This window comes from Lathyrus oleraceus, chromosome 2, assembly GCF_024323335.1.
Source record: "Lathyrus oleraceus cultivar Zhongwan6 chromosome 2, CAAS_Psat_ZW6_1.0, whole genome shotgun sequence".
Lineage (NCBI taxonomy): Eukaryota > Viridiplantae > Streptophyta > Magnoliopsida > Fabales > Fabaceae > Lathyrus > Lathyrus oleraceus.
The window spans coordinates 302477589-302549677 of record NC_066580.1 but is presented as its reverse complement, the minus strand read 5'-3'; the positions used below and the strand labels follow the sequence as shown (position 1 = coordinate 302549677).

The 72089-nt window shown below is 36.8% G+C and overlaps 1 protein-coding gene across 1 annotated transcript; it reads left to right on the top strand.

The window, feature by feature from the left end:
* Positions 1-36610: 36610 nt before the first annotated feature.
* Positions 36611-37483, top strand: LOC127122979 (uncharacterized). The gene is made up of 2 exons (XM_051053251.1): positions 36611-37096; positions 37214-37483. Exons 1-2 carry the CDS (start codon positions 36611-36613, stop codon positions 37481-37483), a joined length of 756 nt encoding a protein of 251 aa, XP_050909208.1.
* Positions 37484-72089: the final 34606 nt, after the last annotated feature.

The window sequence follows — 72089 nt, the reverse complement described above, 5'->3', positions numbered from 1 at the left end:
ATGGTTAGCATTGATTAGGGAGGTTTAATCTTCCATGATTCAAATCTAATTCATCTTGATCAAATGATCAAGTGAATGGCTTTGCATTAAGGATAGATTGCTTTCTAAATCATGCAGAGGACCTAAATCAATACAAGATCATTTCTCATCTTCTTTTTGGCATGGCATGTTGTTGGAACTTGGTTCACTAATCAAGACTTCTAACTTGTGTTGTTGCCTGCATTATAATTGATTGGCCTCAGATAGTTGTGACTTCTACGTAAGTCCAATTACGATTGCTTAACATAGCGCCAAATTTGCCTTATGGCACACTAACTACTAACACTAACCATTAACCATTAACATTTACTTTTTACTCTTTACATTTATGAAGTTTACTATTCTTGTACATATTATTCATTTGCTTTTCCCCCTTTGCTCATTTGAGCACATGTTTATCTTAATGCAATTTGCCTTTTGCTCACTTGAGCAGATAATTGTGTATATGTTATTATACTTGTGTTTTGTTTTGATTTTGGTGGACCAAATGTAATGAAATGGACAAATGGACTTAGTTTCTAGGACATTCCCTATGCAAATTGGAGTAAAAGGACCTTAATGTTGAAGATGGACTAGAAGGACCAAACCTCTAAATTCACTCTTGTCCATTCTTGATTTTACTTCATTGAAACTTTTGATGTGTGTGCTTTTGTGCTAGGGAATCCTTCAAGAGCTCAACTTGAAGAACCATTGTCATGTTCATCCAAAGTGAAAGATACAAGATACATTGAGGATCTCCTAAGGAGCTTGTTTGATTGTGTTGATTGTTTGAGCTTATTATCATTTTGCTTGCATATTCCAAAGGATCGGAGCTACTTGGATCATCAATATGATCTCAAGAGAGGAACTCTATTTGTGGTCTTGTTTCCTTTCCCTTATCTCTTGTATTATTAGGACCTTAGCCATTCTTCTTCTTCCCTCCACTCTAACCCAAGCCAAAACTTTTGTGCAAACATTTAACATTTCTTTTCAAACATTAGAAACATAAGCCTTATGCTTTTGATTTTCAAACTTTCTTTTCATAACACTTATTTTGAATTGAACTTTTAAATCAACTTTGACCATATTTTGTACATACTTTTCATTGGTAAAATACCACTCATTCAAATACCTTTTTTATGGTTTCAATGGCCACCCTCTTAACCAAATTTTCCATAACCTTTAGCTATTAGGTTTGAGTTATCCTTGAAGTAGATGTAATACTCTCCTATATCCTTAGTGATAGACAATGAGTCTTCCATGCTTATTATAGGGTTAACCCCTCACTAGCATGTTGAAGCTATCCTAACATGGTGGATTTGTGGTTTTAGGTTGAGTTTTCTCCCTTGGATAACAAAAGACCTTAAGGCTTTTGGACCAATCAATTCACCAACTCATTTTGAGATTTTTATCCCGAACTACGAGGTTTTGATCCTAATCTTTTTAAGATGGTACGTAGGCAATGGGTTTATCCATCCAAACACAAAATGTAAATAACTTATATATTCTCTTCTCATCTCTTCAATCATGTTTGCACAAACAAATTTTCACAAAATATCAACCTTACAACAAGTATGAAAAGGGCTCCCTAGGAGTACCTAGGATGTTTTGGGTGCTTAAAACCTTCCCATTGCATAACCAACCCCCTTACCCCGATCTCTGACATTTTTACTAGTTTTTGATTCGATAAAACTTTTAGGTTTTTGTTCGCTTTCTAACCATTCCTTTGGATAAATAGAAATGGGGTGGCGACTCGACTTGTATGGTTTACCTTGGATCTAGTCAATATCTCTAATGGTAACGAATACCCCGCTACAGTTAAGATGAACATATCAAGGATAGATTCCACAAAAAGGGGAAGCAGGATTTACAACTACCGGTTACTGGGAAGAATACCGCAAAGAAAAGGAAATCTGTCACGGGTTAGGATGAACATATCAAGGATTAACCTTTTGGGGAACAAAGGAGGGATTACAACCACCTTTCTACTGGGTAGAAAACCAAAACGAGAGTATCCATCATCGATTAAGATGAACATATCAAGGATAAACTTAGAAGGGAAAGAGTATATGTCATCGGTTAAGATGAACATATCAAGGATAACTTCCTAGGAGACGTGGAAACAAATCCGCTGGGGAGAAAAATGTTACTTTTGCCGGGTATTGGGGGAGAAGTGAAATACTTGCAAATTGAGAAGAATATCACCTTTTACTGGGTAATATACTCTTAGGGGACCAAAAACATCTATCTAGGTAAGATCTAGAAAGAAACGGTCAATCAAAGACTCAACCCAATGAGGATATAACTCAGGGGGAGTGATTCCATCCAGATAATCAACTGGGGAGGAAGCTAAAATAATGGTCATCCACGAGGAAATAACTCAGTGGGGAATGAGAAAGGTTAAATTCTTTTTGCTTAAGTGGTCGACACTCTATAAATGAAAGAGGACAGACACACCAAATTTGCATGGGGGAAAGGATACCACCGTAGTAGAGGATCAGAGATACAAAGAATCACAAAGTGCATTATTAGTGCCATGATGAAATCTATGAATGTATATGTATATATGATGATTATGCTGACAAAACGATCACGAAGGATACAAGTGTCACTGGTTTGTATCACCAATATAATACTCATCCAATCCTTACAGGAGGGAAGCATCTGCTGGAGAGAAAAAGTAACAAAGGAGTAAAGAGGAATCATCCACCTCGAAGGCCCAACCCTGGCTGGGGACAAGGAAAATGTTTGCCGAAAAATATACACTATCAGCTTTGCGGGGAATTTTAGTAGGAGACAACCTTGTAGAGGATTAAAAATTCCGCTCAAGAATCAGGGCTAACCGGAGTCAGGGACAACTCCGCTGGCGACTTGAGGGGAAACAAAATATGTGGAATCTATGCAACCTGTTGTGTTAATGCGCCTACAACTCAAGGGAGGCAATTACGAACTCAGTTGGGGGAACCAACAAAACTCGGCTGGAGATACCGCAATGCCGTTGGGGAAGAAATAGAAATCCCACTAACCGCTATGGATATTCCTTAAATGAATTTGATTGCTATTTTAAAAAGTAATTGCTTTTATTATTTAAGAAAACATGATTTTTTATTTAAAACTTTAATTTCAAAATGATCACAATAAAATTTAATTCCATTTAGCTGAAAAAATAAGAGTAGAAACAATTGGATGAAAAGCTCAACTTTATTTAATAGGATGGTAGTCTGTAAATGACAAGACTCTATAGATCTTTACAAAAGTTGAAAAATGGTAATTTACATGGAAAAGGGCTAAATTGAATACAATGATCACTAATACTTCTACCGCCTTCAATATCCATTGTGCTCTTGGCTTTGGCTGAAGATGAATCAAAACCAAACATTGTGCTCAAGAAAGTTTTCAAGACTGAAGATTAATAAGATGCAGTTACTTGCCATAATCCCTAATTTTTGCATAAATTGCCCAAAGGTGGGGTACTCAATTTATCGGGATAATTTTTCTATTTTATGTCTCTAACTTTTGCCTGGATCGCCCTTTCGGGTTTTCAATCCACCGAGACGCTCATTTTTGCCTAAGCCTCCCTTTCGGGTTTTCAACTTAGAGAGTTGTTCTTTTCTTTTTTAGGCGAAGTATTTCTTGACTGCATCGGCGTTCATAGGACGAGCAAACTCTTCACCATCCATAGTTGTAAGAATCAAAGCACCCCCCAAAAAGGCTTTTTTAACAACATATGGGCCTTCATAATTAGGAGTCCATTTGCCCCTAGAATATGGTTTGAAAGATAGAATTTTCTTAAGTACAAGGTCACCTTCTCTGAACACACGAGGTTTGACCTTCTTATCAAAAACTTTCTTCATTCTCTGTTGGTATAACTGACCATGACACATGACAGTTAACCTCTTCTCTTCAATCAAATTCAAATGATCAAGTCTGGTCTGACACCATTCAGCTTCAGTCAACTTGGCTTCCATCAGCACGCATAATGATGGGATCTCAACCTCTACCGGGAGCACAACCTCCATCCCATAAACAAGTGAGAAAGGGGTTGCCCTTGTTGAAGTGCGGATGGATGTACAATATCCATGTAAACGCAAATGGGAGCATCTTATGCCAATCTCTACACGTCACAACCATCTTCTGAATGATCTTCTTGATGTTCTTGTTTGCAGCTTCAACAACCCTATTCATCTTAGGTCTGTAGAGAGAAGAATTATGGTGTGTAATCTTGAAGTCTTTGCAGAGAGCTTCCAACATATTATTATTCAAGTTAGATCCATTATCAATAATGATCTTACTTGGCACACCATACCGACATATAATCTGATTCTTGATAAACCTCACAACAACTTGCTTGGTTACATTTGCATACGATGTCGCTTCAACCCACTTTGTGAATTAATCAATTGCCACCAAAATGAAACGATGTCCATTCGACGCTTTAGGCTCAATCATGCCAATCATATCAATTCCCCACATGGAGAAGGGCCATGGGGAGGAAATAACGTTCGATAATGCCGGAGGAACATGAATCGTATCTACATAAATTTGACACTTGTGGCATTTCTTCACAAACTTGCAATAGTCAGAGTCCATTGTTAGCCAATAGTAACCTTCTCTTAACAACTTCTTATCCATATTGTGTCCATTGGAATGGGTACCAAAGGAACCTTCATGGACTTCAGTCAACAATAGGTCTTCTTCGTGTCTATCCACGCATCTGAGCAGAACCATATCGAAGTTTCTCTTGTAAAGCACGTCACCATTCAGGTAGAAGTTGCTAGCTAATCTTCTCAAAATCTTCTTATCTTTCAAAGATGCCTCAGGCGGGTAAATCTGACTTTGGAGAAAACACTTGATATCAAAATACAACGACTTCTCATCCTTGATCTCTTTAACAGTAAACACATTAGCTAGCCTATCAAGACGCATCACAGTCAAATTAGGAACTTCATTCCAATACTTCAACATAATCATTGAAGCCAACGTTGCCAGAGCATCTGCCATCCAGTTTTCATCTCGAGGGATATGATGAAATTCAACCTTTGTAAATAAAGTTGAAATCCTCCTCGCATAATCTCTATATGGTATCAAACCGGGTTGATTCGTCTCCCATTCACCTTTGATCTGATTCACAACCAAAGCTGAATCTCCATAGACGTATAAATACTTGATTCTGAGATCAATGGCCTCTTCAAACCCCATAATGCAAGCTTCATACTCAACCATATTGTTTGTACACTTGAAAGTTAATCTAGCTTTAAACGGAAAATGAGTGCCTTGAGGAGTAATAATCACTGCCCCAATGCCATTACCATACTGATTAACAGCTCCATCAAATACCATGCCCCAACGGGAACCAGGTTCAGGCCCTTCTTCAAGCAATGGTTTATCACAATACTTCATTTTCAAGTACAAGATCTCTTTATCAGGAAAATCATATTGCACTGACTCGTAATCTTCAATTGGTTGGTGAGCCAAATGGTCAGCCAAGACACTACCTTTAATTGCTTTCTAAGATCGGTACTCAATATCATACTCTGATAACAACATCTGCCAACGGGAAATCCTCCCAGTTAAAGCAGGCTTCTCAAAAATATACATGATTGGATCCATTTTGGATATCAACCAAGTGGTATGATTCAACATATATTGACGCAGACGCTTAGCAGCCCAAGCCAATGCACAACAAGTCTTTTCAAGCATAGAATACCGAGTCTCACAGTCGGTGAACTTCTTACTGAGGTAGTAAATAGCATATTCTTTCTTTCTAGTTTGGTCTTGCTGACCTAGAACACAACCCATATTTTCCTCAAGCATATTTAGATACATGATCAATGGTCTTCCTTCAATAGGTGGAGACAAAATTGGAGGCTCAAGCATATACTCTTTGATACTGTCAAAAGCTTTTTGGCAATCTTCGGTCCAATCACAAGACTAATCTTTTCGAAGAAGCTTGAATATAGGCGGACACATGGCAGACATGTGCAAAATGAATCTTGAGATATAATTCAAGCGACTGAGAAAACCTCTGACTTGCTTCTCAGTTTGGGGCGCAAGGATCTCTTGTATTGCTTTGACCTTGGCAGGATCAACTTCAATACCCTTCTCGCTGACAATAAAGCCCAAAAACTTACCAGAACGAACACCAAAAGTACACTTATTGGGATTTAAGCAGAGTTTATACTTCCTCAAATGTTGGAATAGCTTAAACAAATGCTCAACATGTTCTTCTTCATCACTAGATTTATCAATCATATCATCAACATAGACTTCGATCTCTTTATGCATTATATCATGAAAAAGAGTGCTCATTTCTCTCTGGTAAGTTGCACCAGCATTCTTTAAATCGAAAGGCATCACTCTGTCACAGAATGTTCCCTAGGGTGTAATGAATGTGGTCTTCTCCGTATCCTCGGGTGCCATTTTAATCTGATTATAACCGAAAAATCCGTCCATAAATGAAAAGACTTTGAATTTGGTTGTATTATCTACCAACATATCAATTTGTGGTAGAGGGAAATCATATTTTGGACTAGCTTTGTTCAAATCTCTATAATCGACGCACATATGGACTTTTCCATCCTTCTTCGAAATAGGCATAATGTTGGCCACCCGTTGCGGATACTCAACAGTAACAAGGAAACCAACATCAATCTGCTTTTGCACTTCTTCTTTGATCTTTACTTCCATATCAGGATGAGTTCTCCTCAATTTCTCCTTGACTGGAGGGCATTCTAGCTTCAACGGTAATCTGTGCTCCACAATCTCAGAATCCAAACCAGGCATATCTTGATAAGACCAAGCAAACACATCTAAATACTCTCGAAGAATATTAATCAACCCTTTTTTAACCTCTGGACATAATCGAGATCCAATCTTGACCTCCTTCATCTCATCTTCGGAACCCAAGTTGACTAACTCAATCTGCTCTTCGAATGGCTGAATGGCTTTTTTCCTCGTGCGCAAGTAGACGAGACAATTCATCACACACTTCTTCATCAATTTCTTCCTCAGCCTCGAACATTAAGAATTCAAAGTTTGGAGAAGGAGTAAGATCATTGTATTCAATGGGTTTAGAAACCAACCTGCATAATTATTTAATATTTTGATTTTAGAGAAGTGAATTGTGACCAAATATTATGTAGATGGACAATTTATTATTTATTTATGTTTTTTGTGATTAACATTTTCAGAAAAGCAAAAAGTAAAAAATAAAAACACCATAGATGTGGATGAATAGAATTGTATTTTATTAATGATCAAATTGAAAGATGCCCTATAATGTTCACTTCTCCCATAGTCATAGGAGAAGTATTTTCAAAAATAATAAAACAATTACTTACAGCGATGAACAAGAACATGAACATCGACAACGATCTAATTGTTACAAGCTTTTCCATGCGTCACAAAATTGGTGCAGTCTTCATCTTCATCATCCTCGATTATAGCAGCTGAGTTTTGTTCATTTTTATGGATGAACCCTCCGCTACAGAAACTAGGTTGCACATCTTCAACTTTGATCAAAGACGACCCTGGCTGAAATCCCAAACCAGCACGATTCTTGTTCTCAGAGACCTCTACCATCTGGCCCCACTGATCAGAACTACCATCTTCAACAATCTTCTGAGCGTCTTTAAAAGAGGACATAGGTGCCCCGACTTTCTTCTCTTCAGCAATAGATAGAGCTTGGAACGGAGTTCCAATCTCATCCTCAGCTTCCACATATGAAAAATACGACAAATGACTCACCAACAACGTTTTTTCTCCATCCACAATGACGAGCTTACCATTCTTCACAAATTTCAATTTTTGATGCAGAGTGGATGTCAGAACTGCTGCCTCATGTATCCATGGCTTTCCTAACAAGCAACTATAGGTTGGGTGGATATCCATTACTTGAAAAGTAATTTGTAAATCACTCGGACCTATCTTCACTTGAAGGTCCACTTCACCAATAACCATCTTGCGAGAACCAACAAAAGCTTTGACGATCACGCAACTGTATCTCATCGGAGCTCCTTGGTAGGATACTCTTGACAGAGTTGAGTTGGGGAATACATTCAAAGAAGAGTCGATATCAACCAATACATTTGACAACACATCCTCCTTCCAGCTCATCGATATATGCAATACCAAATTGTGATTCCTACCCTCCTCGGGGAGTTCTTCATCACAGAAGCTCAGATTATTGCAGGAAGTGATGTTAGCCACAATATGGTCAAATTGATCCACTGTCACATCCTGTTCCACATAGGCTTGCTCCAATACCCTTTGCAATGCTTCTCTGTGTGCTTTAGAATTCATGAGCACAGACAATACTAAAATCTTGGAAGGAGTCTGGAGCAGCTGCTCCACCAGAATGAATTCACTCTTCTTAATCAAACGAAGCACCTCATCATCATCAATAGGCTTCAAATTTATGGATTCACCATACTGACACTTTGGAGCACTAACCGGATTTGCTTCAGGTACCTCAACCTTCTTACCAAGATCCTCTACATCCTTCAGGAAAACAAGACCAAACACATGACCGTTACGGGTCACCTTTGCTATGTCGGTAATATTCACAGTAAAATTAGTCGTAGGCAAAGGGACCTCTTGACTATTCTCCATCATTGTTGCATTATACTGGTATGGAACAGCTCTATCGGATGCATACGGGACGGTGCTCGTTAACCGTATCACTAATGGCGATACCGATTTATTGACGTTGTTACTACTACTGCTATCGAACTGAATTACCACCCGCTCAGGCGTCTTAAAGACTGGTACTATCACGTTAACATCATCTATATCCCTTGACTATTGAATCTGGATTACATTCTCATCCATCAACTTCTGGATATTTCTCTTGACAACTAAACACCCACGGGGATTCACACTGCAGATTGTACAACTTTTGTGGTCGTGTTCACAATCCTTAATTGTACACAGGGTCTTGTGCATTTCTACCAAATATCGACGAATACGTCGCACATCAAACACTCGAAAACTCCCTGGACAACCATCTACCATATTAACAGAGGAATTACCATGAGAATGCAGTGGGTTTTCTTTAACATTCGGCACACGGTCCTCAAAGGACACCATCCCACTCTTCACTAGCTTCTGGACCTCGTACTTCAACTGGTAGAAATTCTCGATATCATGTCCAGGAGCCCCTTGATGGAAGGCACAATGGAGTTCTGGCTTATACCACCATGGAAGTGGTTCTGGAATTTGTGGCGGATTTCTTGGTTGGAGTAGGTTCTTGAGAACCAAAGACGGATATAGCTCATCATAGGTCATATGAATAGGGTCAAAAGAGACCTTCTTCCTCTCAAAATTTTGTTGTTGTTGTTGTTGTTGTAGTTGTTTGTTCTTTGGTGCGGTTGTTGTTGACGTTGTTCTTGGACTGACATATATTGATTATTGGAAAATACTAGAATAACTAATGAAACCTAACGATGATGCTGATGTGGTTGCGGACTTCTTCTGACATGAGGCCTCCTCTTCCTCCCTACTGATACCACATTGGTTTCACCTTCCTTCTTCCTAGCAAAACTGTTACCATATTTCTTGCTCAAAGATACCTCTTCCTTAGACAAACTTCCCTCGCGGATACCCTCTTCTAATCTCATCCCCATATTTACCATTTCGGTAAAGTCATTGGGGGCACTAGCAATCATTCGTTCATAATAAAAAAAAACTCAGGGTATTAAGGAAAATCTGTGTCATCTCTTTTTCTTCCAACAGAGGGTTGATCTGAGCAGCAAGCTCTCTCCACCTCTAGGCGTTTTCTTTGAATGTCTCTTTGTCCTTCTGAGACATCGACCTCAGCTGGTCCCTATCTGGCACCATATCAACGTTGTACTTGTACTGTTTCACAAAGGCTTCACCCAAATCATTGAACGTGTGAACACTTGCACTATCCAATCCCATGTACCACGTTAGAGCGGCACCAGTCAGACTGTCCTGAAAGTAGTGAATCAATAACTGATCGTTATCAGTTTTCATCGACACTTTCCTAACATACATGACGAGATGGCTAAGTGGAGAGGTATTTCCCTTATACTTTTCAAAGTCAGGGACTTTGAACTTCATTGGGATCTTGACGTTTGGCACTAATCAGAGTTCAGCAGCAGTCTTACCGGACAGATCTTTTCCCCTCAAGGTCTTTAACTCCTTTCACAACTCAAGGAATTGGTCTTTCATCTCATCCATCTTCTCATAAACATCAGGGCCCTCAGACGGCTTGGAATGGTAGATGGTGTCCTCAACACGAGGCAGTGTGTGAACAACTGGAGGTGGAATAGACATGTCCAGGCTAGATGTCAGCATGGAAGCAAAGGTAAGCGCAAAACCTTCGGGCACAAAGTTCGGCGGCATTCCCCACGGGAATCCGGCAGGCATAGCAGGCGCAAACTGAGTGGCAGGCATGATTGAAGTAACAACCTCTAAAATGACAGTCCTCTGAGGAGGAGGAGTTGCATGCATTGGGGAAGAATGACTTTGAGAAGCAAGGACAAACTCCATCATTGTAAGACCCGAATTTTGACCCTAAGATCCCTCATGAAATTTCATCATAAGCATTAACATTGGGATCACACCTTGGCATCCTCCTTACCCCTCATTCATTGGGTTTGTTTTTGGAGAGATCACCAAGCACTTTGTGATTATTTCATACTTGTATATTATCATTTTACTAACCAAAATACCAAAAATATGCCTTTGTATCTATCTAACTCTTTTGTAGGTAAGGGACATGATTTCCCTGATTCATTGATCACATCTAGGGTTTGAGACACTCATGAACAAAGAACACAATCAAGAATTGATTCAATAATGGTTATATTTATGAGTCCAAATTACTTCTACATGTTATATTGATCAAGTTTGTTTCAAGAGTTTAAGGGTGATTTGCCTTGGAAACCCTAGTTTGACTGGGTATCTTGAGTAACTTCTCCAACAAGCTATCTCACCAATTGATCAAATTTCTCAAGGGACACTTATAAATTTAATCATATTAGGCATATATTATCTACCATGAGCCAAGAAAGTCAAGATAATTGGAAGTTAGCAAGTTGGTTGATGGTGGTTGGCCAGATGAATTCATCTAATCAAAACTGGGTCTCCCTAGACCATATCTCCTACAATGTTCACCATATTAAAATTATTCCAAGATAAAACTTACTATGAATTACATTATAAACAACTTTCATGTTGATACCTAGAGCTAGTTTTGCTTGGAAAATCATTTTCTATGTTGAAACATTATAGGTCATTTTGTATAAACCCTAATTTGAAAGTCAACTTCCCAAGGCCATAACTTGCTCAATTTTTATGAGATGAAAGATTTACAAGTTGCACAATCAAATTCAATGTGTCTACTTAAACTTTGATGTTTGGAGTAAGACAAAATTCAACTTCTTTGAACATGTGATATGAGGCTACATTATAGGTCATATTTGACCTATACCATTGATCAAGTGATTTTGCCAAACTTCAAAAATGAATAACTCTATTATTTAAAATCCAAATGACATGAAATTGGTAACCATTTTGAAGTTCTTTTAGATAGATACAAGTTTTATGAATACACTTTTCTCATTTGAAAATTTTTGATATGTCAAATTTTTGATACATCTAGCTTGACACTTAGAAAAATTTTGATATGTCAAATTTTTCCAAACTTCCACCTCAAATATCTCCAAGTTCCAAGATCCAAATGAAAAAGTGTTCAACATAAAACTTGTTCCTCTTGATCTTACCTTTCCAAAGAGCTAAAATGCATGCATTTTGGATGAAAAATGCATAGGATGCACATGGCTTAAACAGGCTAGTATCATGTGGCATGGATTAAACTTCAAACAACAATGATCAATTGCCTTGCAATACAATCCATCTTCAATGCATCTGAACTTCATTTTGGAATTTTGGACAATCATTTCATGGGCTTATGCGCGCCGATGCAGCTTGCGTACATCATTTTTCCAAAATTTGAAAGTTTAATGAGTGTGCAAATATCATTTGAATTCCTCTATAAATTGAAGCTCTTGTGATCAGAATTACCACACACACTGTGCAAGATTTGATTCCCCACAGAAAGCCCTTCATACCAAGAGGATAAACCTGAAAAATTCAGTTGAATTTGAGCTTGAATCTCCACTGTTTTGGAATTCAATTCTCCAGGAGTCCATTGATTCTAAGCCTTTCCGTTCCTCTTCTGAAAGCAATTGAAGTGAAGCAAAGCACGATTCAGATCAAGATCTAGCAAGCTCAGACCTCCATTGAAGGTAATTTGCAGAAAATTTGATCTGTTCGATTCTCCTTGTTTCTTGCTCAATTCCACTGATTATTGTGTTGGCTGAAGTCCTACCAATTTAGGCAAGGTGTTTGAGTTGCTTTAAGGCTGAATCGAAGCAACTCAGATCATGAACCTCATTTTTCAATTCTACATATCTCTCAATATAGTTGGAATTGGAAGAAATGGAGGTGATATTCGTGCTCAGTGATGTTTTCTCTTTAAAATAATGTCCCTGTTTGAAATTTTGGTAATGGTTGATGATGACTAGTCCGGCGAGGCTCACTGGAGAAGACAACCAGAGCTCTGGCTCCGGTGATGATGTGTTTGTGGTCTAGACCGTGTGATCCGTTTCTCATGTTCTAATCTTAGCCGTTCCTTTTGATTAACATGTTTGCAGCGCAATTGACTCACATGTAGGTGGAACGCGCGCTGTGGATCATCAGATCTGCCACCTCAATTAATGAGGGAGATCTGATGGTCCACATATTTTTGCATTTTCTTCAATAATTCATAATAAATTTAATATTGATCCAAAAAATATGGGACTTTCACCAAAAAAAATCAAATATTTTTCTCTTTTTCATATTCTGAATTAAAATCATTTTTTTGGATGATTATTAATATTTTTCATGAATTAATTGATTTTTCATTTGTTTTTATTTGTTTAAAAATATTTTTAAGAGTCCAAAAATTATGAATTTTTTTATCCAAGGTCCTTTGACCTTGTTTGACCTATGATAAATCACATGGCCATTTACTTGGTATTTTGATGTGATTTTAGGATTTGGACAAAACATATTTGAATTTAATTTATTATTTTAATATTTTTAATTGAATAAATGTCATTTTAATTGTGTTGACCATTTGGATTGACTTATTTGAGTTTCTCATTTGTTGTTGCACCTTTGTTAAGGTTGATTTGACTTTGTCAAGTTAATATTATTGGATTTAGGGGATTGATGGAATGTACATTCCATCTCCCAAAATGAATGAATAATATTAATTTGGTAAATGTCCTCCTTTGACCAATTTGTGATCTCATTCACCCCTTCCCCTCTTCATCTAATTCCCCTTCTTCATTCATTCATTTCAATTGGCCAATGACATCTCAAAGTCCTAATGCTAGTTGACTGAAAGATTAACATGAGTATGGATGAGATTAGGCCACACTTTTGCATTTTTTTGTATGTGGTATGTTTAATGAGCATAGTTCTTAATACTATGTCTCCAACATGCATTAACACCAAAAGTTTATTGCCCGACCTCAAATAGTTGTGACTTTTACATAAGTTCCACTACGATTGCTTAACATAGCGCTAAATTTGTGACACAAAAGGCATAAGCATTCTAGTTAGTGAGATTGTAAGTCTCCCCTCTTCCATGGTATTGTGTGGAAACTTGGCCTTCTCTCATTCCTTTGGAAGATGTTTTGGTTCAAGGATTCATGCTTGTGGCAAGTGGGTTGAGTATTCTCCAAAGAATGTCTTGAAATCAAAAAGCAAAACAAAACTAACTATTAATTTACTAACCATTAACTTTTACTTTCAAGCTTTTACTTTTAATGCAATTTACTTTTATCGTTTTATATCATTTGTCATTGTACATATCATTCTAATTGTTTATGTTTATGCAATTTTCACTTTTTCCACTTGGACCATATTGTGTGATATACTTTGTTGCTTTGTTTGTTTGATTGGTCTTTGACCATTAATTTACATAATAATAACAAAAACCCTAAAAGACATTTGAGTGGACTGTTGGTTTGATCTCCCCAATTGGACTTGGAACTTAGGCAACATTTCTTTGCTAATGGACTTGGCCAATGCCAATTTGATGAAGAACCAAGGGCTTGCAAGTTTGAATTCATCTGATACATCATTCTAGATCTCTCCAAATTCATCTACAACATTGATCATTGTTAACCTGTTATGTTGAACCTGTGACTTGTGGGATTCATCTGCTACATGGGCTATTCTGAAGAAGATCATGAAGTGGATAAGCTTGGATGAGGCCATCTTTATTTGATGCCTTTGCTCTTCAAGATTGATATAATTGTGCATTTGTGTGTTGCTTTATTCTGAAAAGTCCAAGGGAATTCTGGGTTTCTATTGACATACTTGTCTATTGGAATGCTCCCATTTGGTCAGATCTTTTCAATTTTAAACTTTTTAAGTTTTTGTGCATAGGGTAGTCTCTTCATCTTCTCCCCATTTCTTTAATTTCAAAATCTCTCCCTCCATTTTCAAAACCTTCTTTGTGTGAACTATTTTGTTCTAAGTTTTGACCATTTTTACAAAAAGGTAGAAACTTTGGCCTTATGCCATTGCATTTTCAAACTTATTTTCTTAAATAAAACTTGTAAAGAAACTTAATTACACTTGACTTAAACTTTCAAAAAAGCTAAAAAGAACTAACTCATTCAAACCATTTTTAGGCCTTTGTGTCTTTCAAGCTTAATTTTTGTTAAAACCAACACACTCATTTTAAAATTTATAGCGCGAACTATGAGGTTTTGATCCCTCGTTTATACGTTGGTACGTAGGCACAAGACCGGAGGTCTTGTCAAACACAAAAATATAATTAATGAATTCTTTTCTCATCCCCCCATTCTATTTGTTTGTAAACATCACTTTGTACAAAATACATATGCACACAAAAAGGGCTCCCTAGGAGTACCTAGGACACTTTGGGGGCTAACACCTTCCCTCTGTGTAACCAACCCCCTTACTTGTGATCTCTGATTTTTATTAGTTTTTATTTGAAAACTTCTTACTATTTGGGTTTTGTTCGTACTTTTTCTCTTTTCCCTTGGAAACAATAAAAGCGTGGTGGTGAATCTTGTTAATTGATCTTTAGTTTGTCAATAGCTTAATGATCATGAATTTCCCGCTACAATCATGGAAGTCAAGCGGGCAATCTCGTCCTTCAACTCTTTGTTCTCTTGTTCCAAGTGTTCCATGATTCTTGGATGATTGGTGCCAGTATTGTATCGATGAGTCATCTTGGCTGAAGCACAAAAGAATAACCAATAAGACACCTGGCAGAAGAAAAACTTATTGTGCAAATGATGCATGAAATGCAATGCTTTGATTGTTTTTATTTTCAAGGAACATACTATTTTACTTGCAAATATATAATAATTACAATTGTAACAATTTGATTGACCATAAAAATCTATTTTATTTATATAATTTGGAAGGATTACACTGAGTACAATTTCAGAAACCAAAATACAAATACAAGAGAAAAGAAGACTAATCATCCTAAGCAGGCGTGTACTTCCTTCGGATGCGTCGGATTTCGCACTCAAAAGAAGTCTTCATTTGAGCCTTCTCGAGGACAAGCTGGTCAACAATATTCTTCCAAGCACCGGAAGGCTGAGGCATACTAGAGGAAGATGGACCCTCTGGCTCTCCTTGTCTTTTCACTACTCAGTCTTCAAGAAGTTCAATAAGTGCATCTTTGTCTTTAGACTCAAACTGCAACTCCTCATGCTTTCTTCTCAAAGCATGGAACCTCTCTTCCCATATATCCTTCTCTTGCTTCATCTTGGCGAGTGCGTCTTCCAACTCATCTACATCTTGGTTAGGGAGATAGGTCTCTCAAAAGCATAAGGCATCTCCAATTCCAAAGCTCTCTTCTTCACCCCAAAGAGTGTAAGCTTCCAAAGCTACACAGTTGCGTGGACCAAGCTTGGATCTTCCTTTCCTATGCACATTATGCCAAGCGAGAACTATCTTCTGCTTCAAAAGTTGGGAATCTTTACCCTCTTGATAGAAAAGACCCTCTAACTGAGTGTTATTAGGTTTGTCTTTCAAGGGGAACCCAAGTTGACGACGAGCCAAAGCAGGGTTGTAGTTAATTCCTCCTTGTGTACCAGTGATAGGCACATTAGAGAATTCACCACAACTATCAACAATCTCCAAGCTACTCAATGAAGAATCATACCAAACTATATCATCATTACTGAGAGACATAAGTCTGTGAGACCACCGTAGACATTGTTTGTTCTCCACGAAAGCAAGCGTCTGAGGCAAGTGCAAAATAAACCACTTGTACAGAAGAGGAACACAACACACAATAGTTCCACCACCTTTAGAATTTATTAAATGCAAAGAGAAGTACATGTCACCCAACAAAGTAGGCACATGATTCCCAATCAAGAAGATTCTAATGGCGTTAACATCAACAAAAACGTCAATGTTAGGGAACAAACCAAAACCATAAATGAGCAATATAAAGACGGCTTCAAAAGCATCCACACTACCGACTTTAGCGAAGTCAGTAGCTTTCCCTATAAGGAAATCAGAAGTCAACCCAAAGATTCGTTATTTCTTCACTCAATAAGCCTCAATCTCAGACTTCTTCAAGTGATGAGCTTCAAATATAATATGAGATTTGGGAATCTCCTTCAATCCACTAAAAGGCATCTTATCAGAAAAAGGTATCCCCAAGAGATGGGCATACTCCTCCAACATAGGCACGAGCTGATAATCAGGAAAAGTGAAGCAACGGTAGAGAGGATCATAAAACTGAACCAACACACTCAAAAGTCCTTCGACCATATCAGTATATAACACAGATAGAAGCTTCCCATGGCGTTGCTTATAGTCCAAGGGATCTAATACAAAAGATGACAGCTTTCTTAACTCTTTCAAATCTGGACATCTGAAATTGTACTTCATAGTGTTCCTTCGTCCACAATCCATGGTCTGAAAATATTTGCAAATAAAACCTCAGTTCCTTGAAGCTATTTTTCGTGTGATGAATGTTATGATGCGCATGAATGTATGAATACAACAATTACAAGTAAGGGATGACACACAAGGAAAACAAAGGTCAAGGGATGAATCCAGTCATTGTCAAGATCAATCATCCATTTTGGTAGATTATGGTTTTCACCTTATCAACACCCAAGTTCCATTGATATTGACAAGACTTGATTGGATCAACCAAGAATTAAGGGTTTGTTGTGAGTCACGAGCATGGAGTCAGGTTAAGAACCATCACAAAGGAGTGTACTAAGGATAAAAACCTATAGATCATGTTCTAAAAAGTTCCCAGAGTCTTAATTCCATTTATCGAATATTACAGGTTAGGATGACTGACTTATCAACACATAATATTCTCAAGAGAAACTCGTCTGAGTGTAGTATCGCGTAACAACTATTATCAAGTCTACACCTGAACAGTCTCTGCACTACGTCCTAACTAGGCCAAGTTGGGTTAAATGTTCTACGGTCCTCAGTTTCTCGGACCCCGAATCAGAGAAAGCAATGCCTAACCACAAATAACTTGTGTGACACTAATAGCTCCAAAAGGGTCTCAAGCCAACTTGTTAAAGACTACTCCACACAAGTCGAACATGACTATACCATCCTCCTATCTTAATTGCACTCAAGTACGGGTTAGAACTTATCTCACCACTCAGAGATCACCAAGCACAACAAATAGATTGTATCACACAAACAAATATACAAACATCAAATAATAAGTTATATACACATAAAAAAGTAGGCTAAACCCACTAAGGACTACTCCCCAGCAGAGTCGCCACTTAATTTCTGTAGCGGTAAATTCATGACCATTAAGCTATGGATAAACTTAACGTTAATTAAACCAGAGTCGCCACCGTGTTTTTATTGTTTCTAAAGGAAAGGGGAAAAGTACGAACAAAACTCAAAGATAACAAGTTTTCAAATAAAAACTATTAAAAAGCAATAGATTACAGGTAAGGGGGTTGGTTACACATAGGGAAGGTGTTAGCACCCAAAGTGTCCAAGGTACTCCTAGGGAGCCCTTTTTTATGTGTATGTGTTTTTGGTATAAAAGATGTTTGCAATAAAACAGAGTGTGGGGATGAGAAAAGAATTCATTAATTATATTTTTGTGTTTGAAAATACCTTCGGACTTGTGCCTATGTACCAAAATAAAAATGAGGGATCAAAACCTCGTAGTTCGTGGTATCAATTTCAAAGTGAGTGAGTTCCTTTTGACAAAAAAATTAGTTTAAAAGAGGCACAAAAGGCCTAAAAGAGTTTGAATGAGTGCTAGTTCTTTTTTTCTTTTGAAATTTTAAGTCAAGTATGGTTAAGTTCATTTACAAGTTTGATTAAGAAAAAGAAGTTTAAAAAAATACAATGGCATAAGGCCATAGTTTCTAATTTGCAATAAAGTATAAATTTAAAAATCACAAGCAAAGAAGATTTTGAAAGAGGGGAGAGATTTGAAATTTAAGAAGTGGGAAGAGATGAAGAGAGTAATCCTAAGCAAAAATTTAAAAGTTAAGAGTTGAAAAGATTTGACCAAATGGGATGCAATCCAATAGACAAGAATGTCATATAGAAACCCACTTTTCCTTTGGACTTTAAAATCAAGAAATATCAATAAGCAAGCAATATGAAGAGCAAAGCATCAAATAAAGATAGCCACATCCAAGCTAGCAACTTCATAGTCTTCTTCATAATCTCCCATGTATCAGATGACATGCTCCTTGGATGGCTCAGAAATAGGCATTAGACACAGGTTTGAAGTAACATTTGCATCAAGACCATGTAGCAGATGAACTCAAAAGGGATCTCAATACTTGCATCAGATGAAAGTTCGATTTTCAATGACTTGGCTTCAGAAAAGTTGGCATTGGCCAAGTCCTTTTGCATAGGGAGTGTTTCCTTATTCTAAGTCCAAGTCTCAGATCAAATCCAACAGTCCACACAAACATATTTTAGGAGTTTTTTGGTTGTTATTATATACATTAAGGTCCTAAGACCACAAACACAAACAAAATACTCAAACAAGTATATACAATCACAATATATATTCACAAAACATGGATCAAGTGAGCAAAGTAAAAATGACATTAAAATAAACAAGTGAAATGATATGAATATTGGCAAATGATAAAAGGGCTTGAATTTAAAGTGCATAAGGTAAATGACTTGAAATTAAAAGTTAGTCAAATGTTAGTTGATTAGATGTTAGTATTGTTTTTGTTTTTCAATTGTTTAAGTCATTCTTTGGAGAATACTCAATCCTCTATTCACAAGCATGGATTCTTGAACCAAGACATCTTCCTAAGGAAGGAAAAAAGGCCAAGTTTCCACACAATACCATGAAAGGGGGGAGACTTATAATCTCACTTACTAGAATGCTATGCTTTTGGGTCAAAATTTAGCGCTATGTTAAGCTATCGTAATTGGACTTATGTAGAAGTCACAACTATCTGAGGTCGGGCAATTTAAATTTTAGTCTTAATACATGTTAGAGATATGGTATAATGAATCATACTCCTAAAACATACCACACTTAAAAAGAAGATAACAAAAGGGTTGACCTAATCTCATCCATACTTATCTTGGTTTAAGAACCAATTAGCCTTAGGATATAGAGATATCATTGATCAATGAAATGGATGGGATAGAATAGGATTGAAGATGAAGAGGGAGGGGAAATGAGACAAACACAAATTGGTAACAGGAGGAACTTTATCAAATTAAAATCATTCATTCATTTTGGGAGATGAAATGTATATTTCATCAATCCCCTAAATCCAATGATTTTAATCCAACAAAGTCAAATCAACCTTGACCAAGACCCAAACATAATAGTCAAACTTCACAATTCAATAAAAATAGCTCAACACAATTTATTGACAATTAAAAAATTAAAAAAATCAATTAAAAATGCATTAAATTAAATTATGTTTGATCAAAAACCTAAAATCTCTTCAAAATACCAAATAAAAGGCCAAGAGATTTATCCTAGATCAATGAAGGTCAAAGGACTTTAGACAAAAAATTTCACAATTTTTGGAAAGTCAAAGGTATTTTTAAACAATTAAAAATATGCATAAAAACAATTAAATCATGAAAAATATTAATATTGATCCAAAATATAAGTTTAATCCAGAACATGAAAGAGAAAAATATTTGAAATTTTTTGTTGAAAGTCCTGTATTTTTTGGATCAATATTAAAATTAATATGAATTAATGAAAATAAAGCCATTAAAATGAAAATCAGAAAATAAAAAAAAACGGGGACCATCTGATCTCCCTCATTAATTGAGGTGGCAGATCAAATGGTCCAAAGCACGCGTTCCATGTGATCTCTAGTCAACTGCGCAACACACGTGGTAATCACAACTAACGCTAAAGATTCAAACATTTTGAATGGATCATGTGGTTCAAAGACTTGCCAACACATCGCCGGAGCCAGAGCTCCAGTCTTCTTCTCTGGTGGACCTCACCGAACTGGTCCACCTTCAACCATCACCAAAATGAAAAAGAAAGACATGAATTTAAAGAAAAAATGCTCAGGAGCTCGAATCTGGCCTCAATTTTGTCTAACTCCAAGTATATAGGAAGATACAGGGAGTTGAATTTTGAGAATCATGATCTGAGTTGCTTTGATTTTACCTCTAAACAACTCAATCTTGTTGCCTACAGTGGTAGGACTTCAGACAACCAAAAAGCAACAAGAATGGTGGAGATATAAGAGAGAATCGAACAGTGGAAAAATCTGGAAAATCACCTTCAATGGAGCTTCAGATTGGCACGACCTTGCTCTCAATTATGCTTGGCCTTGCTTCAAATGCTTTATGCAATCGAAATGGATCAAGGAAGGGATGGACTCTTGGAGTTTCAATCTCAAAAACAGTGGGAGATTCAAACTCGATTTTCAAAGAAAATCTTCAAGCTTATTCTTTAATGGTGAGGGTTTAGGGTTGCTGAATCAAAGCTTGCGCGCCAGGTCGCCATTTCTGAGAAAGAGAGCTTTTATTTATAGGCCAAAGGGATTGATAACGGCACACTTCCATTTTTGGCAAAACTTGAAAATTACTCTTGAATGCTTGCGTGGGCATGTGATAGGCCCATAAAGTGATGCACTAAGGTCTAAAATTGAGTGTAAGCCATGCTGAAATCATGTTGTCAAGCCATGCATTCGTGTATGAAAAGTGGAACTTGATTTTATCCAAATGGTCCTTCAACTTTAACCCATGCGCAAGTCATTCATCCTTTGTCCAAATGAGATGATTCTTGACTATTTGGAAAGGTTAGATCAAGAGGAACACTTTTCATGTTGAACACTTTTTCATTTGAATCTTGGATCATGATTAATTTTGAGGTGGAATTTTTGAAATTCAAACATATCAACAAATTTTCTAAGTACCAAGCCATATGTTCACTTCTTCCACCTTGAATAACTTTTTCTATGTGCTTCAAATGAGAAATGTTCCTTCATCAAAGTTGTATATATTTCATACCTCTTCAATTTGGTCACAAATTTGACCTCATTTGGATTTAGAATGACGGAGTTATGCATTTTAGGAGTTGAGGTAAATCACTTGTTCAATGGTATTGGCCCAAAATGACCTATAATGTTTCCTATTGGCACATGCATTTGCAAGTTGAATTTGAACTTCCTCTAAACATAAAAGTTGAATTAGACATCTTGAATTTGATCATGCAATTGGAATGGCTTTCATCTCATACAAAATAAGCAAGTTATGATCTTGGGAAGTTTACCTCCAAATTAGGGTTTAGACAAAATGACCCATAAGCTTTCACCATACACAATGACTTTCCAAGAAAAACTAGATCTTGACCTCAACATGAAAGTTGTTTGGAATGTCATATAGAGTAACTTTTACCTTGGAATCATTTTCATATGACAAAAATTATAGGAGATATGGTCTAGGGAACCCCAGTTTTGACCAGTTGAATTCCTCTGGTCAACCACCATGAACCAAATTGCTAGCTTGACATTCTCTTCAATTTTGGGACTCAAGAAGGATCATATATGAATGATATGATGAAATGTGAAGTATACCTTGAAATATTTGACCAATTGGTGAGAAACTTGTTGAAGAAGTCACACAAGATACCCAGATGAATTAGGGTTTCCAAGGCAAACAAGCTTCAAACTCTTAATGATTTCTTGACCAAAATAACATGTGAAGATCATGGGGACCCATATATGATACTTAGAGCCATATTAAACCATTTCTTGATTGAGCTCCTTGCATTGAGGGTCTTTAACCCTATATATGACCTTGATAGATCAAAGGTGAGCATACACACTACCTACAAAAGCAGTTAAACTATACAATGACATGTTTTTGGTATTTTGGTTAGTAAATAAAGAAAAATTAAGTATGATACAATCAAATGTGCTTGGTGATCTCTCCCAATGCAAACCAATGAATGAGGGGTAAGGAGGATGCCAAGATATGATCCCAATGTTAATGCATATGATGAGAATAGCATGAGGAATCTTAGGGTCAAAATTGGGGTCTTATAGTATCATACTTTATGTCTATGTATAGTTTGTTTTCTATTGTAGGTAGTGTGTGCATCCACCTATGCTCTATCAAGCTCACAACTAGGGTTTGAGATCTTCATGGCAAGAGATCAATCAAGAAGAGGTCCACATTGGTTCTAAACATCATATATGGATACCCATGTTCATTATTTGTCATTTTGATCAAGAATTCATCAAGAGTTTGAAGCTTGTTTGCCTTGGAAGCACGAATTCATCTGTGTATCTTGTGTGATTTCCTCAGCAAGTTTCTTCAACAATTGGTCAAATGTATCAAGGGATACTTCATTATACATCATCTAAATCATATATGAGCCTCCATGAGTCCCAAAGATCAAGAGAACTTCAAGTTTGTAAGCTGGTTCAAAGAGGTTGACAAGAGAAAATCAATTGGTCAAAACTGGAGTTCCTTATACCCTATCTCCTACACTTTGTGTCATATGAAAATCATTTCAAGAGAAATGTTACTCTTTATAACATTCCAAACAACTTTCATGTTGGGAGAAAGATCTGGTTTTGCTTGGAAAGTATTTTTTTATGGTGAAAGATTATAGGTCATTTTGTTTGTGCCCTAGTTAAGAGGTCAACTTCTAAGGACCATAACTTGCTCAATTTTTATGATATAAAGGCCATCCAAGTTTCATGATCGATTTCAATACGTCTTATCAAACTTTGATTCTTTGAGAAATGTCAAATTTCCTTTTCAAGGCATGTGCCAAGAGGAAACATTATACGTCATTTTGGGCCATCACCATTGAACAAGCAATTTTCCTCAAATTCTAAAACGCATAACTCCCTCATGCCAAATCTAAATGATGTCCAATTTATGACCAAATTAAATAGGAATGAAAGAGCTATAACTTTGGTGAAGAAACCATTTTCATTTGGAGCTCATAGAAAAAGTTATTCAAGGTGGAAGACGTGGTCATTGGACTTCGTACTTAGAAAATTTTCTACTATGTTTGGTTTCTCCAACTTCCACCTTAAAATTCATCATGATTCAAGTTCCAAATGGTAAAGTGTTCAACATAAAAGTTGTTACTCTTGATGTCACATTTCGCATGGGTTCTTTACATGGCTTCATTTGGTAAGATCAATGTCCAATTTCCATTTCCATAATGCATGGCCACATGATATCATTTTAGGTTGGTTAGCATACAATGTTGGACCTTTTGGCATCATTCAATGGGCCTTTTACACGCCCATGAAACCATGCAGATAAGGATGCTATTTTTGACAAATTTTGAAAGTGTGTGAAAAGAAATGCAAGAGCCTATATATATATATATATATATATATATATATATATATATATATATAATATATATATATATATATATATATATATATATATATATATATATATATATATATATATATATATATATATATATATATATATATTCCCTCCTGCTCAGAATCAGGGACCCTTGGCCCAAACTTTGATCTACAAACACCCTCACCTCCATTAAAGGATAATCTTGAAGGTTTTCACTTGAAAATCGAGTTTCAAATTCACTTCTATTTTGAATTTGAAACTCCAAGAGTCCAAGCCATTCAAGCATCCATTTCACATCCTGCAAGCAATTACAAGCAAACCAAGCCAATTGAGATCCAGATTGAGCTTCATCAGTAGCCAATAAAAGGTGAATTTTCTCATTTTTCTCTTCTTCGATTCTCCCTCAATTCTCAACTATTTTGATTAATTTTTGGTTGGATGAAGTCCTACCAATGTAGGCAACAAGATGGAGTTCCTTTGAGGTCAAATCGAAGCAACTCATATCATGGACCTCAAACTTCAAGTCCACGTATCTTTCAATATACTTAGAATTGGGTGAAATTGAGGCCATATTCGAGCTCCTGAGCATTTTTTCTTAAAAATAGTGTACTCACTTTTTATTTTAGTGGTGGTTGGTGGTGGACCAGTCAAGTGAGGTCCACCAGGAAGATGACCGGAGCTAGGGCTCCGGTAATGCGCTGGAACGTCCCAGGCCATCTGATCATGAAGCAACGTTCTAATCTTGACCATTCCTTTTGATTACCACTTGTACATGTGCGTTGACTGTGGACTATGGTGGATGATACGCGCTTGGCCATTAGATCTGCCACCACAATTAATGAGGGAGATCTGATGGCCCTCGATTTTTCGTAATTTCTTTTTAATTTCTGATTTTTCATTTAATCTCTTTATTTTGTTTAATTCATATCAATTTAATTTTTAATCCAAAAAATATGGGACTTTCACCAAAAAAACTTTAAATATTTTCCTCTTTCATATTTTGAATTAAAATTATTGTTTGGATAAAATTTTATATTTTTCATGAATTAAATATTTTTGTACATATTTTTTATTATTTTAAAATACTTCTGACATTCCAAAAATCATGAAATTTTCTGTCTAAGGTCCTTTGACCTTGTTTGACCTAGGATAAATCCCTTGGCCATTTATTTGGTGTTTTGAAGGGATTTGAGGTTTTGTTCATTTAATAATGCATTCAAATTCTCTTTTAATTTAATTTTTAATTGAATAATTGTTTAAAAATTATGTTGAGCCATTTTTATGGTCTTGTGATGTTTGACTTTCTGTTTGGTCCTTGGTCATGGTTGACTTGAATTTTGTTTGATCAATACCATTGGATTTAGGGGATTGATGAAATGTACATTTCATCTCCCAAAATGAATGGATGGTATTGATCAGATGAAATTCCTCTCATGATCAATTTATGTTTCTGTTTCCCCTTCCCTCTTCATCTTCATCCCTATTCTTCCGCAATCCCTCATGGACCAATGAAATCTCTTCATGAATGAAGGTGAGAAAAACAAGAAAGGGGGATTTGAATTGTTTTTGGAAAATAAGCGCTTTTGCAGAATAAGAACACACAGGATTTTATACTGGTTCGCTTATAACACAAAGCTACTCCAGTCCACCCGGCCAAGGTGATTTCGCCTTCAAAAAGGACTTAATCCACTAATCTTGAAAGATTATTACAACCAACGTCTAAGAGAAAGATTTCTTAGTCCTCCCAAGTATACAGACTACGCAGAGTCACTTGAGGAACAAAATCAATTTAACAAAAGGAATTTGTAATCTAAAGTGCTTCTAAGATTAAGCAAATATTACAGCAAGTAGAGCAAGCAAGTGTTTTCACGTATGAGCAACAGCTCGTGAAAGAACTAAGAGAGAGAGAGTAGAGAATTTTTGTGCATTCAGGTGTGTCTCTCACTGAAGTATGTTGTCCTTTATATAGTGGTGAAAGGACCGTTGTAGTGATGGCAGAATATTTGTCTTTGATGAGAGTTTAATGCCATTACTTCTGTGTTTCTTGCCATAACCAATTTGTCTCCGTGAATAACTTCTTTCCAAATATACTTTCTTTCCATTTGAAGTTGTTGTTTCCGTTACTTATTTTTGATTTGGAGAACCTTCGTCAGAATCTTCGTTATCTCTGTCAATCGGAGATTGAGTTGAAGTTACATCAGAGCTTCTAAGAGTCCTGGTCTTTTAGATCATTAGAGTTGATTCTAGAGGAACTTTTAGAGCTTCTGGTATTCTGCTGTCCTGTTTTGCTCAGAGTCAGAACTTCTAGAGCGCGCTTCTTCTTCAGATGCTTCTGATCTTCTAGTACTTTGTATCTGATTAGATTCTGTATCTGATAAAACGATCAGATTCCTTTGTTCTTGTTCAGAGTCCTGCACACTTAGAGAAATTTCGTTAGGGTGCCATTTTTGGTTTCATCCTTTGTTATCATCAAAATCCTGGAATCTATTGTAGAACTCATTTTGTTCTTACAATCTCCCCCTTTTTGATGATGACAAAACAATCTTAATTAAAGATGAAACATTTAGAAATAAGAATTTTATCAGATCAGATAGAAGTGAGCTCCCCCTGAGATAAGCCTGGGAGTTCAGAAGTTCTTACCAGAGCTTCCATGCAATGATGTTTCTAGATACTCTTCTGCAAATATCTGAGTTAAAGAGGGTTATAGATATTTTTATTGAATAATATGTTTGCAGAGTACTGAAGGATTTAGATATGTTTTCATCAGAGCTGTTTTTATTTCTCCCCCTTTTTGTCAGAATCAAAAAGACTTAGCAAAAAATAAAGGAAAGGAAAAAATATATATATTCAGATATGAGCATAAACAGCCGAAAGTAAACACAAGCAGAAACAGATAGCAAAAAGAAAAAAAATTCTAGGTGCCTAAGGGTTGGGAGGAAGAGGCATCCTCTGAAGCAGTTGGGTCAGCAGATTCTGGATGTTGGCGTTGACTGTGTCCTGTTGATCCAATCTGGCTCGGACTTCCTTCTGCTCCTTCTGAAGTTCCTCTAGAGTCTTGAGAACCAGAGGGACAAAGGTAGAGGACTCCCCCTGAGTCAGAGCATTCTTTTCTTCGGCACGGCGAACTTCAGCTTCAGCAGCGGCTTTAGCTTCTGGTTCAGTAGTAGTTTTTGCTTCAGCTTCAGCAGCAGCAGCGTCAACTAGAGCTTTGGCTTCAGCTTCCTTAACCCTTTGAATTTCTTCCTGCCTTGCTTTTTCTTCTGCTTCCTTTCTGGCCTGTTCCTCAGCTTCTCTGGCTAAGCGCTCCTATAGTCTAACTCCAGCGTCTCTGATGAAGTCGTTTCTGACTTGCTCAGAGAGGCTCTTCAGTTTAAAGGCTTCAGAGGTCATCCAGCCAATATCTTTGTTCCAGTGTATCCTAACAGCTGAAGGATCATCACTGATGCCAGAGTTGATGGTCAGAGACTTGACCTTGTCAACTGATGCTCCTGCAAACAACATGATTGCTTCCTCTAGGGTTGGCAGGGAGTTTTATGGTTCAGATGGTGGCGGTGAAGAAATGGGAGGGCTTAGGGTTAGAGTTTTTGGTTCAGTGGAAGTGTTTGGTGGGGGGGTGTCAGAGGTGTTTGGGTCAGAGGGTTGAACGTCAGATGGTGTTAGGTTTGGTTGTTCTGTGGGTGGTGAGGTTACTTCAGGTTCAGGTGGAGATTGTTGTGGTTGTTGTGAGGCAAGGTTCTGAGTCTGAAGTTTGGCTAGAGTGGGAGAAGAGGGGTCAGAGGGTTCTGTGTCGGATGAGATGGTGAAGTAAGGGGGTGATTCTGGGGAAGAAGATGAAGAGGTGGTTTTATTCAGCCTTTCAGCTTCAGATAGGGGTAAGGTGGTGGTGGTAAGGTTGAATTTTTGGAGTGGTTGAGATATTCTGGTGGTTGAAGGAGGAGTTTCAGATGGAGTGTATATAGGTGTTGGTTGAGGGATAGAAGAAGCAATTGACTGTGTTTGTGCAGAGGGAGCAGGAGAGACAGACTTACCAGAAGGCTCATGCAGAGGTGCTAGAGGTCTTGATCCGGAGGATTCTCCTAGTTTTGCTTTCTTCGCCTGCGATGTCTTCTTAGAGGGACCTCTTTTATGCCTCATGAAGTTCGGAGCCTTATCTAGTAGATCGCTTAAATGGAAGTCTGAGATATCCACTCCTTCGTCCTTCAGACCTTGTAGATAAAAGAGGATTACATCTCGGGGCTCTTCCCTTGAGAACAGATATAGACCATGGGGAATTTTCCTCTGATCTTTTAAAGCATCCCAAGAAGTGTCCAGAGTAGGTCTGAATTTGACCTGGTCCAGAATGCCCATGCTCTTCAGATTTTGGCGTTCAAAGGCTTACCAGTGTCGATTGACATGTCCTCCATGAGCCTGAGCTTTACCAAATGGTCCACGAGACCACTTTCTATTAGTACATCTGAGATGAGTCTTCCCAGAGGGATGTAAGTTCTGGGCTTCATGTGATTTCTGGTATCTCGTACGGAGTCTTCGAAGTATTTGAAGAGAAGTGTTGGGAGGCAGAGCTTCAGTCCCTTGTGGATACAATATAACATGCATTTTTTACCAGTGTTGATGTAGTCTGAGGAGTTTGATGTTGTGCGATGATGGATGGTACCCAGAATGATCTTCAGCCACACTCGAAGGTTTTGAAGTAGCTCCTTGTTCTTGGAGGGATTGCCTTCTACGTTCTGCTTGAAAATGGTTGGGTTGATTTCTTGAGATATGTATTTTGCCCTGGGATTGATGTTGTAGATTCTTCTGCCTCCATCTTTCTCCATGCTCAGAAGAGCAGTGATGGATTTCTCAGTTATCACTATCTTGACTCCCAGAACATAGGAGACAATGAAGTGATCATTAACATCAGCAAATCTCCAGAATTCCTTCACCAGATTTGGGTAGACTGGACCATAGAGACGTTGAAAGTAGTTTCCCCTACCTTGTTTGTTGAATTCTTCAGTGAGGTTTATGCCATTCCTTTTCATATTCTCAAAGTCCACCAAGGATTCACATAAAACGTCCAGTTTTTCAAATGGCGTTGCAAGATGAATCTGAGGCTCACAATCGAGAATGTGAGGCTCCTTGTAGATTGGTGTTGTGGTGACGCTTGTCACTGTTGGGTTGCTTGAGCTTTGAACTTGTTTGCTTGAACCCATTTGTTGAGAGAAGTTGTACACAGCTTGTTGTTGAGCATCCATGATGTTGTTGAAGAACTGAGATGAAGATGAAGTGCTTGCAGAAATACCTGAGAGAACTGAGGTTTTAAGGTTGCGTGAGAGTGAGAAGTGTGCAATGTGTGAATTGAAAGTGTTTAAATACCCAAATTAGGGCGCATGCAAAACGACACACAAATCAGAGTTTAGCACAAAAACCAAGTTAGCACGTTTGGAGGGAAAAATGATTACAGCTCATAAATGATGTCTAATCCCAACAACTAGTACACTGCTCGAGGAGATTTCAAGAGACTGTTCCTTGATTACTGCTAGACAGCTGTCTAGAAGTTCCAAGGTCAGACGCAAGGCACTCCACGTGTTTGCTTTATCTGATCTTCAGGAATACCAAAGGATTGGTTCCTGGAGAGTTCTTACTCAGATAACTTCTAACTTTGGTAGAAGTATCTGAGTCAGAGGCAGAATCCATTATGTTTATATCATAGTCTCATTTTACAACTTCAGAGGCACAGATTATTCAGGGCAGTTTTGAATGTTCAAATTTTCTAAAATAAATAGGAATCTATCTTCAGCTAAGGGTTTAGTAAAGATATCGGCCCATTGATGATCTGTATCAATGAATTTCAATGTTACTACCCCTTTCTAAACATAGTCTCTGATAAAATGATGTTTTATTTCAATGTGCTTAGCTCTGGAGTGCAAAATGGGATTCTTACTTAAACAAATGGCAACAGTATTATCACAAAAGATAGGAATGTTACTCTCGAAGATTTGCAGATCCTCTAACTGATTCTTCATCCAGAGCATCTGAGTAGTGCACAGTGATGCTGAGATGTATTCTGCTTCTGCCGTGGAGAGGGCTATGGTTGATTGTCTTTTGCTGGCCCAGGATATCAGATTGTTTCCCAAGAGCTGACAATTTCCAGATGTGATTTTTCGTTCCAATCTATCTCCTGCGTAATCTGCATCACAATAACCAGAAAGTCTACACTCTGGTGTTTTCTCATACATCAGGCCCAGGTTAGGAGTTCCTTTCAGATATTTGAAAATTCTCTTAACTGCTGTTAAGTGAGTTTCTCTAGGATCTGATTGAAATCTGGCACAGAGACAAACACTAAAGAGAATATCAGGTCGAGTAGCAGTCAGATAGAGAAGGGAGCCTATCATACCACGATAGAGCTTCTGACAAACCTTTTTACTGACTTCTTCCTTTTCAAGAATGCAGGTTGGATACATGGGAGTCTTTGCAGAGTTGCATTCAGCCATATCGAATTTCTTCAGAACGTCTTTTATGTATTTGCTTTGATGAACGTACGTGACTTCTGAAGTTTGGTTGATTTGAATTCCTAGAAAGAACTTTAGTTCTTGCATTAAGCTCATTTCAAATTCTGCCTGCATTAGCTCAGAGAATTCTTGACATACAAAGGCGTTAGCTGAAGCAAAAATGATATCATCAACGTATATCTGGCATATCATGAGATCATTGTTAAGGTTTTTACAGAAGAGTGTGGAGTCAACTTTCCCTCTGATAAAATTATGTTCCAGAAGAAAATTACTTAATCGTTCATACCAAGCTCTGGGAGCGTGTTTAAGTCCATATAAAGATTTCTTAAGTTTAAAGACATGTTCTGGATAATTTGGATTTTCAAAGCCTGGAGTTTGGTTGACATACACTTCTTCTGATATATAATCATTAAGGAATGCGCTCTTGACATCCATTTGATATAATTTGATAGAATGATTTATAGCGAATGACACAAGTAAGCGAATAGATTCTAACCTGGCGACTGGAGTAAAGGTTTCATTGTAGTCAATACCTTCTTGTTGACTGTAACCTTGAGCCACCAGTCGAGCTTTGTTTCTGACAACTTCTCCTTTCTCATTCAACTTGTTTCTAAACACCCATCTGGTTCCGATAACGTGAGTGCCTCTAGGCTTAGGAACAAGATCCTAGATGTCGTTCTTTGTGAATTGATCTAGCTCTTCTTGCATGGATAGAACCCAGTCGCTATCTTGAAGTGCCTCATCAAAGGACGTAGGCTCGATCAGAGATACTAGTCCCAAAGCAGTTTCTTCAGAGGTCTTGAAGGTGGACCTGGTTCGGACAGGTTCGTCCTTATTTCCCAGAATCAACTCTTCAGATATGTTGAGGCGACTTTTAGCTTTTTTTGGGATTATTGGGAAGTTAGTTCCTTCTAGAGTTTGACTGGCAGTTGCTTCTGGAGCTTCAATCTTCTCGTCAGATCCTGCAAGAGTGATCTCCAAATCTGCAAGTTTTTCAACTACCTTTGACTTTTCAGGGTCAAGCTTATCATCAAATCTGACATGAATTGATTTTTCCATAATTTTGGTTTCTGTATTGTATACTCTGTAGCCTTTAGAGCGTTCTGAGTATCCTAACATAATACCTTTTTGTGCTTTGGAATCAAACTTGTTCAGATGTCCCTTAGTATTTAAGATAAAGCAAGAACATCCAAAAGGATGAAAATATGAAATGTTAGGTTTTCTTCCTTTACACAGTTCATAGGGAGTCTTTTCCAGAATAGGTCTAATGGAGATTCTATTCTGAATGTAACACGTTGTATTTACAGCTTCGGCCCAAAAGTGCTTAGCCACATTTGTTTCATTGATCATAGTTCTGGCCATCTCTTGGAGTGTCCTATTCTTCCTCTCTACAACTCCATTTTGTTGTGGAGTTCTAGGGAAGGAGAAATCATGGGATATTCCATTGGAGTCAAATAATTCCTCAAAAAATTTGTTTTCAAATTCCCCACCATGATCACTTCTGACTCTTACAATTTTAGAGTCAAATTTCTTTTTGCACTTTGGAACAAAAGCTAGTGAATACAGAGTGAGACTCACTCTTGTGTTTTAGGAATTTCACCCATGTCCAGCGACTGAAATCATCAACAATGACTAGTCCATACTTCTTTCCATTGACTGATGCTGTTTTCATAGGACCAAATAAATCAATGTGAAGAAGTTCTAGAGGCTTAGAGGTAGAAACAATATTTTTCTTTTTGAAAGATGTTTTTGAAAATTTTCCTTTCTGACATGCTTCACACAGAGCATCTGAAAAAAACTTCAGCTTAGGTAGGCCTCTGACTAACTCGAGTTTATTTAGCTGAGACAATTTCCTCATGCTAATGTGGCGCAAGCGTCTATGCCATACCCATTGCTCTTCATGAACAGACATCAGACATATCACATTTTGTTCTTTTAAATCATACAAGTTTATTTTATAAATATTGTTTTTCCTCTTGCCTGTGAATAGGACAGAACCATTATTTTGATTTATGGCTTTACATGTTTTTTGATTAAAGATTACATCATAACCGTTATCACTTAATTGACTTATGGATAACAGGTTATGCATTAATCCTTCTACGTAAAGGACATCAGATATAGAGGGAAGAGTACCATTACCAATAGTTCCGGAGCCTCTGTTCCTTCCTTTCTGATCTCCTCCGAAGCCTACGAATCCAACATCTTTAAGTTCCAGGCTTTGGAACATAGACTTTCTTCCCGTCATGTGTCGCGAGCATCCAGAGTCCAGGTACCATGACAGGTGTTTGAACTTTGTTGCATAAGATATCTGCAACATAAACAATCTTATCCTTTGGTACCCAGAGTCTTTTGGGTCCGTTATGATTATTTTTCCCAGAGTTTCTTATCACTTTGGATTTTCTAGCATTATCAAATTTTTGCTCTTGTGTGTGTGTGTGTAGTGATATGAGAATGGAGATTTAGGTTGGTCATTAGTAGAAGTTTTATCTTCACTAGGATCATATCCAATTCCTCTTCTATTGTTTTGACTGACTCCATAAATCATGGATGCCATAATACTCCTCCCTATCCCATTTTTCAGAAAATTTTGAAAAGCTTTTTCATATTTATAAATTATTGTGTTTGAAGTTTGTGGAGCTTGAGATAACGCTTCTTCAAGTTTTGAGCGATTTTTCTTTGTTGCATCTCTTTCTAATGTCAAAGATCTGTTTTCATCTTTTAGTTCTGAAATGGTTTTCTCAAGTTTGCCACATTCTTCAAATGTTTCTTCAAGAACACCTTTTATAGCTTTAAATTTTTGTTTTAGTTTCTGATATGAGCTGAGAGTTTCAGACAAACATGATTCTAGGTCAGATCGAGAGAGTTCAGAAAATACCTCTTCTGATTCAGATTCTTCATCTGAGGTGTTCCTGGATGTGGTGGCCATGAGCGCCACATTAGCCTGTTCATCAGATTTAGATTTTGATGAGTCAAATTCCCTATCATCCCAGGTAGCCATCAATCCCTTTTTGGTTCTGAGAGAATTTTTCTTGAAGCTTTCTTTTCTGCAACTGTCTTTCTTTAACTTGGGGCACTCATTCCTGTAGTGACCTGTTTCTTTACATTCATAACAAATAACATCTTTGTTAGTTTTAGCTTTTGAGGTTGATTCTGATCGATCCCCTCTGGGTCTTGGTCTCCTGAAGTTATTATTCCTCTTTTTCCATAGTTGTTTTACTCTTCTGGTCAGGAGGGATAATTCTTCTTCATCATCAGAGTCTTCCTGTTCAGAGTCATCAGCATCTTCTGTTTCGGCCTGGAAGGCTTTGTTTCTGTCAGACTTGCGCCTTTCAGATCTGGACTTTAATGCTACATATTTGTTCTTCTTCTGAGGCTCATCTTCCTCCAGTTCTATCTCATGACTTCTGAGTGAACTGACAAGCTCTTCAAGGCTGATGTTGTTCAGATCCTTTGAAAGTTTTAAGGCAGTGACCATGGGTCTCCACTTCTTTGGCAAGCTTCTGACTATCTTTTTGACATGGTCTGCAGTTGTGTATCCTTTGTCTAGTACTTTGAGACCTGCAATAAGAGTTTGGAATCTAGAGAACATTACCTCTACAGCTTCGTCATCCTCCATTTTGAAGGCTTCATATTTCTGGATTAGAGCCAGAGCCTTTGTTTCTTTGACTTGAGAGTTTCCTTCATGAGTCATCCTCAGGGAGTCGAGTATGTCTTTAGTTGTTTCCCTGTTGGTATTTTTTCATACGCATTGTAAGATATGGCATTGAGAAGTATCGTTCTGGCTTTGTGATGATTCTTGAAATCGCGCTTCTGATCATCTGTCATCTTACTTCTGGGAACTTCAACTCCAGCATCTGTTACAGGAGGTTTGTATCCATCTGCGACAATGTCCCAGAGATCAGCGTCATAGCCTAGAAAAAAACTTTCAATTCTATCTTTCCAGTAATCGAATTTCTCTCCATCAAAGACAAGAGGCTTAGCATTGTAACTGTCTCTTTCATTTGTGAGGAAATAGTTTTTGTCGTTCTGGATCTCTCCACACGGTTAAGTGTTTGATTAAAAAATCAATAACAGAGCCGAAGCTCTGATACCAATTGAAGGTGAGAAAAACAAGAAAGGGGGGTTTGAATTGTTTTTGGAAAATAAGCGCTTTTGCAGAATAAGAACACACAGGATTTTATACTGGTTCGCTTATAACACAAAGCTACTCCAGTCCACCCGGCCAAGGAGATTTCGCCTTCAAAAAGGACTTAATCCACTAATCTTGAAAGATTATTACAACCAACGTCTAAGAGAAAGATCTCTTAGTCCTCCCAAGTATACAGACTACGCAGAGTCACTTGAGGAACAAAATCAATTTAACAAAAGGAATTTGTAATCTAAAGTGCTTCTAAGATTAAGCAAATATTACAGCAAGTAGAGCAAGCAAGTGTTTTCACGTATGAGCAACAGCTCGTGAAAGAACTAAGAGAGAGAGAGTAGAGAATTTTTGTGCGTTCAGGTGTGTCTCTCACTGAAGTATGCTGTCCTTTATATAGTGGTGAAAGGACCGTTATAGTAATGGCAGAATATTTGTCTTTGATGAGAGTTTAATGCCATTACTTCTGTGTTTCTTGCCATAACCAATTTGTCTCCGTGAATAACTTCTTTCCAAATATAATTTCTTTCCATTTGAAGTTGTTGTTTCCGTTACTTATTTTTGATTTGGAGAACCTTCGTCAGAATCTTCGTTATCTCTGTCAATCGGAGATTGAGTTGAAGTTACATCAGAGCTTCTAAGAGTCCTGGTCTTTTAGATCATTAGAGTTGATTCTAGAGGAACTTTTAGAGCTTCTGGTATTCTACTGTCCTGTTTTGCTCAGAGTCAGAACTTCTAGAGCGCGCTTCTTCTTCAGATGCTTCTGATCTTCTAGTACTTTGTATCTGATTAGATTTTGTATCTGATAAAACGATCAGATTCCTTTGTTCTTGTTCAGAGTCCTGCACACTTAGAGAAATTTCGTTAGGGTGCCATTTTTGGTTTCATCCTTTGTTATCATCAAAATCCTGGAATCTATTGTAGAACTCATTTTGTTCTTACACCGACAATGTCTACGGTGGTCTCAGAGACTTATGTCTCTCACTAATGATGATATTGTTTGGTATGATTCTGCATTGGGTAACTTGGATATTATTGACAGTTGTGGTGATTTCTCTAACGTGCCTCTCATTGGTACACAAGGAGGAATCAACTACAACCCAGCATTTGTACGTCGTCAATTCAGGTTCCCCTTTAGAGATAAGCCTAATAACATTCAATTAGAGGGTTTATTCTATCAGGAAGTTAAAGATTCCCAACTTTTGAAGAATAGAATGGTGCGTGTTTGGAATAATGTGCATAGGAAAGAAACATCCGAACTTGGTCCACACAATTGTGTAGCTTTGGAAGTTTACACTATTTGGGTGAAGAATAGACCTTTGGAGCTGAAGATGTCGTGTGCTTGTGAAAGACCTGTGTCTTTGGTTGTGGCTGAGCCATCAACTCTCCCTAACCAATATGTAGAGGAGTTGGAAGACGCGCTTTCCAAGATGAAGCAAGAGAAATACATATCGGAAGAGCGGCTTCATGCTTTGAGTCGAAAGCATGAGGAGTTGCAGCTTGAGTCGAAAGACAAAGATGCACTTATTGAGATTCTTGTGAAGCGTGTAGTGAAGAGACAGAGAGAGCCAGAGGATTTATTTTCCTCTAGAATGCCTCAGTCTTCTGGTGCTTGGAAGAAGATTATTGATCATCTTGTGCTCGAGAAGGCTCAGATGAAGACATCCCTTGAGTCAGAGATTCGACGCATCCGCAAGAAATATGCTCCGATAGCCAGATCATCTGATGCATTTGCTAGGGATCCTTAGGTTGATAGTTTCCTTTTTCTCTTGTATTTGTATTTTGGTTTCTGAAATTGTACTCAGTGTAACCTTCTTAATTTTTATAAATAAAAATAGATTTTATGGTCAATAGAATTATTGTTATTGGTTATTATTATATTTGCAAATAAGACTTCATATCTTCCTTGAAATTAAAACCAATAAAAAACATTGCATTTCATGCATCATTTGCATAACAGGTTTCTTCCGCCAGGTGTGTTATCAGTTCTTCTTCGGTGTATCAGCCAAGCTGACTCACCACTACAACACTCGAACTAATCGATTGAGAAGAATGGAACATCTAGAGCAAGAAAAAAAAAGATATGAAGGATGAGATTGTCAGACTCACGGTGCTGATGGAGTCTGTGATAGCTACTCAGAACCAAACGTCTCCGCCGCCTACAACTCCTCCTTCTCAAAGAACTATTATTTCAGAGATTTCCTCGCCATCTGTACCTATTGTTGCTACCAGCCAATCTTCTCCGGCTATGCCAGCTGGGTTCCCGTGGGGAACGCCACCAAACTTTATACATGAAGGATATGCACCTACTTTTGCTTCTCTGCCGGCATCTAGCCTGGTGATGTTTGTGCCTCCTCCTATTGTTCATACTCTTCCTTGTGTCGAGGAAACTATTTACCATTCTGAGCCGTCTGGAGGTCCAGATGTTTATGGGAAGATGGACGAGATAAAGAATCAGTTTCTTAAGTTACGCAAGGAATTAAAGACTTTGAGAGGGAAAGATTTATTTGGAAAGAGTGCTGCTGAACTGTGTTTGGTTCCAAATGTCAAAATTCCGGTGAATGTCAAGGTCCCAAACTTTGAAAAATACAAAGGGAATACCTGTCCGTTGAGTCATCTCGTCATGTATGCCAGGAATATGTCTACTCAAACTGATAATGATTAGCTACTTATTCATTAATTCCAGGATAGTCTGACTGGAGCTGCCCTCAGATGGTACATGGGCCTGGACAGTGCTAGCATCCATTCTTTCAACGACTTGAGTGAGGCCTTTGTCAAAAAGTATAAGTACAATGTTGATATGGCCCCAGATAGAGATCAGTTAAGGTCTATGTATCATAAGGACAAGAAGACATTTAAAGAATATGCCCAGAGATGGAGGGAGTTAGCTGCTCAAATTAGTCCGCCTTTAGAAGAAAAAGATGTTGGTTATATGTGTTGTTATCAATTTTGGTAAAACTTAGAGTTATCACAAGTTGTCACGCGTCTTGTCTTGACATGTGATATCAGCTTCCTGCAGAATGTTTAAATATGGTTGTGCAGGATTTAGCTAAGATGTCAGACCTGATGTTAAGACATGAGTATAGAGAATATTCAGTCTGAATGTTATGTATCTTGAGATTGCGTTTTTCATGCAAATCTGTGTGTGCTTATGTGGAGATTGAATGCGCTATTCAAGGAGTAATTTGATTTAAAACCAGAATGATCTATTTTCCAATAAGGGATGATTAACAACTGTTTCTTAGAAGATACGCAAGTAAAATAGAATTAGGGTTTTATGTTGCCCAGGCCCATTCAAAAGCTTCTATTTAAAGGCCATGTAAAACCTGGTTTAAACACACAAGAAACGAACGAAAGAGTGAGAGAGTTTTAGGGTTTTAGTCTTGTGTGATCTTGTGTATTGTGAGCCATTCATTCATCTTAGTGATGTTTGAATTGGACTGACTTTTGTGTTGTAATTTGTCCACTCTATGCTTTGAAGCACGACTGTTTGTCTACTTAGTTGAAGCTTTGAAGTAAGATCAAGCATGTGTCCTTGAAGAGTGTCTTCTTTCTTTGTAATATTTGTTTTTATATCACTGTTGTGATTTAAGGGGAGTGAGTAGGGTCTCATATCTAAGAGTTCTTAGATAGAAGTCACACGGGTAGAGATTAGGTGAAAAGACTGTAACTTGAAGTTGTTTACTGAGAGTCTTTGAACTAATTTTGTTTAGTGGATTTCCTTCCTGGCTTGGTAGCCCCCAGACGTAGGTGAGTTTGCACCGAACTGGGTTGACAATTACTTGTGTCACGTGTTCAATTGTTTCTTTGTTTTTATCCTGTTTATATTTTAGTTGTTGTTCAGATATTAGTGTCGTGACATTACCTTCGACATCTCATATCTAATACCAAAATTTTAATTGGTATTAGAGTAGGCATCCTGCTCTGGTTCTGGGTGAGATATTGGGATGTTACTTTCTGGTACTATGGATAGAGACAAAGGATCTGTACACAGACCACCAATTCTGGATGGATCTAACTATGACTACTGGAAACCTCAAATGGTAGCCTTCTTGAAATCTTTGGATAATAAGGCTTGGAAGGTTGTTCTAACAGGCTGGGAACATCCCTTCACTACTAAGGAAGGAGAAGTTACAACTGATAAGAAGCCTGAGGAAGAATGGACCAAGGAGGAGGATGAACTAGCTCTTGGAAACTCTAAAGCATTGAATTCTATATTCAATGGGGTTGATAAGAACATCTTCATACTGGTGAACAATTGTGAGGTGGCTAAAGATGCTTGGAATATTCTCAAAACCACTCATGAAGGTACCTCTAGAGTGAAAATTTCTAGATTGCAGTTGCTTACTACTAAGTTTGAGAACTTGAGGATGAAAGAAGATGAAAGTATTCATGACATCCATATGAATATCCTTGAAATTGCTAATGCCTCAAGAGCCTTGGGTAAGAAGATGTCAGATGAAAAGCTTGTGAGAAAAATTCGTAGGTCACTTCCCAAGAGATTTGCCATGAAAGTGACAGTCATAGAAGAATCTCAAGATATCTGCTAGATGAGAGTGGATGAGCTAATTGGATCCCTCCAAACGTTTAAGTTGGGAATTAGTGATGAATCTGAAAAGAAAGTAAAAAGCATAGCCTTTATGTCAAACATTAAAGAGAAAGAGGAAGACAATAATCAGGATACTAATGAAGATCTGGAAAATGATGTAGCATTACTTGGGAGACAATTCAACAAACTCTTAAAGAGGATGGATGTAAGGTCAAAGTCTAATGTCAAGAACACTCATTTGACATCAGTAGGTCCAATGATGCTGGAAGAAGAATAAAATCTGAGGAAAAATCCAAACAGGGCAAAGGAATTCAGTGTCATGAATGTGAAGGGTATGGACACATTAGAGTTGAATATGGGACCTATCTCAAGAAACAGAAGAAGACTCTTACTGCTACTTGGTTTGATGACAATTCCTAAAGTGAAATAGAAGGAGAGTCCGCCAATCTTGTGACTTCCTTGACTGGAAGATGGGATTCTGATGAAGACTCCAATGATGATGAATTAACCTTTGATGAATTAGCTACTTCCTACAGGAAGTTGTCTTCCAGAAGTGAAGAAGTGTGTCAACAAATGGAGAATCAGAAGAAACTAATAACCCAACTAGAGGATGAGAAGACAGAACACTTAGAAATCATTTCTAAGTTGAAGATCGAAGTCGTGTTTCTGAACTCCAAACTGGATGAGATGACAAAGTATGTCAGATTGCTAAACAGTGGATCTGACACCTTAGACAAAACTCTCTAGACTGGAAAGATGGCAGGAGACATGGCTGGCCTTGGGTTCAATGAATCCTCTCCTGATTGTAGTCCCACTGGTAGCAAACCAAAGATGTCACATCAAGTGTCTCAACATCACAAGGAAAGAGAACATAAAGGAAAACACCAAAGATGGAGATGTCATTACTATGGGAAATTTGGCCATATAAAACCATTCTTCTTTAGGATGTATGGTTATCCTAGTCCTACTCATCATCAACCTAGACCCAAACAACACATCTCTGTTAACAGAAAATAGTGAGTTCCTAGGGCTGGTACTACTAACTTGATAGCTCACACCTCCTTCAGAGTCTCAGCCAAAGAAGATTGGTACTTTGACAATGGATGCTCCAGACACATGAATGGAAGCAAAAACTTATTAATTGACCTCCAACCTCATGCCACCAGCTATGTAACTTTTGGTGATGGAGCAAAGGGTGAAATCAAGGGGATTGGAAAGCTGAACTGTTCTGGAGTCCCTAACCTTGATAATGTGCTGCTTGTTAAAGGATTGACTGCAAACCTGATCAGTATCAGTCAACTATGTGACCAAGGTCTAAATGTGAACTTCACAAAAACTGAATGTTTGATTACTAATGCAAAAAATGAGGTGATCATCAAAGGAGTTAGGTCTAAGGACAACTGCTATATGTGGAATTCTCAATTAACTAGCTATTCATCAAAATGTGCTCTAACTAAAGAAGAAGAAGTGAAACTGCGGCATTAAAAACTAGGTCATCTGCATCTTAATGGAATGAAGAGGATTATATTTCTTGAAGCTGTCAGAGGAATCCCAAAATTAAAGATTGATAAAGGAAGAGTTTGTGGTGAATGTCATATTGGAAAGCAGACAAAGATGTCACATCAGAAGATCAAACATGACACCACATCTAGAGTGCTGGAACTTCTCCACATGGACTTGATGGGACCTATGCAGGTGGAAAGTCTTGGTGGGAAAAGGTATGCTTATGTTGTAGTGGACGACTTCTTCAGATATACCTGGGTAAATTTTATAAGGGAAAAATCTGATGTGTTTGATGTGTTCAAAGATCTTTGCCAAAGACTTCAAAGAGAAAGAGAGAGTCATGTTATCAGAATCAGAAGTGGTCATGGGAAAGAATTTGAGAACAGTAAATTTGTTGAATTTTGTTCATATGAAGGAATTGGTGATGAGTTGTCTTCTCTCATTACCCCTCAGCAAAATGGTGTGGTAGAAAGGAAAAATAGAATTCTCCAAGAATCTGCTAGAGCTATGATTCATGCTAAGAAGTTTCCTTACCACTTCTGGGCCGAAGCTATGAACACGGCCTGCTATGTTCACAACAGAGTAACCTTGAGGAAAGGGAACCCAACCACTTTATATGAAGTCTTGAAGGGAAGAAGACCTATTGTCAAATACTTCCATGTGTTTGGTAGTAAATGTTATATCCTGGCTGATCGTGAACAAAGAAGTAAAATGGACCCCAAGAGTGATGAAGGAATATTTCTAGGCTACTCAACAAACAACAGAGCCTTTAGAGTTTTTAATTCCAAAACAAAATTTATGATGGAATCTATCAATGTTGTTGTTGATGATCAAGAGACTGATGTCACAGACGATGTTGAAACATTTCTGAATGATGCCCCAACTGATCTCCTGGACAAAAGTAATGAGACTGAGTCCACTCAAGCTAAACCTGAAGCTGATAAAGTTAATAAGGGACCCTCTATCAAAATTCAGAAGGATCATCCTAAAGATCTTATTATAGGAGACCCAAATAAAGGGGTCACCACTAGATCAAGGGAAGTGATCTCACATGCCTGTTTTGTGTCCAAGATTGAGCCTAAGAATGTCAAAGAAGCCTTAACTGATGAATTCTGGATCAATGCCATGCAGGAAGAGTTAGGCAAATTCAAGAGAAATGAAGTATGGGAATTGGTTCCAAGACCTGAAGGAATAAATGTTATTGGAAAAAAGTGGGTTTACAAGAATAAATCTGATGAAAAAGGTGTGGTTACTAAAAATAAAGCAAGATTGGTAGCACAAGGATACACTCAAGTTGAAGGAGTTGACTTTGATGAAACATTTGCTCCTGTAGCTCGCATGGAGTCCATTAGATTAGTGCTAGGAGTGGCATGTATTCTGAAGTTTAAACGGTTCCAAATGGGTGTGAAAAGTGCCTTCTTAATTGGCTACTTAAATGAGGAAGTGTATGTTAAACAACCTAAAGGGTTCACAGACCCAAATCTTCCAAAGCATGTGTATAAGTTGAGGAAAGCCCTCTATGGGTTGAAACAAGCTCCTAGAGCTTGGTATGAGAGACTCATAGTGTTTCTCATTGACAATGGATACAGGAAGGGAGGCATTGATAAGACTTTATTTGTCAAAGATGAAGGAGGAAAGCTCATGGTGGCTCAGATATATGTGGATGATATTGTGTTTGGTGGGATGTCAAGTAAGATGGTTCAACATTTTGTTGAGCAAATGCAGTCTGAATTTGAAATGAGCCTTGTTGAAGAACTAACCTATTTTCTTGGTCTCCAAGTCAAGCAGATAGAATATTCTATCTTTCTATCTCAAAGTAAATATGCCAAATATATTGTTAAGAAGTTTGGCATGGAGAATGCAAGCCACAAGAGGACACCTGCTCCTACTCATCTAAAAGTGTCTAAAGATGAAAATGGTGTCAGTGTGGATCAAAGTCTCTACAGAAGCATGATAGGGGGTCTGCTATATCTCACAGCAAGCAGACCTGACATTGCTTTTGTTATAGGTGTATGTGCTAGATATCAAGTTGCACCAAAGGTGAGTCACATAAACCAAGTGAAAAGGATCCTGAAATATGTCAATGGCACTAGTGACTATGTGATGCTATACACTCATGGATCTGAATATGTGTTGTCTGGATATTGTGATGTTGATTGGGCTGGAAATGCTGATGATAGGAAAAGCACATCAGGAGGATGTTTCTTCTTGGGGAACAATTTAATATCATGGTTTAGTAAGAAGCAAAATTGTGTGTCTCTGTCTACTACTGAAGCTGAATACATAGCAGGTGGAAGTATTTGTTCTCAACTGGTGTGGATGAAACAAATGTTGACTGAATACAATGTCACGCAAGATGTCATGACATTGTACTATGATAAGCTGAGTGCTATAAACATTTCTAAGAATCCTATTCAGCACAGCAGGACAAAACATATTGATATTCGTCACCATTTTGTTAGAGAACTTGTGGAGGATAAGATTGTAACCTTAGAGCATGTTGCTACTGAGATGTAGTTAGCTAATATTTTTACAAAGGCATTGGATGCAAATCAGTTTGAAGTCCTGAGAGGAAAATTAGGGCTTTGCATTTATGAAGACTTGTAGCAATTAATATGGAGTGGGAAAAGTAAGCAAAGTAGTGTCTATGTGGCTAAAATAAAGCGCCCCCATTATGGTAAATCATCACCTAGTTTTGGAAATAACATCTATTACCTTTTCACACGCAACCTCACTACCTACTCCAACTCTTCCAACTCCCTGCTTCTTCCTCACACTCCTCTGCTAGGGCAATTTCAATTTTTCCACAGAAACGTCAAGATGTCACAACATCAAACTCTATCTGATTCAAAAACTACTAAGTCTACTCACAAGGTTAACACTCCTTCCATGGACATTCACGATGATGAGATTTTGGATGTGGTTCCTCTATCAGTTATTCCCTTCGAAGCCCTTGATTTAAACCATCCCATGGATGCCTCAGCTTCTGCATGCCCCAATCAGGGTAACATCTTTAGTATCCCTTCTGGCTCAACTCAGGCCACTAGTTCTAAGGAAGATATACACCACATTGATCGTGTCATAAGGAACCTAGTCACTAGAATCCTTAATAAAGGACATTCTATGAAGGGAGTCTCTACTCCCCTGTCTAAAATGTACCCCTCTTTTGAGGTTGCACAACATAGTGAGAAGAATAACGATTTCTCCAGTTCTAAGAAGGACATGGATGCTGAAGGTTTATGCTCTCTAGGGCAAACTGTGTCTGGTAAAGGAAAATATGTGGCATCTAAAACTGCCAATGCTTCCCATTTTGAGAAGCATGATGTTGCAAACGATGTGATTGACCTAGAGGATGATATGTATGATGAGCAAGAGGATAACTTACTTCATCACTTAAAGCCAAGTGTGGCTAAGCGTATGAAGACTAGAAAAGGAAGATTTGTGGTTGAAATGATGTCAGCTAAAACAGCTAAGAAGACTGCTAGTGTTTGTCCTTCCAAATCTTGGAGCAAGGTTGAAGTGAAGAAGAGGAAGGTTAAAGAATTATCTGAGTCTGAATAAGATGTTAAGGAAGATGTCCCTGACATCTCTCCTGTGAAGAAGACCACTGTGAGGAAGTCCCCTGTGAAAGTTGTTGCTGTGCATTTGGATAATATCTCTTTTCATCTTGAAGATGGAGCTGCAAAATGGAAATTTGTGATTCAAAGAAGGGTGGCTGTGGAAAGGGAGTTAGGAAAGGATGTTGTTGAAGTCAAGGAGGTCATGGACCTAATAAAGACTGTTGGGTTGATGAAGACTGTGGTTGGGTTCTCTCAGTGCTATAAGGGTTTGGTTAAGGAATTCATTGTCAACATTCCTGAGGATATTGTTGATAAGAACAACAAGGAATTTTGCAAAGTATCTGTGAGAGGTAAGTGTATCACATTCTCTCCCACTGTCATTAACAATTTTCTGGGAAAAAGAGTTAAGGGTGCAGGTGAATTGGAAGCTACAGACAATGAGGTCTGTAGAGAGATTACAGAAAGGCAAGTGAAAGGGTGGCCTATTAAAAAGCATCTTCCTGCTGGGAAGTTAACTATCAAGTATGAAATATTGCATAATATAGGAGGTGCAAATTAGGTGCCTACCAACCACATTTCCACAATTGCTAATACCCTTGGAAGATTTATTTTTGCTGTTGGAACCAAAATGAATTTTGACTATGGTAGATTTATGTTTGAACAAATTATCAAGCATGCATCTACTAATGCAGTTAAGCTGCCTATTGCATTTCCCTCTATGATTTGTGGGATTATCCTGAGTCAACACCCTGGGATTCTGAGTTCTAATGACTTACCAAGTAGAAGAAAACCTACTTTGTCAGTGCACTATAAACTGTTTGAAGGCAGTCATGTCGAAGACATTTTCTTGACGTCTGCTATGAAAAAGCCAACCTCAAAATTTGAAACTATTGCTGAGCTGAAGAAGACTTGTAAGAGCTGGGTGAAGGGATAATGGTAGCAACAGCTAGAAAAGAATCGTTGGAAGCCCTGATTGCAAGCTTGGAGTGAGCTGAAGGTGAGAATATTGAACATGCTAAGGAAGCTGAAGCCCACACCTCTAGTGAGAGGTCTGCAACTAATGATGAGACAAGAAGCAATTTCGTTTCTGATGTTAATGAAGTTGCAAGCTCAAGCTCCTCTGATTAGCTCCTTTGAATTTGGCCCCCATTGATGTGATGATTTTTGTTGCTGTTTTGATGGATTTTCTTGATTTTGCAAATTCTGTTATGTTGTATTCATGTTTTGTTGGTTTGTATCTCAGCTTGCTTACAACTGAATATGTACTTAATTTTGTAAGCCTTAACTTTTGACAATTTGGTTTATGACTGAGTAGACATTTATTTTGTCTCTTTGGTCTCTTTTGGCTAAAAAGGGGAAGATGTAGCTATAGCCATAGATGTTGTTTGATGTTATGAGGGAGGGAGGAATGTTCTGTCTGTGTAAAGTAGATTGGTACTTGGTGTGGACTAGCTGAAGGGGGAGGTGGTGTGTTTTGAGCACAAGCGCATGTGTGTTTACTAGTTGCTATTTTTGCTAGTAATGTGCATATGTTTACTTCTGCTGCTGAACTGATACTTTATTTGATTTCTTGTGAACGTATGATCGGAAGTATGTTTTAGCCAAAATTTGTCAAAGGGGGAGTTTGTTGGTTCTATGGGTTGGCATCAATTTTGGTAAAACTTAGAGTTATCACAAGTTGTCACGCGTGTTGTCTTGACATGTGATATCAGCTTTCTTTGTAATATTTGTTTTTATATCACTGCTGTGATTTAAGGGGAGTGAGTAGGGTCTCATATCTAAGAGTTCTTAGATAGAAGTCACACGGGTAGAGATTAGGTGAAAAGACTATAACTTGAAGTTGTTTACTAAGAGTCTTTGAACTAATTCTGTTTAGTGGATTTCCTTCCTGGCTTGGTAGCCCCCAGACGTAGGTGAGTTTGCACCGAACTGGGTTAACAATTGCTTGTGTCATGTGTTCAATTGTTTCTTTGTTTTTATCCTGTTTATATTTTAGTTGTTGTTCAGATATTAATGTCGTGACATTACCTTCGACATCTCATATCTGATACCAGAATTTCAAAAGAGATGACTAAGATTTTCTTTAAGACGATGAGTTCATTTTATTATGAATGTATGATCTCAAGTACCCTAAATGATTTTACTGAGATGGTAAACATAGGGATGATATTAGAGGAAGGAGTCTGTGAAGGGCATTTGTCCAAAGATGAAGCGACAACAAGCAAGAAGTATGGTAGAAGTTTCTCTAAAAAGAAGGAATGAGAAATTAATGCAGTATCAGTTGAGAGGCAGAGGAGGCCTCATGTAAGGAAAAGTTCTCAATCTTGTTAACATCAGTACCAGGTATCATCAGTGATTCCAGTTTTGTTCAACAATTCAACCAATCAATCAGTTCCTATTCAGCAACAACAACATCAACAACAACCGCAACAACGTACCAACTACAACAACAACAATCATCAGCAAACCTTTGAGAGGAAAAAGGTCTCTTTTGACCCTATTCCTATGACATATGCATAGTTATATCCGTTCTTGGTAATCAAGAATCTTATCCAGCCAAGGAACCCTCCTCAAATTCCTAAGCCACTGCCATGGTGGTTCAAACCTGATCTTCATTGTGGTTTTTACCAGGGAGCTCCTGGTCATGATATTGAGAACTGTTATCTGCTGAAATATGAAGTTCAGAAGCTTGCCAAGAGTGGTATGATATCCTTTGAGGATAGAGCACCGAATGTGAAAGCCAGCCCGTTGCCTACTCATGGTAACTCTTCAGTAAACATGGTGGACGACTGTCTAGGGAACTTCAGAGTATTTGATGTACGTCGTATCCTTAGGTATTTGGTGGAGATCCACGAGGATTTGTGCAAGGTGAGACATTGTGAACATGACCATGATGGTTGTGTCATTTTTAGTGTGAATCCTCGCAGTTGTGTAATTATCAAAAGAGATATTCAAAGGTTGATGGATGAGAATGTTATCCCGGTTCAACAGTCAAGGTGTGTGGGAGATGATGTGAATGTGATAGTGCCAGTATTCAAGACCCATGAGCAGGTAGTTATTCAATATGATAGCAGCAAGAACAATAATGTCAACATATCAATATCATCGTTGGTTAGATGGTTAGCAGGCCACGTCCCCTACTTATCCGATAAGGCCGTGCCATGCCAGTATAATGCCCCTATGATAGAAAATGGTCAAGAGGTTCCTCTTCCAGTTGCAGACTTAGTGGTGAATATTGTGGATATAGCAAAAGTGACCCGTAGTGGTCGTGTGTTCAGTCTAGTGTTTTCAAAAGTTATGGAAGACGTGTATGTAGCAAAGAAGGCAGAGATTCTTGTAGTTGATCCAGTTGGTGCTCCAATATGTCAGTCTGGTGAATCCAACAAATTGAAGACTAACGATGATGATGAGGTATTACGCCTGATAAAAAGAAGTGAATTTAACATTGTGGAGAAACTATTTTAAACACCGTGAAAGATTTATGTACTGTCGTTACTGATGAATTCTGAAGAACATAGAGAAGCATTGCAAAAAGTGTTGGATTAAGCTTATGTGGAACACGATGTTACTGTGGATCAATTTGACCATATTTTTGCAAACATCACTTCTTGTAACAACTTGAGATTTTGTGACGAAGAACTTCCCGAGGAAGGCTGAAATCACAATTTGGCACTCCATATCTCAATGAATTGCAAGGAGGACGCGTTGTCCAATGTTTTGGTTGATATTGGATCATCATTAAATGTGTTTCCAAAATCAACTCTATCAAGACTCTCCTATCAGGGCGTCCCAATGAGGTACAATGGCGTGGTTGTAAAAGTGTTTGACGGTTCTCGTAAAACTGTCATTAGAGAAGTGGACCTTCCAGTTAAGATAGGTCCAAGTGATTTTGAAATTACTTTTCAAGTAATGGATATTCACCCGGCCTAAAGATGCTTATTGGGAAGGCCATGGATTCATAAAGTGGGAGTTATGACGTCTACTCTACACCAAAAGCTGAAATTTGTGAAGAACGGGAAGCTTATCGTTATTGGTGGAGAGAAGGCATTATTGGTAAGCCATTTTATCATCTATTACTTATGTTGATGTTGAGGAGGAGGTTGGAATGACGTTCTAAGCTTTGTCCATTACTGATGAATTGAAGAAATTTGGGGCACCCACGTCTTATTTGAAGGATGCACAAGAGGCTATTCAGACTGGAAGTGTTGATAAGTGGGGTCGTGTTATGGAAGTCATTGAAAATAAGAACAAAGAAGGGATGGGATTTCGGCTAGGGACATTCAACGCCAATGTCAAGGCTATGCTAACAGTTTTCCACAGTGGAGGGTTCATTCATGAGGATGATCAACACTCAACTTCCATTATTGAACACGGTGATGAAAACGAGGCTTGCGCCAAATTTGTGACACACGACCGGACCTACAACAACTGTGTTGATGTTGATGTTCCTGTTTTTATGCACCGTTCTAAGTAATTTGTTTTCATTATTTTAAATAAAAATCATTCTCCTATGCCTATGGGAGAAGTGAACATTGTTAGGCATTTTCCTTATTATCATCAATAAAAGAAAATTTTATTCATCCACATCTATCATGTTTGTTTTTACTTTTTTCTTTTTCTAAAAATGGTAATCACAAAAAAAACATAAATGAATAATAATCTTTCCATCTGCATAATATTTGTTTGCACTCCACTTCTCTAAAATAAAAATATCAAATCATTATGCAGGTTGGTTCTAAATTCCATTGAATTAATGATCATAGTCCCTCTCAAAACTTTGATTTCCCTGTGTTTGAAGCTGAGGAAGAGAATGATGATGAAGGAGTATCTGATGAGTTATCCTATTTGCTTGAGCACAAGGAAAAAGCCATTCCGCCGTTTGAAGAGCAGATTGAATTAGTCAACTTGGGTTTCGATGATGAGGTAAAGAAAGTCAAGATTGGGTATCAACTATGTCCAGAAGCTAAGAAGGGGTTGATTGATCTTCTTCTTGAATATTCTGATGTGTTTGCTTGGTCCTATCAAGCTATGCCTAGTTTGAATTTTGAGATTGTAGAGCATAGATTTCCTTTGAAGCCAGAATGTCCGTCGGTCAAGCAAAAGTTGAGATGAACATCCGTATATGGTAGTGAAGATTAAAGAGGAAGTGCAAAAGTAGATTGATGTTGGTTTTCTTATAAACTCCGAATATCCGTAATGGGTGGCCAATATTGTGCATGTTCCGAAGAAAGAGGGAAAAGTTTGTATGTGTGTTGATTATAGAGATTTGAATAAAGCCAGTCCAAAAGATGATTTTCCTCCGCCACACATTGATATGTTGGTAGACAATACAACTAAATTCAAAGTATTTTCGTTTATGGATGAATTTTCCGATTATAATCAAATCAAGATGAAACTTGAAGATATGGAGAAGACGACATTCATTACACCATGGGGAACATTTTGTTATAGAGTGATGCCTTTCGGTTTAAATACACATGATTTCCAAATCTTGTGATAAAGAAGAGCATGTTAAGCATTTGTTGAAGCTATTCCAGCGTTTGACGAAATATAAACTCCGCTTAAATCCCAATAATTGTAATTTTGGTGTTCGTTCTGGTAAGTTATTGGGCTTCATTGTCAGTGAGAAGGGTATTGAAGTTGATCCTGCCAAGGTCAAAGTAATACAAGATATGTCTGCGCCCAAAACTGAGAAGCAAGTCAGAGGTTTTCTCGACCGCTTGAACTATATCTCAAGATTTATATCGCATATGGCTGCCACATGTGCGCCAATATGCAAGCTTCTTCGGAAATACCAATCTTGTGATTGGACCGGGGATTGCCAGAAAGCTTTTGATAGTATCAAAGAGTATATTCTTGAGCCTCCGGTTCTGTCTCCGCCTGTTGAAGGAAGACCTTTGATCATGTATTTGACTGCGCTTGAAGAAAGTATGGGTTGTGTTCTTGGTCAGCAAGATGAATCTGGGAAGAAAGAATATGCATTTTACTACCTCAGTAAGAAGTTCACCGACTACGAGACTCGGTATTATATGCTTGAGAAAGCATGTTGCACATCGGCTTGGGATGTTAAGCGTATGCGCCAGTATATGTTAAATCATACTACTTGGTTGATATCCAAAATGGATCCAATCAAGTACATTTTTGAGAAGCCTGCTTTAACTGGGAGGATTTCCCGTTGGCAGATGTTGTTATCTGAGTATGATATTGAATACCGATCTCAAAAAGCTATTAAAGGTAGCGTATTGGCTGACCATTTGGCTCACCAACCTATTGAAGATTATCGGTTAGTGCAGTATGATTTTCCTGACGAAGAGATTTTGTACTTGAAGATGAAAGATTGTGATGAACCATTGCTTGAGGAAGGGCCAGAATCTGGTTCACGTTGGGGCATGGTATTTGGTGGAGTTGTTAATTCATATGGTAATGGCGTCGGGGCTATGATTATTACTCCTCACGACACTCATTTTCCGTTTACATCTAGATTAACCTTAAAGTGTACAAACAATATGGCTGAGTATGAAGCTTGCATTCTGGGGCTTGAAGAGGCCATTGATCTCAGAATTAAATGCATTGACGTCTATGTAGATTTAGCTTTGGTTGTGAATCAGATCAAAGGTGGATGGGAGATGAATCAACCCAGTTTGATACCATACATAGATTATGCAAGGAGGAGTTCAACTTTATTTACAAAGGTTGAGTTCCATCATATCCCTCAAGATGAAAACCGGATGGCAGATGCTCTTGCAACCTTGGCTTCCATGATTGTGGTAAATTTTTAGAATGAAGTTCCTAATTTGACTATGATGCATCTTGATAGGCCAGCTCATGCGTTTGCTGTTGAAGAAGTCAAAGATGAAAAGCCATGGTATTCTGACATTAAATGTTTCCTCCAAAGTCACATTTACCCGTCAGGGGCATCTTTGAAAGAAAAGAAGACTTTGAGAAGATTAGCTGGCAACTTCTACCTGAATGGTGATGTGCTTTATAAGAGAAACTTTGATATGGTTTTGCTCAGATGTGTAGATAGACACGAAGCAGACCTGTTGATGACTGAAGTCCATGAAGGTTCTTTTGGTACTCATTCTAATGGACATGTTATGGCAAAGAAGATGTTGAGAGAAGGTTACTATTAGATGACAATGTAATCTGACTGTTCTAAGTTTGTTAAGAAATGCCATAAGTGTCAAATTTATGTAGATAAGATTCATGTTCCTCCAACACTGTTAAATGTCATTTCCTCTCCATGGCCCTTCTCCATGTGGGGAATTGATATGATGGGCATGATTGAGCCGAAAGCTTCAAACATGAATCATTTCATTCTGGTGGATTTTGATTACTTCACAAAGTGGGTTTAAGCGGAATCGTATGCAAATGTGACCAAGCAAGTTATTGTAAGATTTATCAAAAAAATCAGATTATATGCCGTTATGGTGTGCCAAGTAAGATCATTACTGATAATGGATCGAACTTGAATAATAATATGGTGGATGCTCTTTGCGAAGACTTCAATATTACACATCATAATTCTTCTCCCTACAAACCCAAGATGAATGGGGTTGTTGAAGCTGCAAATAAGAACATTAAGAAGATCATTCAGAAGATGGTTGTAACATACAAATATTGGCATGAAATGCTCCAATTTGCTTTACATGGGTAGCGTACATCCATCCGCACTTCAACATGGGTAACCCCTTTCTCTCTCATTTATAGAATGGAAGTTGTGCTCCCCGTGGAGATTGAGATCCCATTATTGCGTGTCTTGATGGAAGCCGAGTTGATAGAAGCTGAATGGTGTCAGACCAGATATGACCAGTTGAATTTGATTCAAGAGAAGAGATTGACTACCATGTGTCATGGTCAAATGTATCAGCAAAGAGTGAAGAAAGCATTTGATAAGAAGGTCAAGTCTCGTGTGTTCAGAGAAGGTGACCTCATGCTCAAGAAGACTTTATCCTCCCCAAGCAACCTATTATCCCAAGTTGAGCGGATGATTGGTCCCCTTTGCAGTTCATATTCCCCGGCTGAGGTGTCCATGTTTTACATTCCCCAATTTGTGACTTAATAACTGAACCCTAGCTATCTCAGAACCTTTATTTGGTCTCCAGATCCATAATTGCATTTGTTTGTGTCGCATAAGCATGACAGTTTATCCCATGTGTCACGGTATCCCCAACAGTTTTCCTGGTTCCTCATTCAGAGTTTTACCTTCTGAATCCCCGGAAGAGTTTCGTCTTATGATAGAAGTTCCCTAATTCCCGACAGGCTTAATTCTGAGCAGTATTTCCCCTGCAAGGTTGTCTCCCAGTTGATATGGTATTAACTTAAAGTGCCTTGCAACGTTGACTCATTTTAGGATCCTCAGCAGATCCATCTTTATCCTTCAGTAGTGCTCTCTTCCCTCGTGAAGTTTGTCGTGATTGGTTGGAAGCATGTCCTTCCCCGGCCAGAGTTGAATTTATTCTGAGCTAGATGATTTTTTTTCATCCCTAGCAGATTCTCCAGTGGTTGTTTCCATTTTGTTAAGATTAGCCGAGTGTTTTGTAGTGATGATTCAAATCTTCGTTATTTGTATCCTTTGTGATGTTTTGTCAGTATAATCATAATCATATACATGCATATTCATGTATAAACACAACATCAGATATTTCATGGTGCATTTTATCGCATTGATTTTTCTTCTGATCCCCTACTTTGGTGATAGTATTTCCCCATGCAGATTTGGTGTGTCTGTCCTCCTTCAATTGTAGAGTGTCAGCCCCTTAAGCAGAAAGAGTTTATTCTTTCTCATTCCCCACTGAGTTATTTCCTCGTGGATGATTATTATTTCAGTTTCCTCCTCAGAGTATCATTTGGATGGAAACACTCCCCTTGAGTTATATCCTTATTGGGTTGAGTCTTGTTTGATTGTTTCTTTCTAGCTCTTACCTAGATATATCTTTTGGTCCCTGAGGGTCTATTACCCAGTAACTAGTAATATGCTTCTTGGTGTTGAGTACTTTACCTTTACCCAGTAACCGGTAAAAAGTAATCTACTTCTTTATTGTTCCCCAGCGGATTCGTTTTCATGTTTCCCCGGCAAGTTTATCCTTGATATGTTCATCCTAACCGGTGACAAATATTTTTCCTATTTGGTATTCTACCTAGTAAAAAGGTAGTCGTAATCCCTATTTTACTCCCTAGAGAGTTTATCCTTGATATGTTCATTTTAACCGGTGACGGATTTTCTCTTCTTTGCGGTCTTCTATCTAGTAACTGGTAGATATAAATCCTATTTTTTCCCGGAAGTGTATCCTTGATATGTTTACCTTAATCGATAACAAATATTCTTCCTCTTCCCCATGGTGGTCTATCCTTGATATGTTCATCCTACCCGATGACAAATATTCTTCCTTTGAGTTTATCCTTGATATGTTCACTTTAATCGGTGATAGAATTTCTCTTGCTTTTGGTATTCTACCCAGTAAAAGGTAGTTGTAATTCCTATTTGCGGTAATCTGCCCAGTAAACGGTAGATATAAATCTTATTCTCCCCTCTGAGTCTATCCTTGATATGTTCACTTTAATAGGTGACGTGTTTTATCTTTCCTTGGTCTTCATCCAAAATCCAAATGAGGTCAAATTTGTGACTAATTTGAAGGGATTAGGAAGAGCTACAATGTTGATGAAGGAACATTTCTGATTTGAAGCCCATAGAAAAAGTTATTCAAGGTGGAAGAAGTGAACATATGGCTTGGTACTTAGATTTTTTTTTATATGTTTGATTTTCCAAACTTCCACCTTAATATTCATTATGATCCAAGCTTCAAATGAAAACGTGTTCAACATGAAATTTGTTCCTCTTAATCTAACCTTTCCAAAAAAGTCAAAAATCATCTCATTTGGACAAATGAAGAATGACTTGTGCATGGGTTAAAGTTGTAGGACCATTTGGATAATATCAACTTCCACTTTTCATACACGTAGGCATGGCTTGACAACATGATTTCAGCATGGCTTACACTCAATTTTGGACCTAAGTGCATCACTTGATAGGCCTATCACATGCCCATGCAAGAATTCAAGGTAGATTTTCAAACTTTTTCCAAAAATGGAAGTGTGAAAATATCAGTCCCATTGGCCTATAAATAGAAGCTCTCTTGCTCAGAAATGGGGACCTCGTGCGCAAGCTTTGATTCAGCAACCCTAAACTCTCACCATTAAAGGATAAGCTTGAAGATTTTCTTTGAAAATCGAGTTTCAAATCTTCAACTATTTTGAGATTGAAACTCCAAGAGTACATCCCTTTCCTTGATCCATTTCTATTCCATTAAGCATCTGAAGCAAGGGCAAGCATAATTCAGAGCAAGATCATGCAAATCTGAAGCTCCATTGAAGGTGATTTTCCATATTTTTCCACTCTTCGATTCTCTCTTATTTCTCCACTATTCTTGTTGATTTTTGGTTGTCTGAAGTCCTACCAATGTAGGCAGCAGGATTGAGTTGCTTAGAGGTCAAATCGAAGCAACTCAAATCATGATCCTCTAAATTCAACTCCCTGTATCTTCCTATATACTTGGAGTTAGACAAAATTGAGGCCCAATTCGAGCTCCTGAGCATTTTTTTTTAAATCCATGTCTTGCTTTTTTATTTTGGTGATGGTTGAAGGTGGACCAGTCCGGTGAGGTCCACCGGAGAAGAAGACCGGAGCTCTGGCTCCAGCGATGTATTGGCAAGTCTCTGAACCACATGATCCATTCAAAATATTTTAATCTTAAGCGTTGGTTGTGATTACCACGTGTGTTGCACAGTTGACTAGAGATCACATGGAGTGTGCGCTTTGGACCATTTGATCTGCCACCTCAATTAATGAGGGAGATCAGATGGACCACATATTTTTTATTTTCTGAATTTTCATTTTAATTGCTTTATTTTCATTAATTCATATTAATTTTAATATTGATCCAAAAAATATGGGACTTTCACCAAAAAAAATCAAATATTTTTCTCTTTCATCTTCTGAATTAGAATTACTTTTTGGATCAACATTAATATTTTTCATGATTTAATTGTTTTTGTGCATATTTTTAACTTTTTAAAAATACTTTTGACTTTCCAAAAATAATGAAAATTTTTCTCCAAGGTTCTTTGACCTTATTTGACCTATGATAAATCTCTTGGCCATTTATTTGGTGTTTTGAAGAGGTTTTAGGTTTTTGATCAAACATAATTTAATTTAATGCATTTTTAATTGTTTAATTGTGAATAAATTATGTTGAGCTATTTTTATTTACTTGTGAAGTTTGACTATTGTGTCGGCCTTGGTCAAGGTTGATTTGACTTTGTTGGATTAAAATCATTGGATTTAGGGGATTGATGAAATGTACATTTCATCTCCCAAAATGAATGAATGATTTTAATTTGATAAAATTCCTCCCATGACCAATTTGTGTTTGTCTCATTTCCCCTCCCTCTTCATCTTCAACCCCATTATATCTCATCCATTCCATTGACCAATGATATCTCTATATTCTAAGGCTAGTTGGTTCATAAACCAACACAAGTATGGATGAGATTAGGTCCATCCTTTTGCCAAATTTTTTTTCAGTCTGGTATGTTTTAGGAGTATGGTTCATTATACCATATCTCTAACATGCATTAACACTAAAATTTTCATTGCCCGGCCTCAGATTGTTGTGACTTCTACATAAGTCCAATAACGATTGCTTAACATAGCACTAAATTTTGACCCAAAAGGCATAACATTCTAGTAAGTGGGATTGTAAGTCTCCCCCCTTTCATGGTATTGTATGGAGACTTGGCCTTTTTTCCTTCCTTTGGAAGATGTATTGGTTCAAGGATCCATGCTTGTGAATAGAGGGTTGAGTGTTCTCCAAAGAATGACTTAATCAATTGAAAAGAAAAAACAACACTAACATCTAATCAACTAACATTTAACTAACCTTTATTCTACTTTGCTTTTAATTTCAATTCATTTACTTTATGTCATTTAGAATTCAAGTCATTTTTCATTTTTCCATTTACATATCATTTAACTTGTTTATGTTATGCCATTTTTCACTTTGCTCACTTGAGCCATATATTGTGATTGTATATATTTGTTTGTGTATCTTGTTTGTGTTTATGGTCTTAGGACCCCCAAAATACCTAATAACAACAAAAAACCTAAAAAATGTTTGTGTGGACTGTTGGATTTGATCTGAGACTTGGATTTAGAATTAGGCAACACTCCCTATCCAAAAGGACTTGGCCAATGCCAAATTTTCTGAAGCCAAGTCATTGTGAATTGAACTTTCATTTAGTGCAAATATTGAGACCCATTTTGAGTTCATCTGCTACATGGTCTTGATGCAAATGTCACTTTGAACCTGTGTCTAATGCCTATTTTTGAGCCATTCAAGGAGTATGTCATCTGATACATGGGAGATTATGAAGAAGACTATGGAGTTGCTAACTTGGATGTGGCTATATTTATTTGACGCCTTGCTCTTCATCTTTCTACTTGTGTATTGATATTTCTTGATTTCAAAGTCCAAAGGAAAAGTGGGTTTCTATATGACATTATTGTCTATTGGATTGCATCTCATTGGTCAGATCTTTTCAACTCTTAACTTTTAAATTTTTGCTTAGGATTAGTGTCTTCATCTCCTCCCATTTCTTAAATTTCAAATATCTCCCCTCTTTCAAAATCTTCTTTGCTTGTGATTTTTAAATTTAGACTTTATTGCAAATTAGAAAGTGTGGCCTTATGCCATTGCATTTTTTTAAATTTCCTTTCTTAATCAAACTTGTAAATGAACTTAATCATACTTGACTTAAACTTTCAAAAGACAAAAAGAACTAACACTCATTCAAACTCTTTTAGGCCTTTTGTGCCTCTTTTAAACTTAATTTGTTTTGTTAAAAGAAATTCACTCACTTTGAAATTGATACCACGAACTACAAGGTTTTGATCCCTCATTTTATGTTGGTACGTAGGCACAAGTCCGAAGGTCTTGTCAAACACAAAAATATAATTAATGAATTATTTTCTCATCCCCACATTCTATTTATTGCAAACATATTTCATTCCAAAACACATACACACATAAGAAGGGCTCCCTAGGAGTACCTAGGACACTTTGGGTGCTAACACCTTCCCTCTGTGTAACCAACCCCCTTACCTGTAATCTCTAGCATTTTATTAGTTTTGATTTGGAAACTTCTTATCTTTGGGTTTTGTTCGTACTTTTCCCTTTTCTTTTGGAAACAATAAAAGCGCGGTGGCGACTCTAGTTTTATTGATGTTAAGTTTATCCATAGCTTAATCGTCATGAATTTACCGCTACAGTAGGGTGTTAACCATAAAGGTGTGCCCCTGAAAAGGTAGGGGGTTAACCATAAAGGTGTGTCCGTGAAAAGGTAAGGGTTTAACCATAAAGGCGCGTTCCTAAAAAGGTAGGGGTTAACCATAAATGTGTGTCCCTAAAAAGATAGGGGGTTAACCATATAGGTGTGTCCCTGGAAAGGTAGGGGTTAACCATAAAGGTGTGTCCTTGAAAAGGTAGGGGGTTAACCATAAAGGTATGTCCCAAAATGAAAATAAATTACAATGGTGTTTAGACCAAAAGGATCTGAAAAGAGGAGCCACATAGGCTAGTTGCAGACTTGATAGTGAATTGACTGGAATTGCACTAAAGTCTATGAATAAGACAAATACTCTGAGAAACTAGGTCATTCGTCCCATACTGTGGGATATTCAAGACAAGTGTAGGGATATCCCCTCTCATCATTCCCTATTGCCTAAGGCTCTTGGCATGCAAGCCTAGTCAAAGACTGACAAGTTATTGAAGTAGGTTCCCATAGATGCTTGTGGGGATGAGTTAGATGATTGTGATCTACTAAAGAAATTTGTGATCCACTAAGGTCCTTGAACTTGTTGAGAGGCTAATGCTCCAAAGTAATAAAGACAACTCCCATCAAGTGACCAAGGGACTTATGGTCACTTGAAAAAGACAAAGGAGAAATGTAACAGATGACAAGATTTAGTTGATCAAATGTGAATTAGATCAAGCCAAATTAAGGGAAAGGGATTGATGAACAAACAAAGATGTATGATCATACAAAACTAGCCTAAGGTCTCATTATTTGGTAGCCCAAGAGAAATCCATGTGGGTGCAAAGTGTACTATCATATGTCTTATTGTTAGGTAGTCCAAGAGAAAGCCATGTGTGGGTAAAAAGTGTGCTAAACCTAAGAAGATGAATGCAATAGGCATAAAGCAGAGTAATAAGACGAATGAAATAAGATCACAAGCTCAACAGGAACAAAGGAAAGTCAAAGTGTCCACAAGCTCCATGGATCCAAGGTTACTTCAAGTTAAGCAAGGGGTCTAAACCTAAGTCAAAGTCCAAAGTCCAAAGAGGTCTTCAACACTCAAGGTCAGGCATATGGTTAAGACTAAGTCCAAGTTGCTTTATCATGTTTTGATTCATTAAAATTAACAAGCAGATCAATCAAACAAGATAAGAAGTAACAGATGAATAAGACAATATGAATAAAGTATGAGATGATATGATGATTAACGGGACTAGAAATTAAAGTGAATTAAGTAAATGACATACACTAAATGATTTGAATTAAACGGAAATAATGTAAAGATCAAGAAGTAATGTTAGGAGTTAATGGTCAATTGATTGTGTCGGGAAAATTTAGCGCTATGTTAAGAAATTGTAAGTAGGCTTATGTAGAAGCCATATTTATCTAAGATCGGTCAATAACAATGTATGTGTCAGACAAGTTAGAGAATAAACACAAAGTTAATCTCAATCAACATGTCACTCAATGATAAAAAAAAGAAGAGATAAAAGTGGAAAGAGTGAAAAATAGAATTAAAGGACTCATTTTATCCACAAATCAAAGGACTCAAAATATGGCGCATCAAGGGTTAACTTATTCTATTTTGAGTCCTTTAATTTGTGGATTTAATGACCCCTATGTGATCATTAAGTGACATGTTGCTTAAAATCAATTACATAGGAATCATTCTATCCATAAATAAAAGGATTCAAAATATGGCGCATCAAGGGTTAACTTATTATTGATGCAAAGTATTGAAGAGGATTCATGATCATCTATCAACAAGTTTTTTATCAAAGAAGGTTGAATCAACGTATGACCCATCTATCAACTATTTGAGATGTGGAAGAAATCATCAACCAAGTAATCAAGTCAATTCAAAACACAAGTAAAAATAAAATAAAAATGAATTAATAAAAGATTAATAAAAGAAAATAAAAGAGAAAATGTCAAAGTGGGGTTAAAACACAAAATAAAAGTCCAAGAAAAATGTGAGAGATAAACAAAAATATTAGAGGCTTGACTTCAAAAGTTGGGATCATAAATGTTTTAAAATGATAAAAAAAATGTTAAAATAAAATTAAATGAAAAATAAGAGAAAATATGAATTAAATGCAAAAATGGTTTTAAAAGTTATGCAAAAATTGTATATGATAGAAAACATTTTTATGAAATTATGAAAAAAAGTTGGACTAAAAAATAATAAAAGAACTATTTAAAATTAATTTTGGAAGAAAAATGAATTAAATAAAATAAAAATAAATTAAAACATTTGAATCCAATAGCTAGCTAGGTGGCGCACTCTGATTGGCTAGGAAGTTCGAATTTCCCTCAGAAGCGCATGAAGAACTTCATCTTCAATCTCCGGATGTTTGATTTTGCAACTTCATAAACTCGTGTTTTAAACATGAATCAAGCATGAATTCAGTTGTTAAACATCTCATTGTTCATGTCTCCCTGCATCAAAGTAATTGATTTTCTCTAAGCATGGAGAATTTGCTCAAGAACTCGAAGAACCCTAGTTCTTCAAAGTAAAATTAAATGACTAAAACAACAGATAAATCTTAGTTAGAAGAGGGATTTTGATCAGTGGAACAAGGTAAATAGTGTGTTAACATGTTTTATTGAAATGGTAACTTGTATCTACCTTCTCGATTGGAGCTTCAAATAGCTTCGGAGGATGTCGATGAAGGATTATGGGCAAAGAAACGGAAGCAAAAGGACTTGAATCGAAAAAAGAGAGCGACTGGTTATTGGAGGTATCAGGCTTCAATGGTTTCAGAGTTTCTTTGGCTTTCAAAGCTTACAAATGAAGACAAAATTTTCCTATATTTAGAGGGATTGTATTGGGATTCAAATACGTGTGAATTGGATATGAATTCGTCTGAGTCAACTTGGAAAATCTCAGATCCAAACCGTGTGAAATTTTGGTGCCAAATTCGTGATTTCGGAGCTTTTCAATTCACTTCATGTTGTGGTCATATGCTTTTGGTCACGGGAAACAATATTTTATGCGTTAGAAGTGATCCCAAGTTGATTTTGGCATGTTTCCACATGATAGGTCATGGTGCAAAACATAGTCAGGTCACCTTGGAAAGTAACAAAATTCAAAAGGAATGGGGTCAAAAGAATGCATGAGTTAAAAATGGAAAGGGTGGGAAGTAGAGGTCATGTCAAGGTTTTGGCCCATTTTGGCAACTTGGTCCTTTGCACAAATGAGGTTCTTAATGAAAGAATTAATGTTTGACCATCGAATCAAAGTTGTATAGGATCCAAAATGGCACATTTGTCTCAAATAATATTTTCATTTGGATAAAAATTGAAGGAGTTATGGAGTTTGGACCAAAGGCATGGCATACTTGCAAATTAAGTCAAACCAACGTGTACCCCTTTTACAACTTTGATGTTTTCTTGCATTTCAAGCCATTAAAATGACATAATGAGGATCCCTTTATGAAATATTGATTAGTTTTTGAGTTATCTTAAAGATAGCTTGACGATTCACTGATGTGGCATGGAAATAAACACATGGACCATCTTTGAATCACATGGAGTAAGCTTGCATTTCCCTTGATCAAAAGGCCTTGGTCTTGCCTTGATTTGAAGCATGATCACCTACATGAATAACAAGAACAAACAAGTACTATCTCCCAATGAAGTTAGGGTTAGTTAATAAGCAAAATAAGATGAAACCCTAATGTTAAGATACAAACCAACAATGTGGCCATGCTTGTGATCCCATGCATGATATGATTGGATGTACGCAAATGTTTATGAAAAAATGAAAAAGAGAGGGTAAACTTTGGGGTATCAAACTATCCACGTATGTTTCCAGAAATCAGTAACGGAATCATCGCCCAATTTACATGAGATGCTATCGCGAAACCAGGTAAGCTTAGTTCCCTAAACACCCATAGTTAACCTAAGATCTCTCCTCCAAAAGAAGATTTCATATTGTTGACAGGCTAAGACGGATCGAGCATTTGGAATTTCGTGTAATTATATTTGAACTCCAATAGAAACCTTTAAACATAATCAACGCTATAGATTATTTCTCAAGCCCATTTACCTAGAAAGGAGATATTGATCAATTCGTAATGCCTCACTCCTAGCCCACAATCCCACTTAGGTTTGCAAATGATAGACCAACCAATCAAATTAATTCTATTTTTGTTTTCTTTTCCATTCCAAAAAAAATCCATTTGGGTTTTAATCATATATTGAATCACTTTTTTGGAGCTTTATAAAATGAAAAGTAAAAGAGAGGGATTGAATTAAGAATTGAGTTTATTAGTGTTACCCGACCACCAAGTGAAAAAAATCTGCTTCCCTAAGAAGATAGTCTAGATTACTTTTTAACCAAACATGCTCCCAAAAAGAACACCTATGATTGTTGATGCCACCTTGAATACCAAGGAAGGTAAATGGGGAATCACTAATGCTACAAAACAGGAAAGCAGATGTAGCCTGCATGAAATCAGGATGAAGATTTAATAGAATTATTTTGCTCTTGCGTAAGTTTACCCGCAAACCTGAAACAATTTTGAAACCACGAAGAATAGATTTGATTTCCCAAAGGTTATTCCGAGAAGATTTTCCCAATAAGATTGTATGGTCCATGAATTGAAGTAGGTTGAAACTAAGATCATTCAAAAGTGAGAATGAGTCAAAATAGTCCAACGAAACAACATTACGTATTAGATCGAAAAGACCATTTATAACAATAAGGTAGATAAAAGGAAAAATATGACATAATCCTTTATTTTCTTGAAATTATTTTTTTGGACTTCCATTAACTAAAACTAAAATGGAATTAAAACATGCACATGCTCACATCCTATTGATCCACCTTTTATCGAAGTTCATTTGTTTCATGACAAAGAAAAGGTACTCCCAAGATACTTAGTCAAGCACCTTTTCAAAATCGACTTTGAAGATGAACAAGTCATTCTTATCCCACTTAGAAAAATCTACCAATTCATTGACCATAAGGATGCTTCAAGCATGCTTCTATCTAAGATGAATGTTGATTGTGATTTAGAGATGAGCTTCCCTACTACTCGTTTCAAACTTGTTGCTAATAATTTGGAGATGATTTCGTAGACGCTTGAGATGAGGTAGATAGACTACTAATCACAAATTTCTTGTGGATTGTGGCTTTTAGGAATTAACACCAGGAAAAAGGAGGCTATTGCCTTTGGATTGTGTCCTTGCAAGAAAAAAAAATCAATAATGCATTCAAATAAGTCGTCTTTAATTACATCCCAACATACTTTGTAAAAATCCATGGTGAATCTGTTGGGCCCTAGAATTTTATCCCCCGCAGAGTTCCGGATTATTTCCTTTAGGTCCAACATGGTTACTGGTTTTTCAAGCTCAATACTTTCCGAATTATAGAACTCTTTGAAATATACTCCTTCTAATTTGGGCTAGTTGAAATGAGGTTCCAAGAATAATTCGTTGAATTGATTAGATGCTATATTTTTTATGCCCTCCACGTCTTCAATAATGGTGCCACCATTTTTCAGAGCATTAATTCCTAAAACATCATATTTTATAATTTAATTTCTAAATACCATACTTTTAAAACACTAAATGTTGAAGTTAAGTTAAAATGTTATGAATCCACATTGTATTGATTCAAATGTTTAGAATTATAGGATCCATATTATAGAAATGCATAATTTAGATGAGAGAGAATATAGCCACAAAAGTTTAGAAGTATTGACTTGGATCTAGCAACTAGAGATTTATTATTGGACCTCCATGAGACTAGAAGTGTTACTTCTATCATCAATATCACTAGCCCGGTCAATATTACTATATGCTCTAAGATAGGTTTTGTTATGAGCATTAGAAAGAAGCAGAGTGAGATGATAATTTGTTTTATCATTAGATATCTTAGAACTCTTAGAACAATTGTCCAATGTGTGGTAGAAGGGAGATCCCATGAACTGACATGCTTAGTTCACACTAAATGGTATATTAGACCTATTAATGGTAAAACATATTGTAGGGCCCCAACAACTGACCTATATTGATGTGGGTATGATAAAGCATCAGTATTATGATAACTTACTTTAATGCTTAAGAAGTTTCTTGGTCTACTAAGTATCTTTAGAAAATACTTAAGATAGAGTTTGTTGATAAGATCATGAACTGTCTTGGAAAAAGAACCAATAATTAAAATTTCATATACATAAACAAAAGCATACATGGTGGTTCCTTAATGACAGAAAATGAAAAGATATTAGACACATTTGCTTGATATAAATCCAAATTGAAATAGAGCTTGGTGAAGCTTTTCACTATTTTCTTGGTGCTTATTTAAGATCATAAAGTGACTTATGAATTTCGTAGACCAGAGTTTAGTTATAACTGATGAAACTAGAAAGTTGTAGCATGTATAACTCCTCTAGAAAAAAGCCATTGAGGAATTCATTATTGATATCAACATGTTGAAGTTCCCATTTATGTGTGATAGCAAGGGTATGGATGACTCTTATGGTTGTAGGCTTGATCGCAGTGTCATGTCCTAATCTTTAACTCTAAGATCCCACATGTCATTTGCATTCTTGCATACAAACAAGATGACATCTTTGTCCTTTCCTTCTTATCTTTGGGTTTTCCTTTTTGAAAGGATCCTTAAGCACCTCTTTATTGGTGTTTTACCTTTGTGTTTATATGTTCATTTCTTATATAACCACTAATAAAAATAGAAAAAATATATTTTGTTTTCTTTAAGTTTATTGTACAAGGTAGGACTTTTCATCAAGAGCATCAAACATGGCTCCTTAGCTAGGGTTTTCTTTAATTTCTCAAGCCAAAGTGTGTTCAACCATTGATTCTCAATGGGTTTATCTATCAAAACATGATGTCTAAGGTTCTCAACCATCCTTCAATCTCATTTTGATCAAGATTATCTCAAAGTTTTTTTTGCTTATTTCTCAAGAAAAGTCAAAGGTTCATGTGTTTATTTCCATGCCGTCTTCCACAAGTTACCTCAAACTTTGGCAAATTAATCAAAATACACTCAAGGAAACCTTATTTTTAGTTTATATGATCATCCATATACCTTGAAATTCCAGAAAAGTCCAAGTACACAAGCTTACTCCAAGAGGTTTGACCAAAAGGTCAACATTTGAAGTCAAAGTTCAAAGGATCACAACTCTTTAAATTCTCAATGTTTTTGAATGCTTCTTTTTGCATATGAATCTTATCAATTTCCTATACAAATTATCCTTACATTACAAGAGCCAATTATTCTTGGAGGATCATCAAACGTTTCAAGATATTATAGGTCATTTGTGGACTTAGTGAAATTTTACCTATTTTCAAGTGACTTTTTCTCAACTTTCAAGGTTCATAATTTCTGCAAATTTCAACATTTGAGACTGATTATATCTTCAAAATATCATTTATGATTCCCTCTATAAGTTTGCTTCAAGGATCAAAGTAAAATTATGCTTGGAAGGCCATGGAATTCTTTAAGACATTATGGGTCATTTTCAGCCATTTGGGACTTAGAATTTTCCAAGTTACATTACCAGACTTTCGTGGCAACTTCAATATGTCATAACTTTGTGATCAAGCACCCAAATTCAACCTTTCTTGGCATATTGTGATCTTTAATATGATGTCAACAAATTCCAAGAAGAATGGGATCAAAAAGCCTCCTGAGCAAGATGCCCCATTGAGTTAAACATGGTGACTTGGAACTGAAGAAATCATCATGATCAAAATTTTGAACTTTACTAATCCTCAATTACAAGCCAATTTACCATGCGTTTTGGACCTAAACATGTTTAATAAAGTCTCCAGAAGTTAATTGACTCATGAAACGCATGATTTGGCTAAGTTTTGATGGTTTTGCAAGTCACACTTTTTTGACATCATGAGAAAATTAGTTTGACCCGAATTGAGCATCATTTGGGACATATTAGATCACCAATCACTTCCCTATATATAGAGTAACATGTTTGCTTCACTCACAAGCTTTGGAGAGCCAAGAAACCTCTGTTTCACTCTCAAACGTTTCCTGAAAATTGAGCTATCGTATTTTGATTTCTAGCTTTTTTAAATTCAATTTCTTGATTCCATTAGTACCTTCGATCTCCTATGAAGCTTTTGCAACAATTCTCAAGCTCTAAGACCTCATGAAGTTCCCTGGCCAGATCAATCTTCTTCAACTTTTTATCATCATTTGGACAAGGTAATTCTGAGCATCATTTGAACTCAAACAAGTTACTACAATATAACCCTTCACTCTCTGATGCTTTTTCTTAACTTATATAGTGTTGATTGTCCGTGTTCATTATTTAATTTAATTTTTCGTGGCTTGGTTGCTTCTGAAACTTCTATGAAATTCTCCATGCTCAGTTTAGATAAATGAATTTTGAGCATGACGTTGAATGGGGGTCTCGTGTTCTTAATTTGTCAAACAATGAAACTCCAATGAGGGTTCACCAGAGAAGATGACTGAATTGTTTCAGGTCATCTGAGTTGGCCATACACGTTAGCATTTTGAAAGGTTTTGATTGGTCCATTTTAAATGTGATCCCGTGTTTAATTCTGGCTATTTTCTACTTGTGCCCTAGCTTGATAGTTGTTGGGTCTGCCACGTAAACTAATGAGGCCAGATCCAATGCTTCCGTGTTTTACTAATTTTTTATTTCTTTTTCTTTTTTTATTTTAAATTGTATTTTCTTTTAAAATTCATAAAAAATCATCTTTTATTCAAAAAAATCCCAAAATAATTTCTAAAATCTTCTTTTATTTTTCCTCGTCTAGTTTTTATTTTTTTCATATTTTATTTTATTGATTTTCTATTTTTCTTTAATTTCCTTTTTTTCTTTTGTTTTAATTGGTTTAAAATATCTTTTATGCATTTAAAAGTTATGAAAATTTTATTTTATGTTTGTTATTTTATCTCCAACCTTCCAAAATTTTCTTGGCCATTTATTTGGTGTTTTGAAGGGATTGATAGATTTTCTCTTTTATTTCCCTTTTAAAATTTATTTTAAAAATATTTTTGATGCATTTTATTTTATTTTATTTTATTTGCATTTTATGCTTGTTTGACCTTTGTTGACTTCAGTTGGCCTTGGACCTTGGCTATTTTGATCATAGGTCTCATCAAAGTCAATGGATCTTGGGTGTTGATGGGGTGAAAATCCTAATCCACCAATATGGATGATTGATTTTGATAATGACTTGATTAATCCTTTGGTCCAATTTGGGTTTGGTTTCTCTTGTCTTATTCTTCTTCATCTCTTTCTCTTCATTTTTTTCTCTTGATCAATTGGATGGTTTGTGTCCATCTTGTTCATGATGTGTGGATTGGTACTTGATGAACTTTCATCATTTCAAATCTACCTCCTAATTGATCATGGATTACTTAAGGTACTTTGGATTGATGCATAAGTTTGTCCTAAGTATCATGAAGTATTGATTGATGTAATGGACCACTCTCCTAGCCTTTGTGCTTGATCCATCCTCTTTTCTTTTTGTGTGGCATAACTTTAGGAGAATGATTTAGATATCATTTCTCTAGCATGTATTAACACCAATATTATTATTGACCTACCTCATATATTTGTAATTTCTACATAAGTCTAATTATGATTGCTTAACATAGTGCTAACTTTGTCCTGAATCGGAACGTAAGTCTTTTTTATAAGTGAGTTTGTAAGTCTCCTACTCCCCATGGTATTGTGTGAAAAGTAATGTTTACTTTTAACCTAAGAGAGCTAGTGACATACTTGTTTATTTTATCCAAGTTGGATCCTTTCTCATAGTGATGTAAAGGTTCATATTTTCATACTTGTGGGTGAATAGTTGAGTGTTCTCCCAAAAATGACAATCTGCCTTTCTATCTAATAACACAACTTACTAGCTCGTTATTGTATTAAATTTAATGTCATTTATCTAATTTTTTTTCCTATTCACTTCATGATTTTATTTTAAGTATCTCATATCATATTTTTTTGACATTAATAAAGAAAAACCCTAAAAACTTAGTTCTCTTGATTCATGGACTTGAGGTTACTATCATTGGCATTATTGTAAAGTTATGGACTTAGAATTAGGATCTTGACCATTACTTTAGGAGCTTGTGATTTCAAACCTTGGGATTCATCTAGTACCTTTGACTTTAGGTTTCTTTTGAAGACTTGGCTTCGTTATTTTGGTTTCATCTGATACATGGATTATTCATTACTTATTTTGCTTGCTTGAGGCATAATCCAAAGGAGGGAATTCTTGCTTGACTCACGTCAGAAAGCTTTATATCTTTCGGTTAAATCTTTCCCCCATAGCTTTTACTTTATGTTCTAGGATAGTCTCTTCGTATCCTCCCCTTCTTTGATTTTCAAAGTCTTCTTCTCTTTTCAAAAACCTTCTTGTTTTCAAACCTGAACCACTTTCTTAATAAACCTTGACTTCTGTCAAGTGATTCTCAAAATCTTTTCTTAATAAATTCTAATACATCTTAAGTGTAGCGGGGTATTCGTTACCTTTAAGTTTATTGACTAAACCAAAAGTAACCATACAATTCGAGTCGCCACCGCACTTTTATTTATCCAACGGAAAGGTTAAAAAGCGAACAAAAACCAAGTAATAAGTTTTAGTAAATCAAAAACTAATAAAAATGTCAGAGATCTGGGAAGGTTTTACGCACCCAAAACATCCTTAGTACTCTAAGGGAACCTATTTTTGCAAATATCTCTTGTAGGTTGGTATTTGTGAAAATATGTGCAAAAGATTGAGGGGATGAGAAGAGAATAGATTATATTTACAAATTTGTTGTTTGAATGGATAAACTCATTGCCTACGTACCATCACAAAGGTATGATCAAAACCTCGTAGTTCGGGGTAAAAATCACAAAGATTGGTGAATTGATTTGATCAGAAGCCTTAAGGTCTTTTGTTATCAAAGGGAGAAAACTCAACCTAAACCAACAATCCACCATGTGAGAGAGATTCAACATACTAGTGAGGGGTTAACCCTATAATAAGTATGGAAGGCTTATAGTCCAATCACTAAGGATAATGTGAGATTTACATCAACCACTATGATAACTCAAACCTATGACTAATGTTTGTGAAAAAGTTTTAACAAAGGTGGCCATTGGAACCACAAAAGCAACTTGAAGTGAGTTGTATTTACAAGTTAGAAGTATTTACAAAAATGAGGTCAAAGTTGGATTAGGATTTATTCACAATGAGTATCAATGAAAAGATTTTGAAAAGTAAAAGGCAAAAGGCCTAGGTTTCTAGTTTGAAAACAATGTCAAAATTTGAAAGAAAAGGGTTTGGCTTGGGTTAGAGTGAGGAGAAGAAGAGAATGGCTAGTCCTAAAGCATAAAAAGATAAGAGAAGAGATAAAACCCTTGGAGTTCCTTTTCTTGGAATCATAGAGATGATTCAAGATGCTCCTTTCCTTTGGACTTAGCACACAATCAAGCAATCAAACAAATTTAGATTCAAGCTCCTAGAATCTCCATTTGGCTTGTCTCTCTTAACTTGGCTACTCATGACAATGGTCCTTTTTACTATCTCAAGATGGAATCCCTATCACACAAGGGTAAACATCAAAAAGTTCACAACACAATAAGGGAAATGGACAAAGAATAAGTTTTGGAAAGGAAGTCCTTTGAATTCAACTTTGAGATTTAGCATTCTAAAGGCATGAGGCCTAGTTGCTCTTCAATAAGTTTAGCATTATAAAGGCATGAGGCCTAGTTGCTCTTGAACTCCTTTAAGCATAGGTATGTCCTAATTCTAAGTCCTTTCTCCTTTTTGCATTGGGCTCACACAAAACAAAAGCAAAACCAACACAAGATAACAAATATATTTATATACAATAATGAGCTCAAATGAGCAAAGGGAAAATGACATACACATAAAATATGTGCTCAAGTGAGCAAAGTAAAAAACAATATGAATAAATGAGCAAGAAATAAAGTGCACTAAAGTAAATTGCAAGAAAATTAAATGCTCAAATTAAAGTTAGTGATTAGTGAAGTTATGTTAGTTTGTCATAAGACAATTTAGCGCTATGCTAAGAAATCGTAAGTGGACTAATGTAGTAGTCACACCTATCTGAGGTCGGTCAATAAAAATATAGGCAAATAAACACAAGTTAGAGATCATGACTAGTAAGCCAAGCTCCTAAAACTTGCCATGCCAAAAGAAAAGAGAAAGGCCTTGTATAGACTTTAGGTTTTTTGCTTGACCAAGAAGCAACCTATCTTGGACACAAAGCAACTCACTTGATCTTGGATCAAGTTGAGTTTGATTTGGATCAAAGAAGGTTAAGCCTCTCATATGTCAAGACCAACCATAAGACATTAACTCATTGGCCAAAATAAAAAGAAATGACATGAAGATGAAATGAATAGAAAAAGAATTCAAGTGTCAAACACAATTGGTCAAAAGTGAATCAAATCATCATCAACCAAAGTCAAACAGAAGAGAAATGAAGATCACAAGTCAACAAGTCAAACATATTTTTTTTGGTATTTTTGGAATTAAAAATAAATGCAAAATAAAATGAACAAAATATGGTCAAACCTCAAATTCAATTCAAATCAACTTCAGCAAGTCCAATTAAATTCTCATAGATCTAACATGGTCAAACAACCTTTGACAAAAAAGTTCAAAAAATTTTGGAATCAAAAACTATTTAAAAACAATTAAAAAAACAATAAAATAACACAATAGAATTAAAATCTCAAATAAATCTCAAACCAATTAAGAAATTGATGAGACTATTTTTCATTGACTTATCATGATCCATGTGTTAAGAAAATATTTTTGGATTTTTCAAATATCAAAAAGTATTTTAAAATGAATTAAAACTATTAAAAACCAAATAATTCACAAAAAATATTAAATGAAGTCACAAAAATAATTAAAAATCAGAATATGAAACTAGATTTTTCAAGAAAACTTTTGGCATTGGTCTCATACTTTTGTGACTTCAAATAAAATATTTATGAATTTTTGAAAATAAAAGGAATTAAATGGAATTAACAGAAAATAAGAAAAATAGAAAAAATGCGCTGCCATTGGATCACTTCATTAAGTGACGTGGCAATGATTTGAGGGCTCATAGGCACGGTCTTATGGTATACGTGAGTCAAGCGCATCACACATTGAATTAAAGCAAGTCAACAAAATGCAAGGCCACGATTAAAACGTTCTATCAAGATCCAAGGGCTCTGAAGGTCCCACGTGGGGATGGTGGTGGAAACCACCATCTTCTCCGGCCAAACAACTAATTTCGGCCACCACGCGCAGGAAATTAAACTTTAATGAAAATGAAAAAGAAAGGTATCAAAATGAAGCTGAGGTGATGTACATCACCCCTATAACCATGGATCATTCTTAAAGTTCATATTTAAAGAGAAACCTGAGCTTGAAGATCATGGTGCTTGATCTGAAATGGCACGATTTGCAAAATTGAGACCACCATTGGCCTGCCTCATGCATGAGGACTTTAGAAAACAACAAAAACCAAAGGAATTCACATCATATTGCAAGTTCTAGATCAAGAAAAATTGAGGTTCTTCCTCTGAAATGCAACTTCAAACAACACGAATTGTCCAAGCTTTTGATCCAATCTTGCTCTGGAAGTGTGATGATGATGCAAGGCCAAGGAATTAAGCTATGAAGATCAACTAAGGATGTTGAATTTCAAGCTTGAAATTGAAAATGAAAACTGAAATTCCTTTAGGGGAGGGTTTGGTTTTCAATCCAGCAGCATTTCAAATCTCCTTGTGCTGCAATGTGCTGCAAGGTAGTGTTTGGCTCGTGTGCATGAAACTTGGATCCTTCATGCATGAGCCTGTACAGGCGCGTGCAAAGCCCAATAATGAATGGAAATGCATGTTGAGGTCAAATGTAGTTGAATTGGACGTGCACAAGAGGCTGCACAAGCTTGCATTCCAAGTTATGATGTGAATTGCAAAAATGAGCATAAACATTAAGCTCTTCGAAACTCCCACATGGAATATCTAAAAATGGTCATATGGGTAATGGTTGGAAAGCCCTTGGAATAAGGAACAAAAGTCATGTTGGGAAAAAATTCATTTGGAGTTTGGCAATTTATGAAAATTGGCTGTGAAGTTTTGGGTACAAAACATGTCTAGGTTCCCTTTGAAAATTTTCAACAAAAGCAACCACCAACATCAAAGTTGTAAATTTGTTCAAGATTATCAATTTAGACTTAAACTTTTCATCATTTTGATTTTTAATGAGAAAGTTATGGGCACTTGAAGTTGGACATTTTTCAAATTCAATGACTTAGGTCCAAAGTGACCTATAATGTTTTGTATTATCACATGTATTTATGTTAGGATTATGAAATTTTTTACAACATAATATTTGAAGTAGACATCTTAATATTTCCAATTCACTTGGTCTCACCTTAAAATCATAATTGAGGAAGTTAGGTCCTTGGGAAGTTGACTCAAAATTAGGGTTTCAGTCAAAATGACCTATAATGTTTTGAAATGAATGATGACCTTCCATGTTTCAAATGGATTTTTGATGAACATTAAAGTTGTTCATATGGTTCTTAAGAACATTTTTATCTTGGGTTCATCTTCATT

What these genes read in the sequence shown, in the direction of transcription:
- LOC127122979 (XM_051053251.1), top strand. Translation starts at nt 36,611, where the DNA reads ATGAAGGATGAGATTGTCAGACTCACGGTGCTGATGGAGTCTGTGATA. An exon ending in AAATTCCGGTGAATGTCAAG is followed by an intron (nt 37,097 to 37,213) that starts GTCCCAAACTTT and finishes CATTAATTCCAG; the next exon opens with GATAGTCTGACTGGAGCTGC.